This window comes from Gossypium hirsutum, chromosome D04 (assembly GCF_007990345.1).
Source record: "Gossypium hirsutum isolate 1008001.06 chromosome D04, Gossypium_hirsutum_v2.1, whole genome shotgun sequence".
Taxonomy (NCBI): Eukaryota; Viridiplantae; Streptophyta; class Magnoliopsida; order Malvales; family Malvaceae; genus Gossypium; species Gossypium hirsutum.
Window position 1 is genome coordinate 10,782,200 of NC_053440.1, and position 72,089 is coordinate 10,854,288.

At 32.8% G+C, this 72,089-nt stretch overlaps 2 protein-coding genes across 9 annotated transcripts; one reads left to right on the forward strand and one right to left on the reverse strand.

Moving 5' to 3' along the window:
- Positions 1-14,344: 14,344 nt before the first annotated feature.
- LOC107926019 (uncharacterized) lies at positions 14,345-20,569 on the reverse strand. Of its 4 annotated transcripts, none has more exons than XM_041091944.1 (5): positions 20,451-20,569; positions 19,756-19,993; positions 16,559-19,650; positions 16,354-16,451; positions 14,345-16,218 (listed from the first exon to the last, which is right to left on the reverse strand). In XM_041091944.1, the coding sequence occupies exons 2-5, from the start codon at positions 19,777-19,779 to the stop codon at positions 15,083-15,085; spliced, it is 4,350 nt and encodes a 1,449-aa protein (XP_040947878.1). In that variant the 5' UTR covers positions 19,780-19,993; positions 20,451-20,569; the 3' UTR covers positions 14,345-15,082. The 4 variants fall into 4 exon arrangements, with proteins under 4 accessions (XP_040947878.1, XP_040947879.1, XP_040947876.1 ...); XM_041091945.1 differs by having other exon boundaries at positions 19,756-19,899; positions 20,451-20,550; XM_041091942.1 differs by having other exon boundaries at positions 14,345-16,451.
- A 7,977-nt stretch (positions 20,570-28,546) lies between these two features.
- LOC107926068 (ribulose-1,5 bisphosphate carboxylase/oxygenase large subunit N-methyltransferase, chloroplastic) lies at positions 28,547-49,205 on the forward strand. Of its 5 annotated transcripts, XM_041091947.1 has the most exons (17): positions 28,715-28,851; positions 29,499-29,662; positions 29,769-29,878; positions 31,941-32,004; positions 32,102-32,212; positions 32,411-32,470; positions 32,788-32,895; positions 33,593-33,659; positions 33,989-34,029; positions 34,142-34,222; positions 34,416-34,451; positions 45,930-46,013; positions 46,753-46,883; positions 47,293-47,381; positions 47,506-47,654; positions 48,560-48,744; positions 48,832-49,079. In XM_041091947.1, exons 2-16 carry the CDS (start codon positions 29,660-29,662, stop codon positions 48,737-48,739), a joined length of 1,314 nt encoding a protein of 437 aa, XP_040947881.1. In that variant the 5' UTR covers positions 28,715-28,851; positions 29,499-29,659; the 3' UTR covers positions 48,740-48,744; positions 48,832-49,079. The 5 variants fall into 5 exon arrangements, with proteins under 5 accessions (XP_016712343.1, XP_040947880.1, XP_016712340.1 ...); XM_016856851.2 differs by lacking the exon at positions 29,499-29,662 and having other exon boundaries at positions 28,558-28,851; positions 48,832-49,180; XM_016856854.2 differs by lacking the exons at positions 29,499-29,662; positions 32,788-32,895 and having other exon boundaries at positions 28,547-28,851; positions 48,832-49,205.
- The last annotated feature ends 22,884 nt before the right edge of the window (positions 49,206-72,089 follow it).

Below are 72,089 nucleotides of genomic sequence, written 5' to 3' on the forward strand. Positions count from 1 at the left end.
TTGCTCAATTGATCCTTCGGTTATTTAAAAATCCAGAGCGATAAACTTTTACAATTCAATCATTGTACCTTAATTAACTATCTATTTGACAAAATTAAGGGATCAAACTTTAATTAACCTTTATACTAACCTCCTTAAACATTGGAAATGCGGTTATGAAATCACCATTTTCGACACCATTAAATAGTGGGCTGTTAAAAATATGGGGCCTCCAACTCGAATACCTTAGAACTTTTGTAGTTGCTCACATTGGTCGAATTGCAAGGAGAGTTGTGCAAATTGTTGATAATGATGTGTAACACCCCCTAACCCCAAACCATCGCCGAAACAGGGTTACGAGGCATTATCAAACATCTCAGACAATTTACAAATAATTCTTAAATAAATAGCAAACATATATATAATATAATCATAAATTCATATAAATTCTTACTAATTGACTTCATTTTTTTTAAATTCAATATAACCCCTTTATAAATATTGAACCTTCCCTGCAAATTTCAAATCACAACCAAACCAATTCCAGTAATTCAACCAATGCATTTATATACTCAAATATACTTAAATCATACTTGACATATTGACTTAACAGGTTAATTAATGAATACCCTATTATCATTTCCAATTAGTTCATAAATCTAATCAAGCCATTTCAATTCAATACCAATGCCATAAACAATTTCTACCATTTTACTAATTTAATCATCAAAACACCAAATACCTTTCTTTACAACAAAATTATATAACATACCAAAATAACCACTATAATCCCTATGCACATGCCACTTTCACTTAAAGGAAGAAAACATCACCAAAATCTTTATGCCGGAGTCGGGATTGTTCTGGATATGAACCGAGACTCTGAACTCCTTTCAACCTGTGCACAGAAACAACCATACACTAAGTATTTTATACTCAGTGGTATTACCATAATTCAAATTATAATAGCAATAAAGAATTATAATTACCAAGTATGTAACTATCCAATTTCTTAAATATCAATTAATTCATAAACTTTCATTAATTAACAATAACAATACAATTTTTAGCTATTCTTCAATTTCAATCACATATCACATGTAATAATTTCAATCACTACATGAACATTAAGTTCATGCCTTTCATTTTCAATTTCAATATCAATCCACAAATTTTAAATTTTCTCATATCCAATACTACAATCGATCAAATTCATTTGATTTTCTCATTTCAATTATTCACCCTATTAACAATCTAGACTTTGACGGATACATGGATTCCAACCCAAACACACCAGTACGGCACATTGTGCCTAAAACGGTATATAGTACCTGATCAGTATACGACACATAAGTGCCTGAAACGACACACGATGTGCCTGATACGGCACATAAAGTGTCTGAGATACGACACATAAAGTGCCTGATGTACGACACATAAAGTGCCTTATTGGCAAAGTCGATAAATCCCGTACTCTTCCAAATCCTATGGCATGCTAACTATATCCGCCTCGGTCCGACTAGTCAATAGGGTATTTCAATTTCACAATCCAATTTTCACCTTTATTTCAAGAATTCATTTTCAATATCAATTATACTTTTCCATTCACTAATCAAAGCACAATTCAATACCAACACATACTTTTCAAATCCACATTTCAATTCAATTTCACTTTTTCACTTTCAATCACAATTCAATTCAAATTTACTTTCCTATTTTCAAGTCAATATTCATTTCAATTCCACACATATATCCATTATTCAATTGAATTTCTTTCAACTTAATAATAATACTTACCTTATATTTCACTTGCCTTATTATTTGCTTACCATACACATAATTTAAATTTAACATTAAAATAATAAATAATTTGAATTATAGTAATACAATCCGTGATTTTCTCGAGTTTACTCCTCGATAATCTTCTCTTTTTCCTTCCGTGCCGATGCTTCTGGTTCTTTGCTAGCTATGAAAATAATAACAATAATTTACACTATTAATTAGAGCACTAATTATGATAAATAATTGAATTTCTAATCGATTCCTACCTTGTTCTTAACTTAATCCTAACTAAGTTTTCATACTTTTCTAATTCAATTCACACTCTATTTCTATTCAAATTTCATCCAAACTCAAATTTAGCTATTAAATTTCAGCATATTTTCCTAATTTCGAATTTCCCTCAATTTAGTCCCTAAAACATAAAACTTATAACTTACTTCACAATTTAATCCTTTTTATCAATTCTAACTTGAAATTCATTCAATTAAATCCCTAATTCAACAATTTGTCCAACATGAACCATGCTTAAAAACCTATAAACTTCCAAAACCTCAACTTATTTTCAACAAAACTTTGTTTTAAAGCTTCTAAATCATCAAAACTAAATAAAAATGGCTTAATTGATTTACCAATCAAAGCTTTAAACCTTAAACCCTTAGTTTTTCCTTTTTCTTTTCTTTCTTACCTTTTTCCTGCTCTGTTTCGAATGCCTCTATTTCTTTCTTCTTTGTTTTGCTTTTGCCTTTTATTTCTTTTTAGTTTATTTACTTTATGATATATTAATATAATATATAATAATTATTTAATTATTTTATTTATTTATTTTAATAACAAATATATTTTAGCTTAAATCATAAGTAATTATATATTTATTTTACATTTGTACTAATAATTTTATTACAATTGTCATTATTTAATTTGTTTATCAAACAAAAATCTTATAATTTAATTATTTAATTAATAAATATCTATTTTCCAGTTTAAATATAAATATTACAAATGTATATATTTTATTTATACACTCGTAATAGATCATCTCCATCCAGTTGTCTTCATTTTATTTCATCATATAATATATCATAATTATAACAAGTTAATATCTAAATAATTAATTTTATAATTAAAATATAACATAAAAATCTTAGATTTTTATTACATATATGCCGCCTCATTTCTTGTTAATGGCTTAGTTTCCATTTTAATCCTTTTTATTTTCTATTAATCTATAATTCAACTTTTACCCCTAATTCAATTTAGTCCTTTTTACTATTTTCTCTAAGTTGAGCTGCTTTCACTTAATTAAAGCCTAATTAAACATACTATTAGACTCACAAGTATTACTAATAATTATTTACGAACCCATTTTGCTAAGACGGAGGCCCTATAATGTACTTTTTTGATACCCATGAATTTTGGGTCATTACATGATGGTAATCCTCACAACATCTAATTCCTTAAAGTTCGCATAGACATCAATCCTTGGCATCCCCTAATATTTGGCTACACTATCCAAAGAGACAATGGTGTTAGACAATAGGTTGATTTTTTATATGATTTTGTTTGTAAAGTTTGCATAAGGTGTAGCACCATCAATCACATAAGTAACAACTGCCTTCATGATGACCAAGAAGTGGAAAAGATGATTGATGAACAGATGGAAGAAATCAAACATGGTTTCACATATGAGACTGAATTTGATGTAAACCAAATTCACTTTAGTGGAACTATCCCAGTATTTAGATCAAAAGGTTCCAATAGATCGACCTATATTAAACTTAACCGTTCTGATTTTCTTTATACCAGTTCCTTGTACGCCTTCTCTAAGGGTCGATTCCATTTTGGATCAAGTAATGTTGTTAGTATTGAAGATGAAGATAGTGGTAAACCAAACAGAAATGAAGAAAATCATGACCTTCCAAACAACAACATTCAAGAAAATGTTCTACATGATGACGACCCTGAGTCTGACCCCTCTTTGAATAAGGAAGAGAATGATAGTGATGATCAAAATCTCTCGAGAAAAGTTACTATAAAAGTTGAACCACCTGCGACAAATACTACCCAAAATCATCCAAATGACCTTCAAACTCTATCCATTATCCAATACACAATTACTCATGTTTCTACTCCACCCCAACCTTTTCTCTAACCTTATTCCAAACTTTAACCCATTTCCTTTAGACGATGGAGTTGATGAGGTCATCAGAATTCAATTCTCTGTTACAACAACTAAAATAAAATAAAGATTACAAAAATGTGGGCAGATCGATAGTTCTAACAAATTGAAAGGCTCATTTTTGAACTATCGATTTTTGAATGCCAATGGAGGTTTATTTGAGAACAATTATTTTTGTTGATGATTTCGTCCAACTACTAGTAAATGTCTCAAGATTCATTTTCTTGATATAGAAGTTACTTTCAATAATGCAAGGTTTCTACTTGAAGACTAGCAATCTAGCTGAAACTAGCAAGGCAAAGACTATGAGAGGAAGGAAAATACCACTTACAACCTTCAAAATTACCTCTAATGCCTCAACAAAAGTTGCCATCCTTGAAAATCCTATCCTTGGAAATGTAACCTCCCCAAATCGACCTAAACGTTAAACTTGAATTCAAAAGATTACATTAGCCACCGAAGTGACCCAGTAAGCTATCAAAGTTTTGAAAATAGTTCCATCACAAGAAAATCAGTGCAATTAATTAGCATATAAAATCACAGTTCATAGCCTAATTCACATTTACATCTATGTCATATCATATCGAAGATTTTAGAATTTTAAGCTCATTCTTTACAAATACAAATAGATTCAGTTTAATAGATAACATCCTACCCCACCGCTACATACCATGAGAGTTTCCCAAAACTTGTCCATCCCTACACACCGGGTTATGGTTAAACCACAAAATTTATAGGTTAACACGCTGTCAGATGGTTGTGAATACACAACATAATTGTAGATAAAAGCTATCAGATAATGGGTAGACGAACCGTTAGTGTTGCAAGTTAATATGCTTCCAAATGGCTATGAGTACACAGCATAATTACAAATGAAAGTTTCCAGATGCATGTGGATAAACCACCAGAGTTGCAGATTAAGAATCTGCTAGAACTTCTTCCTTTCAAAATGTCTCATACCATGCAATAAAATATAACATGTTTATAACAGATTAAAATGGAAACATATAACATAATAATAACAGATCAAATATGGAAGCAATAATTATGCTCTCACTTAATTGATACAGTAGCCAAAACATTTGCTTTTCAATGATCCAATTTATCGATGTCAAAAGGCGTGTTATACTATCAATCACAAATATAGATATAATAACCTTAATTATCCATAATTCATGTAAATATATATACAAATATAATATTAATCCAGTCAATTAGATCATGGATTCTAGCAGCATTATTCATACTACGAGGGACTTAATTGAAAAAATAACCATTAGAATAGTTCGGGTATCAATTACGGATTAATCTAAATAAATCATAAAATTCTAGGTCAAAATTATAAAATCTGACTTGCAGGGGACACACGATAGTGTGACCGGACCGTGTGGCTAGGTCGTGTGACAAATTGTGGCCATCTAGTATTCATAAAATCAACCTATATGGGAGACACGACTATGTGATAGGCATGTTGAGGGTCCTAAGTCGTGTGAGAAATGAATTTCGTAAGGTTTCAAGGGGAACATGGTTGTGTGAAGGGTCATGTGGTCCACACAGGTGACCCATATGCCAATGTGGTTGGTCGTGTAGCCTTATTCTGAGGCACATTTTGCCCCGATTCGCTTGTAAAAGAACACACACTTGTCATCGAGGCCTCGAACGTCATTCCTCGCACTTAAGCCTAATACAGGGTACCTAAATCGGGTCTTTCAACGAAAAAATACACTCGGATTAATAATTAAATCAAGATTTGTCAAGATTTGTAAAATATATGACAAGATTTCGATTGGATCCATTAATGGAACTTAAGGATTAAAGCTGGAGATTCATACAACTAAATTACAAAAATGAATCATAGAGTCGAGGTTTACTTATCGTTTCTTAGTAAGTTTAGACATGGAATCGACAACGTTTCACTAAACTAATAAAAAGAATGGGTTGAACGGATATTGATTTCGGATTCGGGATCAAAATTAAATTTCAGCTATAACACCCATAACCTATCTTCGTCACTAGATTAGGGTTACGAAGTATTACAAAACAATTCAAAGCATTCGGTATCACACAATATTAATTTTACAATTTAATTCTCGAATATTCATGTAGCATTTAAATTAAAGTGAAACATTCATTTATGGGCTTTAAATCGAGCCTACGAGGCCTTAAAAATAGTTTAGGAACAATCAGTGACCAATTCAAAACAAATCAGAAGATTTTGGGAAAAAATGAAAATTTTCCAAAACAGGGGTCACACGGCCATGTGATAGAGCCTAGATTGTGTGGCTCCAAACATGGTCATGTGGCTACTCCATACAGCTGTGTCGCAGGTCATGTGCCAGCTCATGTGAACCATGCACCTAACACGTTCGAGGCACATGCCCATGTGGGTTACCCGTGTGTGACACACGGCTGTGTGACAGCTCGTGTCCTAGGCCGTGTGTGCCCAAAAATGACCCAAAACATGTCTATTACTCATCCAAAAGCTTAGGTGCCTACACCTAACAAAATTACCTGTAAGCAAGCTCTAAGAATGCAATCAATGACACTAAAAACATGCTAAAATGATCAACCTAAAGTCTAACCAATGTGTCTTCCATGACACCACAACACAAACACTCACACATTTCTTTCCTTAACTAAATATACAAGCCACAAGCACATTCAAAATGACTTACATTCAATCCCAAAATGGCATGCTTAATTTAACCAAACTTACCATTTCATGCTTATCCCACTACTTCCATTTATGCTTCAACCTAGAACTAGTATGCTTATTTAAGTAAATACTCAACCACAACACCATATGCACATCCATTATACAACATAAGTACTTATAAACCATACAAAACATAATCAACCCTTCAATTACATGCCATATAAGTCAAGTTGTTTCAAAATCTATCAAAGGTTCTCGGATAGTGTGATTCTTCAAGTTGATTCGATTTCCTGATTTCCATAAAACGTAATCTACAAAGAAAGAAACAAGGACACGAGTAAGCTTTCATAAAGCTTAGTAAATTTGTCGATTAAACGATAAAGCTTATCGAATTAACCTAATAATTCAATTAACAAGATTAATAAACAGAACTCTTGTCAGTCACAGTTCACAACAGGTGAGTGATACTCGAACAATAGTGCAAATCAATTTTTCCTCATTTCAATAATATTCAATAATCAATCAAACATTGCCCAATGAACGATATATGGATATGAGTACACATTTATCCAGAACACATCAAATGCTCATACGAGCTAATCCAACCGATAACACACCTCGGTACTAAGTGCCTTGCCCGATGGCTAACATCTGCCTTCATAACACACCAGAAAACACTATAATATGACACGATAGTCCGCAACAAATGTAAGACCTCGGTATATTCAATGAACAAAAGATATATAGAAATCATTATCACATCTCATACCAATCCCGTACCACGCGCAACACAACCTATTGGCATGCCAATCGTACTATATTGTAGTTCATCGGCTCAGAAAATATCAACAATAACTAATGTTATATCAATCCATTACTTCAATTCTCAATTACATGGTGTCAATCCATCATCTAACAATAAACAATTTAGTTCATACAATAAACATTTAAGAAAATGTATTAATATTAAACCTAACAAACTTAAATGACCAAAATGAAGTCGAAGTCGAGACAACGATCAATCCGTTACTTTAGTTTTTTCGCGATTTAAGTCTGATCAATTTATTTCTTGATCTAAAATAATAATTCTATTCAATTATAAATTTCCAGCAACATAATTAACTAATTTTAAGCAAATAAGTTATTTTATACATTTTACAAAATTATCCCAACATTTCACCTTTTATGCAATTTAGTCATTAAGTCCAAAACTTGCAATTTTACCATTTTCAACTAAAACAAAGTTCAGCCAAATTATTAACTACTTCATTACAACCCATACTTGCTGATATTTTACACAAGTCCTTGTAATTTTATCACTTTAACATTTTAGTCCTTTAACATTAAAATTACTAAAAATTACTTTACAAAATAGTCCTATTTAACAACCCAGCTTAATAATCTACCATAAAACTTCAAGATTATACTAAACTCATCAATGGAATAATCCATGACATTTGGCAGTTTTATAAATTAATCCCTAGGTTAGCTAGATCAAGCTAATACAAGCTCAAAAACATAAAAATCACTAAAAATGGACAAGATTTACCTCCCAAATCAATGACCCCTAGCTTGGCCTAATAAGCTCTCTCCCTTTCTATGGTGTTTCAGCTTTCAACCAAAAATAAAGAAAGGAATATGATGATATTATATTATCATTCTTTATTTTAACTTAATATTTTACCTTTTTTTATTTACAAAATTAACATTTAATTTATAACATGTAAAATCACTTAAACATGTCCATATTTGTCCAACATATAAAAATGTGGTATAATTACCATATAGATCCATTAATTTACCCTTTTAACAAACAGAAATCATCTATGATGGGTAACTTTTACCTTTTTACAATTTAATCCTTTTTACCATAATTAAGTAACCAATAGTCAAAATTACCGAACCAAACTTCAATTCACCTATAATACAATTCTATAAATATTTAATAAACATATTTACAACATCAAATTATGGAAACGAGGTCCCAATACCTCATTTTCAAAAACCACTTAACTTTTAGACTGAACCACTTATACTTATCTATTCGTTCAATTTATAAAAATTATTAAGCTAGAATTAAATATAATATTATAATTGGCTCATAAATATTAAATAATAATATGGACTTACTCGTCAAATTTGTGGTCCTGAAATCACTGTTTCCGACACCATTGAAAAGGGGATGTTACATCAGCAATGGAGAGCAAAAATTGTGTAAAGAGATGATGAAAACAAAATTGAAGTGAAATAGGGAGAAAGGAGAAAAAAATTCAGTTTAATTAGAAAAAGAAATCATAGTTTTGTGTTTAGGAAAAAAAGGATTAAATAGTTAGGGTTTTCAAATTTTAAAGGGCTTGAATGGTAAATTCCCATTCAACCGAAAAAAAAATGGAAATAAGAGGGATTGGCGTGACTTGATCCTAGGAACCAAAAGGAGAAATGAAAAGGCTTAACTATTTGGGGTGTTACCCACTCTTGGTAAGTTTTCCCTCCATTTAATATTTGTTTTAAGGCTTAACTGTTTGGGAAAGGTATGGATAGAACCTAGGACCTCTAAGGAGTATACTAAGCCATGTTATTTCTTAGTTACTTATTTCATCTAACCCTATTTATTTTGGGGTGTTACAGTTTTCCCCTCCTTAAAGGAATTTTGTCCTCGAAATTTACCTAGTTTGAATAGATGAGGATATTGTTGATGAATTGCATCTTCTGGTTCTCATGTGCCCTCATCGGTGCCATGGTTCTGCCACAAAACCTTAACAAGTGGGATTCGGTTCCTTCTAAGAACCTTTACTTCTCGATCTAAGATTTGAACAGGTTTCTCATCGAAAGACAAATCTAGTTGTACCTAAATTTCTTTGATTAGAATAATATGGGAAGGGTCAAAGCAGTAACATCTCAACATGGAGACATGAAAAATATTATAGATTCGATCCAATTCGGGAGGTAGTTTAAATTGGTACACAATTGGACCAATTCTTTTAAGGATTCGATAAGGTCCTATGAATCTCGGACTTAACTTACCCTTTTGACCGAACCTTAACACCTTTCGCCATGGGACACTTTCAAAAAGACCTTATCGTCGACATTGTATTCAATATCTTTTCTTTTTAAATCTACATACAACTTCTATCTATCAGAATCCACTTTTAGTCTATCCTGTATTAGCCTTAGTTTCCGCTCAAATTCTTACACTAATTTGGGAACCAACACTCTTCTTTCAGCCAGTTCGGTCCAACATAAAGTTGTTTGACATTTACGACATCAATCCTGTCTTTTAGGATTCCCATCTGAATAACCTGACATATCCTTAATGGTTTTCACCCAACACTATGATGACTAAAAAATATGTATAGTATTGAACTGTTATCCTTGGAACACACAAAAATTCCTTTGTTTCCAAATCTTCAAGCAAATAATACCAAACAAGGTTTGCCAATCAACCTCATTAAAAACTATGCCAAATGTATTCATTAAGTTACCAGACAACCAAGGCAGCAAAGAACAGGAGTAAAAACTATTCCTTACCCTCAAAGGAACAAGTTGCTCCCACACTTCTCTTGCTTTACAACAATCCCGAAGCACGTGTAAAGTAGATTCTTCGGCACCGCAACATAATCTACAAGAAGGATTATAAACCATACATTTTCTACAATGTTTAGCATTGGTGAGTAAACATTCTTTAAAAACCAACCAAAGAAACTGTCGAACACGCTAAAGACCAGAAATAGACAATGCAAGCTTCTATTTATTTTTTGTTGGTTGTAGGCAGCCTTTCATAAGAGTATTGTGAGTTGATTTAACAGTAAAAATACCATTAGTAGACCACTTTAAAACCAAAGTATCATACCCTACTAAAGGATTCGGTGCTGGAATGCTTGCAATATAAGAGATGATATCAGTATTCAAATACTAACACAGATAGTTCCAATTCCAACTACCATTAGCAATCATCACCTCCTTGAGAGTAATAGACTCATCAATCAACTCGGTGTTAGAATAGAATTTAAGTAATGGACCAAGATTCGTGATCCAAGAATCCGTCGAAAATTTAACTAACCTTCCATCCCCCACTGACCAAGAAAGGCTTTGATGAACAAGTGGCCAAACCGTAGCTAGAGATCTCCTGACAAATGAACACTGGCCTTTTGAAATGTCTACTAGGAAATCATCCGTAATCTTACATTTAGCTCAAAGGACTCTAACCTATAAAGTGTTCTTATTAGTAATAAGACGACCCAATTTAAGCAAGAATACCTCATTTTGTTCCTGGAGATGTCGAAGACCTAATCCTCCATTGGAAAAAGGTTGGAAACAATCACTCCACTTAACTAAGGCTGGTTTATGACTAGCAGCTGATTTTTCCCAAATAAAACCTCGGGCAATCTTCTCAATTTCAATACAAACACTAACAGGAATTCTAATTGTTTGCATAAAATAGTTAGGAATAGATAAAAGAACCGATCGAGCAAGAGTCACACACCCTGCCATAGAAAGAAAATTAGCATCCCAACTATCCAACTTTTTCTGAACCTTCTCTAAATTTTAGCTTTTTGATTTGGCGTGAAAAGTCAATTTAAAGTATTCGTTTGACTTAAAAAGCTATTTGTTTACCATTACATTTTACTTGAAAAATTGGTTTGGCTTAAAAAACACTTAAAACTCAATAGTAAATAAAGCCTTACTAATTTCATTATCCACATGAAGGCTTGAAAACTTATATATTTAAAAAATGTCATTTTATATTTTTACTTTTTTTACTTTTCGTGATTGTTATTTACAATATTTCATTAACAATTAAGCTTAATATACTTTGTTATCTTGATAAATTTTAGGTAAATTTCTCTTTCCAATTTATCTTCCAATAGCTCAAAACCAAATATATTTACTCCAATTCTACACTTGGTCACCTACCTTCTAGATCATTTGAAAACCTAGAAATAAGCTCATATTCAAAAACATTTATCTTAACCTTGTTGGAGTCGTCTTTAGAAGAAGAGATTACTCCCACAATGTTCTTCAATTCTTTACTCTTGAGTCCCTTCACATTACACGAACACAAATTTCCAAATCTTTTCTTGATCTCTTTACCTCTTTAAGATAAAAAAATAACAATACAAATTTGTTAACAAGTTTCAAGCGAGAATTCTCTTTTTGCACTCTATCCTCCTTGTGCTTATAATGTCTCTTCTTACAAGTTTCTTAATAAAAAGAAAAGGTTTGCACTCTATCCTCGTCCTGCTTATCACGTCTCTTTTTGGAAGTTTCTTAATAAAGAGAAAAGGTGAGTTAATCTTCTGTTGTAACCCACATATGCAAGATGGAAATTTCAACTAACATTTGAAGACATTACTTGACTTCCTACCTTAATTATATTTTTACGAATGTACCAAAATAAAGGTAAAATATTTTAATTTTTTTTCTTAATTCATGTTATTTTTCATCATGTCATAATTATGATAAGGGTAAATTACACCAACAGTCACTCAACTTTGATGCAGCTGACAAAACAGTCACTATGGTTTCAATCCAATCACTCAACTTTTAAAAAATAACAAATCAGTCACTAATGTTCTCGAAAAGTGATCTGTCACCCATTAACATTTTATGTTACAGACTTAACGAGAAAAGTGGCGTGGCCAGTTACCTTGCCACGTTGGAATTGAGCAGCCAATGGGACATAATTTGGAGGGGGAAGGGATGGGCAAAAAAAAAAAGAAAAGGGAAGATTGATATTTTGAATGGGCTGAGCAGTAAAAGAAAAAGGAGGAGGAGTAGGAGTAGGCAAAGGATCTTAAAATGAATTTAATTCAATAAAAATCAACTAAATCATCTAAAAGTATCAATCCTTCTTTACTTGCACTCCCACCACCTGCTGAAGCTCCATTCAACTTTGGTTTCTCAAAGGCAAACAATGCAGTTCCTACTCTCATTCCTATCCCTGCCTTCAATAATCTTGGTACTACTTCTATTTGTGCCCGTCTGCCCTTAAAAGTTCCTTCACATGAGTTCACATTTGGTGTCGGTCATACTCAGAGAAGTATGTTTGAGAGCCTAAGGAACCCTAATGCTAGTGGAATACCCTAATGCTAGTGATATTCCAATAGATAGTACTTAAAATCCCAAAGTTTGTTTTGCAAAATCAATTGTTTCACTGAAAAATCGAACATAGATTAACTTCTATAATGTTCTATATGATATGTGGGTGTAAATTAGGAGTAAATCTTAAAAATACTTCTAGATAAAAACAAAACCAAACCCATTTTAGGCACACTTTCGCAAATTCGGACGTTGAGAAGATGACCACCGACGAGAGGATTAATATAGTACGAAACTAAGTCCATTTGACAGTACACTACAACAAATCAAGGTTGCTAGTTTCAAAATTGTGTTTGAATTTTCAAAAATTTTGGTCGTTCCTTAGAGAAATCTAAACCATTAGGTGTCCAAAGGGTGAGGGGAGCTTCGTTTTGGTGATGGTATTAATTCGAGGCAATGTTGGAAACCGGATGCAAAAATGGGTAGAAGTGAAATGTGTAGAGAGTTTTGGAGAATTTTTTTTCTCCAATTTTTGGAACAAGAAAGGAAAAAAGACATCGATAAAAAAAATTAGATTGTATCTTCTTTTTTTTTCTCTTCTTTTTCTTCTTCTTCCTCTTCTCCTCCTCTTATTATTTGTTTTCTCTTTTCCTTCTTCTACTACCCAAGACCCTTTAAACGACAACTAAAATGCCAACATAGCCAGAAAAATAATAAATCAACTTTCCGTTACGTCTATAACGAAAATTAGTACGCGAGACTAATTAGTTATTTTTTAAAATTGTAATTAAAATCAAACTAATTATATTATCAATTGCACCAAAATTGAGCAACTGCTTATGTAACTTATCCTCGTGATAATTATTTGAACTGAACAAAACCGTTCGGTCAAATTGCAAATTGAAAATTGAAGCACCAACCCAAAAAGAAACATTAAATCGATTAATTCACAAACCGCATATTAAACTGAATTAAATAATCAATTAGACTAATAATTCAACCAGTTATTTTTTATATTTTTATGTATTTAAATTTTTTAATAATTTATTTAATCATACCGATTGGAATACAATCAATCCAATGTAAAAACCTTTGTCTTAATATATTTTAATCAAAACTTGATAAATGAAAATTCCAAACCTATAGAAAACCAATTAGTGAAATGGAGGTCAACACAAGACATTTCCATGTAAACAGCAGAATCAAACAGGAATTGTGAACACGTCAATCAAACATCCGTCCATTTCATCTCACAATCCAAATCCCCCAATCACTTTCAATCACTCATTTTGTCTTCTTAAATTATGTAATAATCGTATTTCATCAAATAGGCGTAATCAACAATTTACTCATTTAACATACCAAAAGTGACCAGGATGATATGATAGCAACCATGACCCATTTTAAGCAAAATCAAACAAATGCAGCAGCCACTGCAATGTGAATGTGAAAGTAAAATCCTTTGTAGCTGACCCATATCTCATGATAAGTGGCGAAGTTCAAAACAAAAAGTTCAGACTTTACTCCTACCGGAACAACAGATTCAAGTTAATGTTCACGGAATCCGTCACAAATATGGACATAGATGTGTTCACGTTCATTTCTTTCCAAGTTTCCCATGATTTATCAGGCCTTTGAAGATGCTATATCCTCATATCCATATCCTAATATAATTCGAATGCGAATGCCAGACATAGATACTTGAAGAAAAATGAAAAATCGAAGCACATATCACATAATAATAACCTGTTGCTTTGAGCCAAAACAAAACCCAGGCCAGAGCCAAACAATCTTCACCTCACAACTACCTGTAAAGACCAGCTATTTGGCATAAAATTCAGCATTTGCAGCTATGCTTCTCTTTCATTTCTTTTAAATTATATTTTTCAAATTTCATGGCAATATCCGACTGTCCCTTGAAAAAAACTCACCTACCTGTGATGTTACTGAACAGGGATGACATTTTACAAACACAAAGTCGAACAATCCGGAGTTCCGGACCACACGAACTAATGCCATTTTTGCAATTGAACGGATGATTAGGCTTGGTAGCAAATGCACAAAAGAGAATTTATTCATCATGTAATAATAGATAAACTGTGATCATACCCTCATTTTGTTTCAATCTTAAAAACGCAAGCACTCGCGTTTTCTCAGCAGGGAAAAGGTCTGCCCAAAGGAATAACCAGCAAAAGATTATAACAGAGAAGACTGGAGTCATTCAAAACCTGTCAGACAGAAGAGTGCCTTGATATGTTCTTTGGGCAAAAGTACCGTATACTTACATAGCACTTAAATTACCTTCTACCATTTGCTGCTTCCAGATTTATTCTACACCCTAAACAAGGGGTTACTGCGTATGCAGAAAATAGAGAATGGTAACAGATTCTGCCCTGCTGCTCTGATAACTTACACCATTGACAGTAGACTAATGGCATAAATAAACCTACTCAAAATCGTTTTCGCTTTGCTTGTGACATATCATCAAACCCATCATCATGCCAAACCTGACCACCGTGCCTGAAATTTCCTTCCTGCTCCTCCATGTTTCTTGTCCTCCTAGGGGCATTCCCTGGTCGATTTTTGATCCGTCTATCAAATTCTCTTTCCCTCATATTCCCTCTTTCATGCAACTCTGGATCATCTTCAGGACAGAACCTGAAGGATCTAGGACCACCCTCAGCATTAAGATGAAAATTTTCACTATCAGCAACACTGTAAGGAGACCTAAAAGGACGTACAGGTCCACGTCTATCACCATACCTCCTCCTCTCATCAGGATTCCCATCGGTTCCAAGATCATGAAACCTGCCAGAGGGCATAGGCCCACCAAAGTAATCGTCACCTTCATTCCTTTCTTGAGGATCTACAAGATCCAACCTTCTACTGTTTCTAAGTAAAATTCGACCAGATGGGCTCCTATTAGAGATGCCAGATCTTGGATGACCATGATCTCGACTGGGATCCAGGTCTCTCAAATCATTAGAGGGTCGAGACAAATATGGTGGAGATCCATGCCTTCTAACACCCATTTCGCCAGCAAAACAAGGACGATCAGGTGACCTTATTCTCTCCATCCTGTAAAGTGGTGGTGATCTTCGATGAGGTAATTCCAAAGGGCCTCCAAATCCATCAGGTGATCTTCTCCTAAGAGAAGACCATGGACCAGGAGAACGAGTTCGTTGTCTGGTAGGAGATTTTGAACGTGTTCGCGGGATACCCCTTCTCTGAACAGATGTAAATTCCCTGTTCCCCCTCACAAAAGGACCATCTAATCCCTCAAATGAAGGTTGGCAGCGTGCGAACATTGGGTCTGTATGGTCATCAGCAAAACCTCTCATATGCCTCAACCCAACTAATTCAGATCCATCTTCAGCAATGCATCGACTTGGACTAAGATTTCTTGGAACTCTGCGAACCATTGGAAGCCCACGTCCAGCAGGTCCATCTCTTCCACCAGGAGACCGCCTCCTTGGGGGTAACTGGGAGAAAATTGGTGGATCATCATTCAAGATCTTCCTCCCACCTCTTCCAGTACCAAAATATGCACCATCTTGCCCATTATTATAGCTACTAAAGTTAGGATCTGCATCAGAAACAGCAGATGCATTTTTATGTCTCACAACACGATATTCTGTAGGACCATTATAAAACTCTGAAGCAAAGTTACATTCTGAATCCTGATCACCACGTAGGGTGTCTATCCGACTGGAAATCCTACCTCTTCCACGCATAAAACTTATTCTATTATTCCTGGATGGCTGAACATGATGCCTCTCTCTGGGGAATCTATGTAAACTGTCGGCATAAGCTTCATCTCTGTGGGTAAACATTGTCAGGAAAAAAAGTTATTACAGACATATATTACTCATCAAATGTAATAAACAAACTGAAAAAAGGCAGCAATGATAAATAACAAGAATCACCTCCCTCGATGATGGAACTTATCTCCTTCCAGGGCAACATCAGGCAGTCTCTCTCTTCCTATTTGTGACTGCAATGTCCTGCCTGAAATAGATCTTGTTCTACCAGGGGATGATAGATTAGAAGCCCGAGATAAGTTTATAATTCGACTCCTATTACCTCCATTGTCAACATCCTTACCCGCATCATCACCACTTGAAAATGCTTCTCCCTTTGGTAAAACAGAATTGCCTTTTCCTTCTGAATCAGTTTTTTTAGCATCATCTGTACCTTGAGAAATGGTCACTGAAGTTCCCTGGCTTGTATCCGAGAATTGGATAGATGCCTGCTCTCCCTCTTGCCCTTTAACAGTATCCTTTTCTGATGCATCGAGCGATTTTCTTGGTATGGCTTTAATGTGTCTCTTTCCATCCATTTGACTTGAAGGCATCTCAACAGCTGAAGATTCTTGCAAACAGGCCTCTTTATTAGCTTCAGTAGCAGAATCCTTATTGACAGATGTGTCGGTGCATTCATTAGTATTAGTGTCATTACTCGTTATTCCGGGGTCTTTGATTAGAGTTTCTTTTTCTCTGAAAGAGGATGACGATGGATTGTTATCACCATCATTCCCATTTCCTGCTTCTTGCATCTCACATATCAGAACCTCTATCTCAGTGTTCACCACAGGTTCCCTGACCTCACCATCTTCAAAGTCCTCCTCTCCTCTACGATCATGTTCTATATCCATAGCTGTAGCTAACTCTCTCTTGTCATCTGACTCATAATCGGAACCATATGAATCTTCCTCTAAAACATCACCTGATAAATTTATTTTTTCCTCATCACTTGCAGAACCCTCAACTGATCCCCCAGAATCAGGAAGTTGTACATCCATGAATTTCAGCTTGCAATGATCAGAATCTTCAACCATTTTACTTTGGGAAGTAGAGTTATCTAGTTTACCAGCAATGTTTGATTCATTATCATCATGGTCCACAGAAGAAATCATTTCAGAAGCAACCAGGCCCTCACCACTGGGCTCAGTTTCTTTAGCTTGCATAAAATGTTCGGCATGAGTTGTAACATCTGCAGAAGAAATCATTTGAGAAGCAACCTGGCCCTCACCACTGGGCTCAGTTTCTTTAGCTTGAATAAAATGTTCAGCATGAGTTGTAACACCTGCAGAAGAAATCATTTTAGAAGCAACCTGGGCCTCAACACTGGCCTCAGTTTCTTTAGCTTGCATAAAATGTTCCCCGTGAGTTGTAACACCATGTAATGACGAATCAGTAGAAGTAGGTACTGCTAGCATTTGTTCATCTGATTGATTCATTGGTCCCTCCATTCTCTCCGGCGTTTCCTTGTTACTCTCACACACTGGTTCAGGTTTTATGGATCTAGCATCAACTGATTTTAAGGTACTAATAGTTGAAGATTTTAATCTTTCCAAACTGCACTTTTCAATTATTTCAGACTTCGCCTGTGTGATATTTAACAAGCCTGTAGGTTTTGCTTTAGTTACACCAGAATCACTTCTGACACTCTCATCAAGTGGTTCTGATTTTACAGGCTTGTAGTTGACCATTGTCGGCTTGCTGGCAGGTACTGGTTCCCCAGGTGAACTGACATTTGCAACAACATTGCCTGAAACAATTTTACCTGAAGAACCTGCCGGTTTTTCATTGGGGTTCAAATGTAGATAAGGTGTAGTGAGGCCCAAACGAAGTGAATCCTCAGCGCTATACTGCTGGCTAGAAACTATAGATGACATTTTAATTTTGGCTCTGTTCTCAATTTCTTCAGGTATTTGCAGCTGTGTAGGCATACTTGCAACAGTCATCCCAGCTGAGCAAATTACCGGCTTTATATCATACATTTGAGTAGCCATTTTACTTGCACCATCATCACTGGCAGGACCTTCCCAATAATCCATTGTCGTATTCAAATCCCAGTTCGTTCTGTCAGCTAGCATATTAGAAACCTTAGTATTAGGCTGGACTGCAGTACTTCTCGGTTGAGTAGTGCCTTCTCCTTTGCTTAAAGATAGATTCATGGAAACAGGTTCCGTCTTTTCCTGATTCCGAAAACCTTGCTCATTATTCCCGCTAGCCATAGCTGAAGGATATTCCCTTAAACCTAGGGATAATCCAGGGCTCCCAGAAACTAAAGGTAACTGTGATCCAAACTTTCCATCTACACTTTTCTGGCTATATACATCTTTCCCTACACTAAAGGTGAGAGAATCATTGCCTACCAAGTCCAATTCAGATTTTGCCAACTTCCTCATGATATTGTCTGATGTCCCAGTTGCCACAAGCTTCCCCTTGCAGCTGATATCAGCCAAAGACCTAGACTGAATTGCAAAGCTTTGTTCTTCAAGTTTTACCCTAAGGAGATTAGTATTACCCTGCACCATGCTAACATTTGTATCATCTGAACTTCTCTTCTCTTTCTCATGTGCTGATTTCTCACTTGCATCAGGAAAGCTCAAGCCACTTCCTCCAACACTACTAGCATTAGGATTTTCCACAGCCCCACTAGCAATCGAACCAGCTGCAACACTAATAGCACTGGAACTCATCACAACACCAGAAGGATAAGAACTTTCGGCAACACTACCAGCATTCAAACTACCCGCAAGCCTAACAGAAGTAGAACTCACTGCAGCACTGGAAGCTTTAGAACTTGAGGCAACGCTACCAGCATTAAAACAAGCTGCAGCACTACCAGCAGTAGAACTCATTGCAACACCCAAAGCATTAGAACTTGTAGCAAAACTACCAGCATTTAAACTAGCTGTAACACCATCAGCATTGATAACACTGGTTTTCGAACTCCCTAAAATTCCACTGTTGTTCAAACTCGCTACGACACCACTGGTGTTCGAACTGGCTAAAGCATCACTGGTACTTGAACTCACTAAAACACCACTGGGTGTTGAACGCACTGCAACAATACCATCATTCGAAACAGTTGAACCTTGAACTGGACTAGAAAATCCTTTCTGCTCCAATTCATTTTCAGTTGACAAAATAAAAGGAAACCTCCTTTTCTTTATAGGAATACCTGCAGTGTATTCACTAAACTGCCCAACACTGGGTTTAACCCCCATCTAACAACAAAACATAAATTAATCAATATTCAACACACAAAAAATGCGACACTTTAACTAAGCTTAGGTTCTAGTAATTGAAAAAAAATGAAATTTAAAAATCACCTCTTCTTTCCCCGATACCGGCATGATCCCAAATATTTGGCTTGGTGAACTGACCCTTCTTTCCTCTTTAATAGCTTTTAGATGAAAATTAACTTCCAAATTCCAATAAAACAATTCTTTTTAATCAGACCCTGAAATCACTCCCTATTCAAAATGTAAAATCCCCAAATCAAAATCGGTAGATTTTGATCAACTCCCTAAAAAGCCTACAAGAAAATCAGTAAAAAATTGCCTGCAACTGCATCCAAAAATTGGTTTCAGATTGATTAAATAATTTATGAGCTCTAAAACTAAATAAACTAACAACAAGAAATTAAACGCAATTAATTTTAAAAAATAAAGAAAAAACAAAGTTATACGGGACGTAATGCATAAAAATAAATAAGTGAACGTTTAAAGAAACTGTAACACGACTAAAATTTTCTAAATCCAAACAAAAATTTGAAACAAACAGATAATTTCATGCAAAGAGAAAGAAAGATGAAAAATTAAATCAAGAAAAGACGAATCTGATTAGGGTATTAAAATAACATAAATACGATCTAAAAATTGAAAAAGAAAATTAAAAAATTGTCAATTTCCAGGAAGAAGCTCATGAAATCAAAATCTAACAAGAAACATTGACCAATAATAAAAAAATTCAGGGAAAAAAGAAAAAAAATCTACAAGATTAGAAGAAGAAGAAAAAAAACTACCTGATCAGAAGAGGCGAGGAGGAGAAATCTGAAACTTGAACAAAATGAAATGGAATCCAACTATCCTAGGGTTTGAGCAAATGCTTTATTGCCTTGCACTCTGCATTATTATATAGAGAAAAAATTAATTATTATTTAATAATATTTAATAATATTTAATAATATTTAATATTTAATTGATTCGATAAGTCTTCGTCAAGATTCGAAACACGAGGCTCAATCAATTATTGACGCGTTGTAACCTTTTATAAAAGAAAAATAACACGATGTGACTCTACCATAATTCCTCCACTTGTGTTTTCCGGCCAATCTTTACTTTTTTATCGTTATCGTTATTTATATAGTGGGATCGGGCCCGGTCGTGATGGAATTTTTTGCTAATGTTCCAAACCCATTGAAAATGACCAATTTACCACCTTAATCATTTATGTCCCTCCCAAGATCGAGACGGCAACTGGGTGGCTCTGCTTCATTTTTTTAATCCCATTACATATGTCACGAGTTTTCTTTTTACATTTTTTCAAGCGTAAATTATTAAAATAGTTAATTTTGTTTATTTTAAGTTTTATTTTAGTCATTTATGTTTAAAATGTTATGTTTTAATCATTTACATTATCGTGTTGTAATATTTTAGTCATTGAACCATTAATTATAGTCAATAGTGTAGCGATTCAACGATCAGTATGGTGGATTAGTACCCATTGATGAGTAAAAAATTATATATTAAATCCAAATCGATCTAGCGATCAATGTCAAAGGTTGGAAATCAAAGAAAAAAATTGTTTAGATTTTGGTTCATAGATTCATGATGTTCAAAATTGTATTATGATAATAAAAAAAACTAAATTGTAAAAGAGAAAGTGAATGTGAGCTTTTGATTGGTGTAGCTGGCGCGAATAAATAAGGTTATACAATAGTAATTTTAAAAGCTCGGTGACTTAAATAAAAACTTTCGAATAGCTCAGAGTCCAATTTATAACTTTTTGAAGTTGAATGATCAAACTTAAACTTACTAATAGTTTAGTGTCATTGAGTTAGCTTACCCTTTATATTTTCATCATTCATGATAAATCAAAATAAAGCAATGTTGGAAAATAATTTAGAAAACATGAAAAAGTAGCACAACAAATGTTTAATTTTTTTCTAAAAATCGAACTTGTCGTGATATCTAATGTAATAAATTAGATCAAATAAAGTACTTACATGTCAAAGTCGTAAGAAGATGCTCAAAATACAAAGTCTTCTAGAAAGATCCTCGTGCTTTTCAATCAACTCAAACGAAAGTCTAATCTCTTTAAACTTTCTACCAATTAATTTACTTTGCTATCCTCAAACTCATTATGCTTAGAGAGTGGATTCTAATTTGAAAAAACCAAACACAAGACAAATTCGAGATTCTCCCAGGGAGGTAGGCACAACCTTTATATAAAATCGGGCCAACTCCAAAACTCATTAGATCTCAAATTACAACTATTGAATTTCTACAATTATAATTCCTCTCTAATCTGGAACTGAAACTCAAGAAAAATAGAATTATAAAAGTTATGGTGTTGAATTGAACTCGCAAAACCATATCCCGCTTTCATGTCCCCCCTAACTAGCCACACTAAATTTTAACTTATTTTCTTAAACCCCTAATCGTATGGGAAGATAATATGACTTACGATTAGGTGTCTAAGAAAATGATTAGTATTTAGCAAGGATAGGGGTGAGTATTTGATCAGGTCAAATCAAATCGAGTAAAAAAAATTCAAGTTAGTTGAGTTGACAAATCCTATTTTAGCAACCAAACTCAATTTGATTTTTTCTAATCAAGTCAAAAAATTTCGAGTCTAGTCAAGTTAACGAATCCTATTATTTATACTCAATGTTGCGTTTACATGGACCGATTATTTAACTAGCAGACGAAGAACAATATTATTTAACTACATAAATAATATAATGGTTTTGCCTTTTAACTTAATAGGTGAACATTTATCAAAACAACATAGTTTTACCTTTTAACTTAATGTTTTTGACTTTTAACTTTAGAAAATGTAAACATTTATCAATACAACGTAGTTTTGTCTTTTCTTATTTAGATTTTTGGATAACTCGAATTGTGTAATTCATATTCAAGTTAAATTGAAAACTTGATTTTTTATTCAAGTTGATCCTAATAACTCAATCAACTCAAATAACTCAAACTATTTAATTCAAACTTTGAAACTTTTTATCGATTTTTTAATCGAATCGGATTTTACTCATCCCTTAAGCAATGATGAAAGATGACAAGACAAAGTATGGGTTACGCATTCAAAAACTGAGCCATATGTATAGTTTAAATGCTTGGAGAAATCAACAACCATGGGATGTGACATTATTTAATATTACATAATAAACTCAACATACTTGGATGCCAAGTTCATTGTATTAGAGTTTCAACGTTCAATACTTAAGGTTCAAGAATCTTTGTTAGACCTACAAAAGTAGCTGCACTCGGTATCTCATCCATAAATGTCAAAGTTAGTGTATGTGACTAAAGTTTGGGATCAGGAAGCTCGATTAAATAAAAAAAGTGACTGAACTCAAGAATAGTCAGTTTTGAGGTCATTAGCACTTATTAGGGTTACAGTTTCAAGAATCTTTGGCACATTTAAAGAGTAATTTAAAGTCAACACCCATCAATGTCAACTTCGATGTTTGCTACACTATTAAAATGACAACTCACTTATTTGACATCCATGGATGTTGAGTTTAATGTTCTTTTTTGTGGGTGACATCCAATGTTGCCAACATTTTTGCTGCAAACGACTATAAATACAACCAACCTAGCATAGGTCACATTCAGTATTACCAAAAAACTCTATACCCTTTCAAAAAAAAATTGGTGTTCAGTAAATATTGGTTTTGTTTATAATCCATGAATTACTCTTTGTTGGATCACGTTTATTGTTGGGTTTTTTCGCATGTACCATTTGTAGGGAATGGGAAAAGGTTATTTCTTTATTTACAAGTTCCCTTATGTGTTATTATTCTAACATTTGTCAACTTGGTAGATTCCTTCACTACCGACATCGATACAACATATGTTGAATCAATGATATGCAAAATATATATATCCATCTGGTTCTAATTTATCTTGTGCTAGGTGTCGAGGTACTCCTGCCAAAAAACCTACACCACGTTTGGTTAGGGGGAATGAAATAGGGCCATAATGAAATAGAGATGTAATGAAATGGAGTTGTACTAAAATAGAGTTATAATCAGTAATTCAATTATTTGGTTGAATGTAATGAAATAGAACTGTAATAGTATTCTTGTGTTTGGTTGAATGGAATAGATATTGTAATAGCATAAAGAAAAAAGCTTAAATGACTAGAGTATCTTTAGCAGAATTTGTTTTAGGTAGATGATTATTATTATTAAATTTTAATAGGATTATTGTTAAAGATAATTAAAAAATAAAAATAAATATTTTAATCATATTTTAATATAATTATTATTAAATATAATTTAATAAAATAATAATATATAATTTAATAACATTCTTAAAATTATTATTAAAATATAAATTAATAAAAATAGAAATATATAATATTAGAAAAATAATATATAGCCTACTTTATTATTTTTTAAACTGCTATGCATATTTAATGTGCTAGAATATCATTAGTGAAATAAAATAATTTAATTATCCTCTAAACTAAAAGGCAAAAGATTAGAAGTAATAAATAGCTTGAGAATTATATTTTACATCCAAGCATAATGTTCATACATTAACAAAAAGTTACATGATCTCGTTAGCTTATATGCCATAATCTATATGTTAAATTTTATAGCATCAAAAAATAAAAAGTTACATGATCTCATTAGCTTATATGCCATAATCTATATGTTAAATTTTACAGCATAAAAAAGTTATAACAGTTTGTGATATTCTATCATGTCATTATACCATCCAAATATTACATATACAAAAGAACTTTGAGAAATAACACATTGGTAATAAATTCTAAAGCAAAAGAACTTTGAGAAAGCTCTCAGTATAACAATGGCAAAAAATCCATGTCTTTTATGACAAAAAAGTGATTCTAACTTCTAACATAAATTAAAATCAGAATCCCTTACAAAACAAACAAACAAAAAAAATCAACCACTAGTTTAAAAAAAATACCCAAGTTTTTTTAATTCATTCTCCTAATTATCTCGTTGATGTAATTCTCGCGGTTGTGGGCATCTCCACCTTTGACATAATGGTTCCTCTTCTTTTTCAGATTGACATCTCCACCTTCGACGTAATGGTTCCTTTTCTTCTTGAAATGAGGTTAAATGGCCAAAGGGAGTTGTTGGCTTCCTTGAAATGAGGTCCCACTGTTATTATCACATGATGAGATCTTCGACACAAATGATGGCGAACTTTCCTAGTGCCTAAAAATAACAATTTGCGATAAAATCATGCTTAGTGTCTTCATTTTTGTTAAAATACTCCGCTGAAACATCCGCTCTCCCCTTAAGAGTCCTCTTGTATCCAACTCGGTCCTGAACTTCAGGTAAGAATGAAGTTTAAAGATACTGCCCTCAGTGGGGATGGAGAAAAAATTACGTTGATTACACTGGAAAGCCCCTTTGTTTTTCCCTATGATTATGACATCAATATTATGAATGGTGTTTATAAGCCACCACATCTGGGAATCCAAAAACCTTAAACTCAGTACCACATAACGACTATCAATTGACCCATTAATTATACTCCAACCTGTGATCGCATAACGACTGTCGACTTGGACCTTTACATATATTTCAACCAATGACTGTATAAAGCACTATCACCTCCAAACCCGACTTTCATAGGATGAGTTTCTAAGGTAATGGTCCCATCCTTACACGACATGTAACACCCCAAAATAGGGCCGAGGAGTTTCGATGGTATTTTAGCCTATATGTGCTTGGAATTTCTTAAGGTTGATATTCAAAAATGTTTTCGACAATGGCTATTAGGAAGTTAAGTCAGTTTCTAAAAATGAGTTTTAAATACCTTAAATTGTGAAAATAGGACTGATTTGTAAAGAAGTCAAAACTGTGAACTTTTAAGAGGCAAATAGACCAAATTTTAAAATTGAACCTAAAACCCCTCATTCCCAACTCATTTTCACAATAACTTTTCTCCTTTCGCATAGTGTTGCCATCCATCACTCTCACAAAGCCCTAACTCTTAAATGTTGATTCTTAAACCATATTTTTTTGATTTCCATCATCCCCAAGTCAATTACCTTCATAAATCCTCAATAAAACATCCCAAAACTTCATAGAATTCATCATCATCTTTGCGTGTGAGTTTTTTATTTTTTTGACAAATCTTCGCTTTTCTTGCATTCAAGGTAACCTATCATCTTCCTATTTGTTTTAAATGTCATCTAGACTTTTAAATCAAATTCCTAGCCATTAAAACGCATGTTTTAGATAAAACTTTGAAATTTTGGTCATTAATGGTGGATTTCGGGTTTGTGGATTAAAACTTGGTTCTAAAGTGTTTTCAACACGTTTTAACTTGGTTAGAAGGTTTTTAAAATTATTTTGAAGTTTTGTTAAGGATTTCTCAAGTTTTAATGAATTTTCATTAGAATGGCCAAAACTTGTTGAAACATTTTGATACCTTAAAATGTGTAGTTTTGTGTAGTTTAAAGGTTGAAAATTAGTTGTAGATGAATGAAACTCGTTATGTACGGAAAGATTAAATGTAGACCGAGTTATTCGAATTTTAAGTCTGTCATGCTAAAGGTTTTAGTTAGAAGAGAATGTAGTTTAGGCTTATGTTTTTTATTGTATAAGGTGAGTTATTAACTAATTATTGATTGAATATTGGTGTGGTTTGTCTTGTTGAAGTGAACGAGTAGAGACAAAGGCAAAGAAAAGCTTGTCTGAGCTTTCGGCTTTCTGGCGAAAGCGTATTTTTCGTGAGTGTTTTAGAATAGCTACTCATAGATGATTCATTATGTAATTGGGAATTTAGAGGTAGCTTAAACCCCTACTCTAAATTTTGAGTGTAAGTGTTCTCACACCTATGTTATAATGTGATAAATGTGTGTTGTGCAATTGTGAAAATATGAACATGTATGAGATACTATGATTTGTGTTATAAGTTGGTGATGACTAATATGAAAGTGAATATATGAGTATGTAATTCATGCTATGAGACAGTAAATAAGTGGGTACATTTCATAATATGTGACAGTGGTTATAATGTGTTGATGACATGTATATGCAGTGAACATGTATGGAAATTGGTATGTAAATATGTGTTGATAGTGTGGATATTTTGGCCTTGTGAACCTCGAGACCATTAGATATAGTTGGCATGCCATAGGATTGTGAGTACTCACTTTTGTGTTGTGATATTTGGGGCGTTGAGGCTTGGGATAGTTTTAAGAAAGATAAGGGAATGTGAGTCAAGCTCTATTCAATAGGATATGTGTGTTTGGAGTGTTGGAGAGTGTTAGCTATATGCTTCACTTATGGAATATGTTTGACTCTACGAGTCTATGTGGTGTGTTAGAGATCCGTGTATTTAATAAGTGGTGATAGAGTGCACTTCATGTTTCATGATCCCAAGAGCCAAACTATCATTAAATGTATCTAATATGTGTTATAATATATATATGCTTGAATAATCCTATGAATAGTAAGTAGAGATATGCATGAAAAACGGTTAAACATATGAAATATGATATAGAACTAGAGATGTTATGAATATGTTATATGACTGTTTGTTGTTGCATAATGACTTGTTTGCATAGAAGTTGTCCTAAGCATTTATTGAGTTTGTTAAGCTCACCCACTCCATTTTAACCTTTGCAAAGTAGTTGCGTCTCTGGTGTGAGCGATGTGGCTTTCTAGGAATTGATCTAAGTCATTCTTTTAGTTGCTATAGTAGGTGCAATTGGTTTATTTGTTATATGGTACTTTAAGGCAATGTGGTAGACTTTATATCGGTTTTGTTAAGTCATTTTTAGGCTATTTGCTTATTGTTTATGTTTGGAAGCATGTGGACTTGAACATGGTATTCGGGCTACTATTTTAGACATTTTGATGCTTATTTGACTAGGTAAATAAAACATGATGTGAAGGGATTAAGTTGAATGGTTTAAATGCTTGCATATGCTGAATTTTTGTAACCTAGAGTAGAGGTATCGATATTAGGGCTTTAAAAACGATACCTCTATATTTTTTGAAAGTGCAAGAAGACAAAATAGAGAATTGATATCGATACCTCGGCCCGAGTATTGATACTCAGTGTAAGTTTATCGGTACCTTACGAAAGGTACTGATATTTTCCGATGTTTTGAAATTTGGCGAGAAACAAAATGCAAGTTTGGTATCGATTTTTCATGTGGTATCAATACCACTTAAGAAAAATATCTATACCCCTGAAACAGTATCGATACCTACATAATAGTTTTGGAAATTTTGCAATTTGGCCCATTTGCATGTTTGATTGTTAGTTTTAATACCCTTAGTGTACGTATGGCATGTTTTAACAATAAGAAGTGGTTGTACGACTTTAATTCATATGTATGATTAAATAAAGATGACGATTGGTTACTAGTGAAACTGTTTGCCAAGTAAATGATGCATGGCATTGGTGTAATGTCCTAGTATTCGGGCTCAGTGACTGGGCTGGGTATAGGGTGTTGCATGACATATGAAATGTGTGTGCCTCTGAGCGTTATCGCATCCCCGGCAACTTAAATCTATCTTTAAACTTTCACAATATCTACCTCAAATCCCAAAATAGTAAAAAATCCTAAAACCAAAACTTAAAGCCTTAAAATTAACCAAACCCTAAAAATACTAAACCTAAAAAGCTCTAAAAAACCCTAAAAAAAATCGATTAAGGAGAGAGAAAGTAAAGCGTATCCGGCTAGGCGCGCTTTCCTGTCAACTGTGCAAAAAACGTGTCCAACTGGATGCATTTTCACACACTCTCTCCAAAATTGACCTATTTCTTTAATTAAAAAAAAACCTATTTTACCAAATATTTCTTTTATGACATATTCCCCTCGTTTAGTGATGTGAAAAGCCCCGTGGTGCCTTTCAAAAAACAGAAAATACATATTTGAGTGAAAAAACCGTATTTCTCCATAAAAATATCCCTCGATAGAATACTCAGGATTCAAACAGAACACCAAACGATGGCGTATCACATGCACCTATGAGTAATTCCCAATCCTCAGCTTGCCTTATTCATGCCTCCAGGCTTCCTTGCACCCCGCGGACCTTAAAACACGACGTGTTGACCACGACGATGCTCCACTGCGGTTCTCGGATCTCAAAGCTTTGCCGGTCTCCGGTAGCTCCACCGTTCAACTTTCCTCGTCGTTTGCTCATCAAATTTGAATTCTCTTCCTTATTTCAAGCTAAGGTTCTTCATCTTTCTCTCTCTGTTTATATTTTTCTGTTCGGTTGACGAGAAAATATAGCAAAATTTTTAGATTTTTGCTCCTTAGATAGGAAAATTAATAGAAAATTATTAAGTTAGTAATATTCATTGAAGCTCATAGTTTGCAAGATACTCGGATTCGGCTTGAGAAAAACTCTAATTTGGCATGGTCATTATCGAGTTGAGCTTGGGCAGCTCGAGATGTTGAGCGGGTTAATTTCGGCTATCCTAATGCTTGACTTGAGTAGCTCTCGGGCTTATCGAGATTATTGAAAATTTTTTATCCAAACTTGAAGATGAATTTTAGAACAAATAATTGAGCTTGAAGTCTAGCGTAGAAATTGTGCTCATTCTTTACTTAGTAAATCAGTCTAATCGAGCAAGCTGGAGTAGTTTGATTTTTATATGGAGCTCAAATATTAAAAGTCAAACTCAATCGCGCTTGAACCAAGATTTGGGTCTCTAATTTCTAGTTGAGCTTGAGCTTCTTAGAGTATGAGCTAGGCTCGACGCAATTACTCGTGTAGCCGTAGTATCGTTGTTGTATATATTAGTTTAGGATTTAGAGAAAAAAATCTATAACTAGAAGCTTATATTATAGTCATGTGTCCTATGTTATTTTGACTCAGGTGTGAATATTGGAAATGGGTATGTATCCAACGTGGGTACGGTTAGATTTTTCTAGGATTTCAATGTATTTGGAGGATCTTTGGTGGTTATATCTTCATATCCATGTGTTGGACACGAGTGCCAGAGATGGGATCTTCTAGAAAAAAAGAGTTTGAGCAACATGGCATGTATCCATTTGTTGTATATTGTCAAGAATTAAAACAGATACTTTGCCTTTTATTTTTTCCTCTAATTTTTATTAAATAATTGTGTTGGTATCAAAATCATAGGGCTTAAATACTTCTGATGAAGAAAGTGATGAATTTTTGCCTTGGTTGGAGCGAAAGGCTCGGACTAAGATTTCTTCAATGCTCTCGATTGGGAAATCTGCATATGGCAGGTATTTTCAGTTTGTTTATTTAGCTTCTAACTTGGAGTTATCTTATTTTAATTTCAAGAGAAACTCTTATTTTAGTTTTTGATTTTATGTTGCTGTTCAATATGGTTAAAATTGTGTTCTGGTTGATATTCAAGAAACTTTAGGATCATGCTTTATCATATATCATGTAGGTGGATTGTTTGCAAGGACAAAGAAACTGAATTTCTATGTATGGCGTTCATATCAGTATATTGAAGTAGATAAAAACTGGGAAATAGTATGGGACCACTTGCTATTCTTGTTTAATGCAGGGATGGTGTGCAGATAGTTGTGATCCATGTTATTTTGAAGCAATAAAGTATCAAGTTGGGCAATTGTTGAAATTCTTGAAATGCTTTATTATTTATCATGTAGGTGGACTTTTTCCAAGAAATAAGGAATTGAATTATGTAAAATTTATCAGCGTATGGCAATGGATCAAAACTGGAAAATCCTATGGGCACACTAGTTATTCTTGTTTAATGCAGGATGGTGGTGCTGTCTGTTATGATACATGTTTTTTTTGGGGTGATAAAGTATCAACTAGCGTTATTAAATATTACTTTGACACCTGTATTGAAAGGAAGTGAAGCTCTCTTTGTTTTAAGTTTCATCCTTGTTGATTGGTAGACAATATTTTGTTCTCTTTAATAGCATGGACAAAAGCATGGACCTTAATTGTATTAGATAACTGCAAATGTGGAATTATCATCTGGTTGCATTTATTGGCATACGGTGGTGGGATTCCCTTGACTATTTTAGCGAGTATTTTTTGCGTTGATTGTCCTAAAATTTCTTGCTTTTGCAACGGTAGAACTTTGTTTCAAAGAAGTAAACAGGCAGTCGGATGGCTAGAATCCTTTGAGAATAAGGAATGGGTAAGTTTAAATGCCCTCCAAAATGGCAATTGGACATAAGCAATTTGAGTTAAAATGTATGTGCATAATCTTCAGAGCATTGATCAGTTCCGGACCTGCAATGTTAGGGCATTAGATTAACTTACTTTTGCCTTTCTTTCAACAAATAAGAAAATTTTCTTAGGTCTTTTGGCTCTGCTAATTGGAATATTCCACTTGGTAATATAGAAGATGGTATTGCAAATTTTTGAAAAAGAATTGCATTATTTATCAGTCGATTTTCCAGGCAATGTGCGTATTTCAGTCACAGTATTCATGCTGGAGATTCATTTAAATTTTTAGATTATATTTGGGAACAAATGGAAGTGTAAGATTGGGCTACATTGGCTATAGTAGGAATAAACCAGTCAAACTGAACAGGTGATTGTGTGTGCAGTGGTTTATTGAGTGGGTAAAGAATGCATAATGTCTCTTTCCATGCCTAAATTGCTGTACATGGGTGATGATTAGGAGCTGAGAAAAAAAAATGCAATTCCTGGATGCATTTCTCAGCTAATTTATCATTTTGGGAGGAGTCAACTCTTTGCTTTTTCAACTCAAAGTTCATAGGTTGATTGATTTTGATGAGATTTTTCTGTATCTGAGCTTCTAAGAGATGCAATGACGATATCAAGACGTGTTTCAAATCTTATATCATGCTCTGTTCTCAGCATAGTGTTTGATCATATATCTCCTGGACAAAAGGGTCTGGACTCTGGAGGACACCTCTCTCTGGTTTTACCCAAACATGGGTTGTCACTTTATTTGCTTTACAAGATTTTAGCATTGGAAGATTCCTTCCATGTCAATGAGCTTCAGCGTCCTGCCTATTTAGTGTCCTTCGTAAAGGCATCTCTACCATGTTGGTTGTGGCTTCCTTTTCCTATATTCATTTCTTGCCACCTTCTTTTCTAGAACATTTAAGGGAATCATTGATCTCATTAGTTCCATGGTAAAGATACCTAGAGAACGTTCACACACTTTTTTCCATTGCTAGCAGGGAGTAAACAAGGTTGTATAAATGGGAAGGTCTTTATTTATTTAATACTATTGATACATCTCCAAATAGAAAACATTGATTGCCTTGCTTTCTAGTTATCTATCTTATTAAGCTTTCAAGTATTCTTTTTTTTAATCCCTCATTGCAGGTCACTTTTTGCTTCTGAAAACATTCGAACTGGGGATTGCATACTGAAAGTTCCATATAGTGTGGTATATGATTTACAATGCTTGATGTTCAACTGTTGTATGGTGCCTTAAACAATAATGAGGATCTCAAGTTGTAAATAATTTTCTTTGAATCTTTCAGGAAATAACACCAGACAATCTTCTTCCAAAGATTAGAGCTATACTAAGTGATAAAATTGGGACTGTTTCAAAGCTTGCTATTATCCTTTTATTTGAACGGAAAATGGGCCAGGTAACAAGAATTTCCTCCTCTTAATATCTTTTTGAAAGATCAAATTCCTACAGGTTATTGTTTGTGAATTACTTCTGCATTGTTTTGCATTTAATAGGAATTTGAGGTTTGTTTTTAGAATCTCTATCTTTAGTTTCGATGTTTCATTTCAAAGAAACTTCCAGAACTAAATGATTTAATTTTTATCTTTTGCTACAGAGTTCTGGATGGGCCCCTTACATCTGTTGCCTTCCTCAGCATGGGGAAATTCATAGCACGGTAAATGTTTCTTTATCTGTTAGTTTTGGAAGTTTTTTGATCCCTTGTAGATATTAGAAATTTGGCACAGCAAATTATTGTGGTTACTGGTAACCTTGTCAAGCAAAACTTTTTGAAAGTTAAACCTGTGGGTGCAACCTTAAAATTTTCACTAGATGTCATTATGCTTAGAATCATTTAACTTCTCTATGTTGTTACTTGTTATATGGGATACGTTATTTCAATACCTTTGTATAGTCTGTTGTATAGATAGCATTAAGCATTTGCTGCTGTTGTTTGAAAAATATGCTAATTGGGATTTCTTTGTGTTACTATAGATTTTCTGGAGTGAATACGAGTTGAATATGATTTGTCAAAGTTCAGTGTATCAGGAAACAGTTAATCAAAAGGCTAAAATAGAAAAAGATTTTGCTGCAGTTGTGCCTGTAAGTAGTAGTTGCTTTCACTGGTTTATATGATATACAAACAGAATAAAAGAGGCATCCTTGTCTCTGGTTCACAATGAAGTATAATGCATGTGTCACGCAGTAATTTTCTTGATTCAGGTCCTATTTAATTCTGGGGATAAAACAACAGAAATCTTTGAATTTTTATCGAAATTGCATATTTTTGTTCTTTTAATTTTGTCCAATTGAGTTTAAACTGCTAAATCTAAGATTAGTCAATGATAATAGTTTTACATCATGCTTAATTTGTTTCTAATCAAGGATAATAGCTTTATATCATGTGTTATTTGTCTTCCTATAGCGTTAGCATTGTTGGATTGGTTTTAATCTTGAATATAATCAGGAAAAAAGGAGAACTGTTGGGCATAAAAAGTGGGGTAAGGGAAAGAAGAATGGTTTGGCTCTTTAGCTGTAGAAAAAGGAATAGGGTTGTGTTGTCATATGTTCCGTACGTCAAACTAGATAGATATAATTTTCATTATTCACTTTCAGTATGCCTCGGTGGTGAAACCAGTTGACATGCTAGACTCAAAATCTCGTTCTAAAGAGCCTGGAGGGGATCCTATAGGGCCCTATCCTAATTTTCTTTTGCTTCATATTTTTCTTATTGGGTCCAGATAATGGCTTTGGTTTCCTTGTTAGATGTGATTATGACAAGGTTTTTCATATAATTCAGGCCCTTCAGCAATTCCCTGATCTTGAAAGCATCACACTTCAGGATTTCATGTGTGCATATTTCTCAGGTCGGCCCTTGTTTGCTAATGTGTGTCTATTATTGATGGTCCATTCTTTCTCTATTGTGTTAAAATCATTTCCATTTTTTTTAAAGAGAGCTATGCCAGTAAGAAGGTTTCTTTAGTTTTTTTCAAAGTTCTTTTCAGTGATTTTTATTCTCTTTCCATTGAGCCATGACGTATTTGATGCTGATTAGATCATGAAAGTTAATTAAATTTGGTAAACCATAACAGATTTTTATTAAGAGATACGCGGTAACTAGCATTTCCTTCATGATGTAGGAGTATGTCGTCCTTGTATTAGTTTTTTTCTTACTAGTTTGTTGTCAATGTGGCAGTAACATCTCGAGCCTGGGAAAGCACAAAGGGCCTATCTCTGGTAGTGCTTCTTAATAACATTATTTTGTTTTGGAGAGTTTTGAGCGGTTACTTCTAGTGTTGTCTTATTTTAGTACAACAGCTCTTTGAATTATTATTAAATCATTATGTAGATTCCATTTACAGATTTTATGAATCATGACGGGGTTTCAAAATCAATTGTATTATTCGATGATGATAAAATGTTTTCAGAGGTATGTTAACCTTGCATTAGTGAGAGAAATGTATAGATATTGACAGAGGTTATGATGCTCTAAAGATGAACCTTATTGGTTTTACTGCTATACATAAAATGTTATCCGCATATACAAATTTGTTTAAAATTTTTAATTGTGATTTGAGAATTGTGTCTTTAGATTTATTTCGTTTTTTAAATGACTTGAGCAGGTTATTGCTGATCGTAACTATGCTCCTGGTGAAGAGGTTAGGACCACTTTAGTGGAATGGCTTCCCTTATCTTTTCTTTGAGATAATTTTGTATTTGTTCCTTTGTTAGTTTTTTGGCTATCTTGTTCAAACTCTTCTATTTGCTTAAAGTACCCATGTTTGATACTTATTTAGACATGGGTACAGAGATATGACCTTCTAAGCAAGGGTGTAGCTAGAGGGGGGCAGACAGTGGCCTTGCCCCCCACCCCCCTAGCTAAGACGTATAATATCTATTTTAGTCCCCTTTACTTATGAGGTATTTAATTTAAGCCCTTTTTAAACAAATCATTTTTAGCTTTGGCCTCCCAAAAATTCTAAAATTTTATTTTGGCCCCCTCAATAGTGAATTGCTAGCTTCACCCTTGCTTCTAAGGATCCTCCAAATACATGGAATAACTTGAAAAACTTAAACACACCCATGTGGACATTTACTTGTATCCTACACTTAGGACTTGAGTACAAGTAGTGTAGGTTAATTTTGAATTCTCTCTTTTCCTTGTCTATTTGTTCCTAGAAACATTGGCTTTAAGACTTTATTACAAACATATAACACCAGCTTATTTATTCCTTGACTACACTTTTGTTTGACTGCCTCGATTATTGTGTCTCTTCTTTTCTCTCTTTCTCCTTGAAGTTGTTAAGTGATAATCTGACCATGAATTCAACTTTGACATTTCAACTAATTTGATATTCAAATACAAAAATTATGATCTTAAGTAGTGATAGCATCTGGATGCTAATAATTACTCTATAGTTTTAGATAATTGTAGAAATAAGAGTATTTCAAAGAGAATTCTGAAATTAGAAAGAAATTTAGAGATAAAACTAATTCTCTCTTGTGTTGTGTGAGGAACAATTATACAAAATTTATATCCATGGTAAGAGCCTAAGTAAGGAAAACTGGTAATGAATAAATCCCTAAAATCAATCTACACTATCAAATTTGTACTAACTGTCAATAATCAAGGATTGGTTGTCAAATGTTTAAATTGGTCAACACTCTCCCTCAAGTTGGTGCATAGCTATCACACATTCCCAACTTGCAGACCAAATTATAATAGATTATGTTGCCAAGTCTTTTGGTGAACACATCAGCTAATGTTTGTTAGAAGCTACATGAGTTAAGCTCAAGACATCAGTAGTCAACTTTTCTTTGATGAAGTGTAGATCAATCTCTGTATATTTTGTTTGATCATGTTGTACCGAGTTTTGGGCTATACTGATGGCAGTTCTGTTGTCATAATTTTCCTTTTCCTAACTTTAATTCTTCCATTACCTTTTGTAACCTTAGGAGCTCACATAAACCTAGAGCCATTGCGTTGTACTTTGGTTCAACACTTGATAGGGTAACAACACTATTTTTTGCTTCTCTAACTAACCATATTTTCTCCCACAAGTGTGCAATATCTAGAGGTAGATCTTTGATCACTTGGAGATCCAGTCCAATCCGCATTTGCAAACTTTTATCATTTGCTTCTATCCAAAGGTAATCCTGTTTGGAGAAGAGAAGGTCTTTTCTAGGAGCAAACTTTAGATATCTTAAAATATGATAAACAACATCATGCATGAACTAGCTTGCCAAACTAACTATATATGCTATGTTTAGTCTAATATATGAGACAGTTCTGTCAATTACTCTATGATATCTTTCTTTATCCTCTGATTCTCCAATCCTTGCTTATATAGCTTATGATTGCTCTCAATTAGTGACTTTGTTGGTTTGCATGCCATCATGCTTGTTTTAGCTAAGGGATCTGATACATATTTCCTTTGAGAAGCGAAGATTCCTTTTCTTGATCTGACAACTCCAATTTCTAAGAAATATTGCAGCTTCTCGCGATCCTTGATTTCAAATTATTGGGCCAAGAACTTCTTTAGTCGAGCAATTTCTTCTTTATCATCTTCAATCATAATTAGTCTTCTCTATATATTATAAAAAGTGGGATGTTACCTTTGTGATGTATGAATGTCTTATAAAGAGGGAATGATTAGCATTATTTTGTTGATGGCCAAAAGAGAACATGCCTCTCCTAAATCTGTCAAACCATGCTATGGGTGATTTGCTTCAATTTTTACAAGGCCTTCTTTAATTTGCACACTTTCCCTTGTGTTTTATCATCATCGAGTCTAGGGGGATTTCTTATATACACCTCTTCTAGGTCTTCATGTAGAAAAGCATTTTTCATATCAAACTGCAATAGATCACAATCAATGTTGGTCACACATGATAACAAGATTTTAATGGTGTTCATCTTAGCAGCAGGGACATATGTCTCCTAGTAGTTCACTCCATAAGTCTCAATGAACCCTTTAGTGACCAATTTGGCTTTAAACCTCTCAATCGAGTCATTGGCCTTGTGTTTCATAATGAAATCCCATTTGCAGCTAACCAATTTCTTTTCTAACCGAGGAATGACTCACTATAAGAGGATTCTTTGCGGGAGTAGATTGCATGATGGCTTTTTTTGTCCTATTTCTCCTCGAGGTTCTCCTTAAATCCAATCTATCCAAATGTCCAACAAATTTCATTGTCTCCCCCTAAAAAGTAGTCTCCTTCTAAGCCTAGTCAATATTTTCTTTTAGGATAAGATTTTTAAAGGACACCTTTTTATTTCATTATTCTCCCATTGAAGAGGTGATTGAGTTGCACAAGTTGGTTCATTTTCTTCTAAATGGTGGATGATAACATTTGTAACCTTTCTGTGTTGGAGAGTACCTAATAAACACACATTTAAAGGCTCTAGGATCTAGCTTCCTACCTTGTCAGTTATGAACAAAGTAGACACACCCAAGCACCTTTGGAGGAACCATTTTAGGACTTTTAGAAGAGTCTTGAAGTTGAAAGTTTTGAGAGCCATTCTATTGTTGAGATAGGCAGCCATGAGGATTGCATCCCTTTAGTAAAGTTTTGGAAGATTCATAGTGAACATTTGTGATTTAGCAACTTTTAGTAAATATCTATTATTCCTTTTGGTTATTCCATTTTGTACACTTGTACTAGGACAACAAGTTTGATGAATTATCCAATAATTCTCCAAATAATCATCAAAGAAGTGTTGTGTGCCATTATCAGTTTTCAAGATTTTTTTCTTAGCAACAAACTGTGTAAGAACCATTTTTATGAAAAGATTGAAAGCACGGAAATACATCACTTTTTGATTTCATCAAATATGCCTATATCATTCTAGTGCAATAATCAATAAAAATAACAAATCATCGATTACCAGATAATAAGGTAGTTTGAGTAGGACCTGGAACATCAGAATGAATGGTCAAAAAAGGAGCAATACTTTTATTATTACGTAAAGGATAGGAATTGTTTAACATACTCATAAGCCTCACAAAACAATGAATCAAACTGAGTCTTTGAGAATAAATTAGGATACAATTTTTCTAGTATAGAAAATGATGGATGCCCTAACTATTGACACTATTGTATTATTTTGTGGTTGACATACTTATTTTATCCAAAACACGCTCGATATGGAATAGAAACATTACACCCTCCAACATACGTAAGCCATGCAATTTATCACTGTCAATTTTCTTGTTTCAAGGTTTTGAAAGACACAATGATTGAGAAAAAAAAATCAATTCTACAATTTAGGGCCATTTGTTATGGCACTTACAAATAAAAGATTAACTAGAAACTAAGGAATATGAAGTACAAATGATAGTTTAATACTGGGTTCACAGTTTATAGAACCTATTCTAGATACAGGGGTAACAAAACCATTGGCTATTTTGACACCATCCTTTGTTTGATATGGGAGTAATTAAAGAGACCTTCAGAGGAGCCTATCATATGTCTATTTGCTTCAGAATTAATGATCCACGAGTTAGTGTCAGCACTTGCATTGAAGGCATTACTTCACTTTACAAAGTTGCATGTTGTATTGGAGGAGATGCTTGAGGTATTGGATTTCATCATAAGAAAAAGTCTTAGTAGTGGCTATCTCTTGTGATGATTTTATGTTCTCAAACAAATTTGCTTGAGCCCATGGGGACTTGACTTGTTTTCCCCCTCAGCCCCTAGTGGCTTGGCCATGTAACTTTCAACAAATTTTCTTGGTATGCTGTAAGTTCCCACAAAAGTCACAATGCAAATGATCTTTATCCAGGTTACTGGCTATTGAATACTTTTTAGATTCGTTAACACTCAACCCTACCTTTTCAATCATTGTTGTTTAGAGCATAGCATTTCTTTTTCTTTCTTCCTCTCAAACATAAGACTATGCCTCCTTGAGGGAAGGAACAAGAGTTCTTCCAAGAACCTGACCCTACCTTTTCAATTTTTGTTGTTCAACATGGCCAGAAAGTCATAGATCCATTCTTTATCAACCAATTTTTGGAATTTAACTACATCTCCAGTATGGTCTACCTTGAAGTTTAGATAATAATCTAGTTCCTAGGACAAGTCACTTGGTTTAGTGAAATATTGAGAAGCTATCATATCACCTTATTTGGTGCTATGAACAAGGTTCCTGATTTCATAGATTTAAGCATCATTCCAACTCATGAGTGTGTAAGAGTGTCCGCTTGTCATTTTTGTCGCAGTATTAAGCAATAAATATGGTCTAGAAATTTGTGATTCCATAGAATTGATGAGCGTTTCCTAGGGTGAGTAAAACTTACTTGATTTGAAAAAATTGAATTTTTTTTTCAAATTTTGAGTTAATTTAATTGAGTTATTCGAGTCAACTCAAGTAAGTAATTCGAATTTCGGGTTTGAGTTAAATTTTACAATTCGAATAACTCGAATAATAGATTTGTGTAAGTACTCCTTTAGTCCCTGTCAATTTTGAAAGTGAGCAAATTAATTTCTCTATCAACAAAAATTACAAAAAAATACTTATAAAAATTCTAAAATTTATATATTTTTTAGAAAAATATAAAATTTGAAAAAAATTCTAAAGAATACATAAATAAAGTTAAAAATTTAAATTTTTTTAAATAATGATTTTAGGACCTATATAAGTTAATTAATGATTCAAGTTTATCATACTAAAGTATCTTATTTTTGTTGAGAAATTTTTTATTTATTTGACAATATTGAATAGCTAATCTTTAGGGATTATAGCTGCTTTTTAGAGATTCTAATTAGAGATATTCTTTTCTTATATGATTCAATGCTTCATATATATATTTGTACATATTTATAAGAAATACATAGTTTTGAGTGAGTTTTCCTCAATATATTAGAGTATTCATCTCTAATTTTATCATGATATCAGATTTTTGATCCGATTTTTTGGGATAATATAATCTTTAATGTAACTTCCAGCATGAATCTTTAATCTGTTGTCATATGTCTGTTCCTTTCTCTCCATGATGCATACTCTTATGTAGGAGGAGAGTCTTTATGCTCTATAATCCACCTATTGAGAAAGTTGATCTCATTGCTAACCAAGATGGCTCATTGGGTGGTAAGTCTGACAAAGATTACTTGACGTGTGACTACTGTGGTAAGCCTCAGCACATTAAAGATTCGTGCTAGAAGTTACATGGTTGCCCTGCTCGAGGTTGTGGTAGAAAGCGAGGTGGTAAATTTGTCAAACTTTGTGACAACAAAGGACAAGTCCATTTTTGCAGGGAGTTTTACCTTAGATGAGATTCAACATCTTCGATGGCTCGTCTCAATTGGACTTAACCTTGGGTTTTAAGTATCATGCGAAATTAGGTACTATTTTAAATGCTCCACCTACTTCTGAATATTAGATTATTGATTCTGGTGCGAATAGACATATGACAGGGTCAAACAAAATCTTATTTAACTATATTACTTGTCCATCTAAAGATAGTGTGCAAATAGTTGATGGCTCCCTTATCTCCAATCTCTGGATTAGGTTCTGTTTGTACTCCCAATATTACTTTATCCTTTGTCCTTCATGTCTCTAAATTCCCGATTAATCTTTTATCTGTTAGTACTATCACTAAAGCCTTAAATTGTAAACTTGAATTCTTTCCCGATCATTGTGTCTTTCAGGACCTCCAGACAGGGAAGATGATTGACAGTGATAGATTGTGTGATGACTTATATCTTCTGGATCAATTGTTCAGTATGTCTTAAGCCTTATTTGGAAAAGAATAAAGATGTCAACTAGGAGATAATTCAGTGGCATAGGCGGTTGGGACATCTATAATTTATTTTTCTTGCCAATATGTTTTCTACTTTGTTTTCAAGAACTAAGTTAGATTTTTTAGTTTGTAATGCATGTGAGTTTGCTAAGCGTACAAGAAACAATTATCCTTTACGTAATAATAGAAGTACTGTTCTTTTTGAGATTATTCATTTTGATGTTTGGGGCCCTACTTGCCTTCTTTATTTGGTAATCGTTGGTTTGTTACATTTATTGATTGTTGCACTTGGATGACATGGATTTTTTATTGAAATCCAAAAGTAATGTTTTCTCGTGTTTTCGTTCTTTTCATAAATTGATTACTACTCAGTTTGATGCTAAGGTTAAGATTTTGCAAACTGATAATGGAATCAAGTATAACTTTAATGATTATTTAGAATCATATGAGATTTTGTATCAGACCAGTTGTCTCGGTACAAGTGCTTAGAATGGTGTTGTCGAAAGAAAAATCGGAATCTTTTAGAGGTTGCTAAATCACTTATGTTCACTATGAACCTTTCAGAGCTTTACTAGGGGGATGCGATTTTGGTTGCTGCTTATCTCATTAATCAGATATCTTTTCGAGTCATTGATTTTAAAAGTCCCAAAGAAATCTTACAGGGTAAGACGGATTATTCGGTTTCACCGAAGGTCTTTGGTTGTGTTTGTTTCGTCCATCTTCGACATAGGAGCAAACTAGATCCTCGAGTGGTTAAATGTGTTTTCATTGGATACTCTCCCACACAGAAGAGTTACAAATGTTTCCATCCGCCATCCAGAAAGTATTATGTAAGTATAGATGTAACATTTCGTAAGGATGAACCTTTTTTTCATCACAACCATCTCTTCAGGGGAAAGTTATTGAAAATGAAGAGATGACACCTTACTCTGTTACTCTTTTGAGGAAAAATTTAGTTCCATTAGAGACCTCGGTGCAAGAGAAGACTAGTGGACGGTTGTTGGATAAGCCTGATTTAAAGACATACACTAGAAAAGGCAAGAAGGAAAATGCCATCATACAATCTATTTTGTGTTTTGACTCTTCACTGTTAGGTGAGTCTTCTTTACCTGAATTTGCTATTGATTTAGAATTACTAATAGCCCAATGAAAAATGTTAGAACTTGCACTTTACATCCTATCTCTGACTTTGTCTTTTAAGATGATTTCTCCCCATCATTTTTCTTTGTCCTTTTTCTCTAGTTCTGTTCCATAAGATTGGGGAGAAACTATCACTGATCCAAGATGGAAGAAGGCTATAATTGAAGAAATGTAGGCTTTAGCAAAAAATGAGACGTGTGAATTGATTAATCCTTCTAAGAGGCAGAAAATGGTTGGCTGCAAATGAGTGTTTACTATAAAGTATAAGGTTGATGGTTTAATTGAAAGACCTAAAGCTAGATTAGTAGCGCTATGATTCACTCAAACATATAGTGGATTATCAAGAAACATTTGCTCCGGTTGATAAATTGAACACGATTAGGATTCTTTTATCATGTGCAACAAATCTCAATTGGGACTTACAGCAATTTGATGTAAAAAATTCTTTCTTACAGGAAGACTTGAAAGAAGTGTATATGAAAGTTCCTTCAAAATTTGAGGATAAATATATTCAAGGGAAGGTGTGTAGATTGAAAAAAGATCTAAATGGAATAAAGCAATCTCCCAAAGCATGATTTGACAAATTTAGTAAAACCATGGTGTTGTTTTGCTATCGACAAAGTGATGCTGATCATACCCTTTATATAAAACATCACAAGGGTAAGGTTACTCTTCTTATAGTTTATGTTGATGACATAATTATGACAGGAGATGAGAGGGAAGAAATGGCCTGACTTAATAAATAATTGGCTCAGGAATTCGAAATCAAAGACTTGGGAAAGTTACAATATTTCCTCGAAATAGAAGTGGCCAGATCGAAAGAGGGAATCTTTATTTCCCAAAGAAAGTATGTCCTAGATCTTCTGACAAAGACTGACATATTGGGTTGTAAACCAACAGAATCACCTATTGAGAGTAATCACAAGTTACAATCAAGGATAGATGAAATGGTGGATAAAAGGAGATATCATAGACTCGTTGGTCAATTGATTTATCTTGCTCATACTCGAGTTGGTATAGCTTATGCAATTAGTTTGGTAAGTCAGTTTATGCAGGATCCTCGCAAAGTCCATATACAGACAGTATTGCGAATTTTGTGCTATTTGAAGTCTGTACCGAGCAAAGGCATTCTCTTCTCCAAAAATAGTCATCTTAAGATAGGAGTATTTACAAATGCAGATTGGGCTGACTCTCTTGATTAGGGGGAAGCGTTCGATCGAATCGAATGAAAAAATTTCGAGTTAATTGAATTGACGAATTCTATTTTATCATCCTAACTCGATTTGAAATTTTCTCGAATCGAGTCGAGTGAAATGGATTTCGAATTCAATATATTTGTTTGAGTTAAATTAAAAAATGATTTTGGTGTTTTTTATTTTTGTGTGATCTTTTTTTTAAATATTTTTTTGAAGTTTTTAAACATGATCATAGAAAGAAAAATTAAAGTGAACAAATAAAAGCAATTGATAAATGAGAATGAGAGGATTTTGATTTTTGGGAGTTAAAGGGAGGAAAAGTAAAAATTTTTGGAGGTAAGGGGGATAAAAGAATTGTGGGGGGATTAGATTTTTGGGGTATAAAGGGAGGGAAAGTAAAAAAAAAGAAATTGAAGAGTTGGTGGGGTAGAAGGGGGGTTGAGGGTAGTTTGATATTCGATTTATTCGAATTTGAAAATTCAATTCGAACTCAAAATTTCAAAAGAAAATTCGAGTTAACTCGATTAATTCGATTAACTTGATTTGAATAGTTTGAAATTCAATTTTTATTTTTATTTTTTCGAGTTGAATCGAATTTTGCTTATCCCTGCTCTTGATTACAGAAAGCCTACAATAGGTTATTATACTCACGTGGGAGGAAACTTAGTCACTTGAAGGAGTAAGAAACAAAGTGTTGTGACTCGATCAAGTGCAGAGGTTAAATTTAAGGCCATGACTTAAGGTGTTTGTGAGCTTTTATGGATGCAAAAAATATTGGAAGAGCTAAAGTTGTTGAACGAAAATGATTCAACCTTGTACTGTGACAACAAAGTGGCCATTAACATAGCTCAAAATCTTGTGCAGCACGATAGGACCAAGTACATCGAACTAGATCGCCATTTTATCAAGAAAAAAGTAGCTAGTGGTGTTTTAATTCTATCTTATCTAGCATTTGAAAAATAGTTAGCTGATGTTTTTACTAAAGGACTCAGCTATAATACTTACCATAATCTTCTTTGCAAGTTGGACATGAGAGACATCTATGCACCAACTTGAGGGGTAGTGTTGAGAATCTTTGATATATTTGACAACATTGAATAACTTGTCTTTAGGGATTATAGTTGATTTTTGGAGGTTGTAATTAGAGATATTTTTCCTTTATATGATTCAATGTTTCATGTATATATATCTGTACATATTTCTAAGAAATACATAATTTTGAGTGGGTTTTTCCTCAATATATTAGAATATTTATCTCTAATTTCATCAATTTATTATTATTATTTTGCTTTGAAGAAGTTTTCAAATGTATATGGTTTCAAATTTTTGTGCTTTAACACGAAATTAGTTATATTGTAATAAAATTTTAATTTAACATGTTTGATTTTTTTATTTAACTTGAACAATTTCACTCGATTTGAAATAACTCAAATTTCATTTCACTCGACTCCATTCGAAAAAAATTGAAATCGAGTTAAGATGATAAAATAGGACTTGTCAACTCGATTAACTTACAATTCTTTCACTTGATTTTATTCAATTCTGTTGTACGCTCACCACTAGCCATGGCATCACTAGAGAATTTTTTGAATTCCACTAATTATAGGTGGGTTATTCACTGTGGGCTTTCTTAAATCACCACTAATATACCCCTACCTTCCTCTAGCTTTGGTGAACAACAGACAATCATGGCCATGCGAGATAGTTGTTCACATTGATCTTTACGAGAGTAATTTGCGAAGAGGGGTTGTCAAAGCTAGCAAATATCATTTCCTTATTTCTCCTCTAAATAATAATTGGGAGAAAAGAGAAAAAAAAACTCAACCCCTCAAAAAAATTGTTTTCAAACAAAAACTCACAGAACTCAAATATGGCTCCAATAAAAAACTCAAACCAGCATCAATGGACCCAATAACAGCAAGGGAAGCTGGAAATAACCCAAGGAAGTCGATGATGATGATCGGAGAAACAACTTCTAGGGAGGTATACTTCATGTGCCGGCACATTAACAAAAGGGAAGGCTTCTAGCGGCACATGAGGCTGTTGCGCAGAGACAGAGGCTGTGTGATTTTTGCGTTTGATTGGAAATGAGGCTGTGGCTCTCCTATGGATGGCAATGAGAATAACAAATGGGGCTAAGGGGATAAGTACCTAATTTTTATTTCTAAGGCTAAGAGAACATGGAATATTCACTATTAGACCTCTAAATCTGGAATTATAGCTTTGGTACCATGTAGAAATTAGAGTATTTGGAAGAGAATTTCAAAATTAGGAAAAAATTTAGAGATAAAACTGATTCTCTCTTATGTTTTGTGAGGAATGATTACAATGAATTTATATGCGCTGTAAGAGCCTAAGGGAAACTAATAATTAATAAATCCCTAAAATAGAGCCTAAAATCCAAATCTGTACAATCTGTCAATAATCAAGGATTGGCAGTCAAATATTTAATTTGGTAAACAATAACTTTACTTGTGAGTGTGGTTTTGGTGTTATATTCATACAGCTAGATAGTGGATACAATCATTGTGATTTAGCCAGTATACAAGCAAGCATCTGGGCTATGTTGCTCCAACTCTTCATTTTTCTTGAATCATCCGTGACCAGCTCTCGTGTCCAACTCATTTGCACATGGACATGTAAATATGGTCCTCCAAGAACAAAAAACTTTTCAAAAAATTAAGCATGACACACATATGTATGCGGCACTCACACCCGAGTCTAAGAACATAGCATCTAGAGACTATGGCATTATATGAATGCAGTTTGTAGACTAAAAATGCCATTTGAATTCTTACACTTTCTTAAAGAAAATGTAGTAGTTTTAACATCAGATTCAGACTTCAAAGACCCCCATTAAGTTTGAACACTGGACATTTCATTTACTTTTGATAATTAAACCTTAAAACTTAGTCTTTTGATGTATGGTTTGAACGTTAACACAATCAATGGTTTCCCTCTGCACTTACTGGAAATTTGTTAGCATTATTCTATTGTTTTACTTTAAGCTTGTGGTATGGTGCTGCAGAATCTGAAGTTCACTTAATTGCTTGTTTAGGTACTGATAAATTACGGAAAATTTCCAAATGCCATGCTACTGCTAGACTTTGGTTTCACGGTTCCATATAATATTCATGACCAGGTTAGTTTTGAAAGTTTATGAAGTACTTATCTTCTTTGGTATAACTGTACAAGCTTGACTTATACGCCTTTGTTACTCTCACTCTTCATTTCTTGAAGTACCTATGTCCGGCTCTTATGTTTGACCCATATCTAGGTATGGGTATGGGGATATAGCTCTCCAACTACTTGTAAAAAACATGAAAAAGATTCAATATATTTGTTCCAGACGCATACTCATTTCGACATTTACATCCGAGTCCAAGTAATATAATTATACGTTGTTGATTGTTCTGCAATTATATGTTTCCTTTATATGTGATTAGCACAACTACATTGTGGTTGAAATGACAATGTAAATTTAAGAAAAAATGTGAGAAGAAATAGATGAAAAGAATATATGCAAGTACAGAAATGTTGTGAAGTACAATTGGCTGTGATTGTAGAAAATTAAAAGTTAATTAATGTACAATATTTAAATTGTCATATTACATTTTTATATTTTATTTTATATTTTTACTATGATATAATTTGGTTTGTGTCATTTCCTCAAGTGAGTTGGCATCTCTTGATTCAGTGACACTATACTTGGTAAGCCCTTTTATCCATATTCATATTATAGATTTTAGTATCTTTCTTGGCATTTGTAATTCATCATCTTAGTCCGAAGTAAAAAACATGTGCATATACAATTTACATAAATGTGACTAAATGTTATTTTAATGTTTAATCTTCTTAAAAAGAATGATGCTGACTCTCAGGTACAAATCCAGTTGAGCATCCCACATGATGATAATCTTCGTGAAATGAAATTGGAACTTCTGCAACATCTTACACCAAAAATTAAAGATGCAGTTGGTTTTAATTGTCCAGAAGATACTTTCATAATCAAGTTGGTATTGATACTTAATTCTTTAATCTTATATCTCTAATGACAAACTAACAATGTTGACAGATATTAGAGGTTATGCTGACTGCTATTTATTTCGAATGTTGCTCTGACACTTCATTTTTCTCTAAATATGTCTGACACATATTTGAACATAGGTACGAGGATACGATCCTCTTAGAACCCTCCAAATGTATGGAAAAACTTAAAACAATCAAGCATACCCATATTCGACACTCATAGCCAAGTCCAAGTAACTTAGCCATTTTCTAAATGTCATTCTCTGCTAACTTTATATTTAGCTCTTGAATTGGATGCTCTACTGTTGCTATCTTAAAATTTCTGTGGAAGTTCATATGACTCCTGAATCATGGTGCTGATTTCTGTTTGTAATGATCGGTTTATTACACAGGGAAGTTAGATCTCCTCGAGGAAAGGGGAAGGGTCTTCCACAGGCACTACGTGCATTTGCTCGTCTTTTATGTTGCAACTCTTCCCAAGGTTTTATTTAGATAATTCTTTCCTTCCATGTGTGTGATTTGACTATTCTTCAAGTGATTTAGTTTTATAGTTTTAGTCCTTTAGACCTTGCAGTCCTAATATTCACTTTGAACTTAATCATCAGAACTTAGTGACTTGGCCATGGAATCTGCACAAATTGATGGCCGGTTAGCTCGGCGTCCACTAAAGGATAGCCGGAGAGAGTTCAAGGCACATAAGATGTTATCATCTCACATCACTCAGTTAATGCAGAAATATGATACAGCCATTAAGGTAATCTACTTGCCACTTTTTATGCCTCAAATATATGAGGGGTGGGGGGAACTTAGAGAAGATTGAATACACCGTATTTGACACTCAGCTCAAATCCAAGTAGCATAGGTTATGACCTAAAGGGGAATACAAAAAGATGATAGAAGATTATGTCATGTATAACTTGTATGGATGAAAAGGAAGAAAGAAACTCGTCTAAAACTGACATAAAATGCAATATTATATCTTTTTGAAAATAGCATATTCTTATGAACTATGTTACATTGACTCTTTATCTTGCTTAAGATATCTGTACCCCACACATATTAGGATATCATTATGGGGGTATGATCTTCCAAATATATGGAAAACTTAAAAGAATTAAATATTCTTGTGTTTGACTCGTGCTCATCATATGTAGCACTCACCCTTAGTATAGGTTATGAACAAAAGGCTAATATATCAAGATGATAAAATATTATTGCATGTTTTACTTGTAAAGATGGAAAGGAAGAAAGAAGACATAAAATGCAATCTTCATATAATTTTGAAAACAGTATGTTGTTAGAACTGTTACATGGGCTCTTCATTTTTCTTAAAAGTATCAATATTCAATATTTATGTTAGACACATAGTTGGACATGGACATGGATGTAGGGGAATAATCCTCTGAATATATGTAAAAACCTAGAAAATAATTGAGCAGACCTGTGTCTGACTTAAGATAGTAAAATATTACTAAATATCTAACTTGTACAGATGAAAGGAAACGAACAAATTCTTTTTGGAAAACTGACATAAAATGTGGTACTCGTATCTTTCTAAGGACATTCTTGTTCAGAGTGTTAAAACAATTGCATGAAGCAATGTATGCTTATCTATTTACAAAAGCTTTTCACTTAAAGCTTCTGGACATGTATTTGCAGTCTCTTCCTGTCAATTCCCCCTCAATGAGTAACACTTTCACTCTTCGGAGGCAAATGGCTCATGATCTCCTAACCGGTGAACTTCGTGTCCTGAAATCTGCATCCATATGGTTGAATAATTACTGTGCGGTTCTGAAATCAACAAGCAACTGTCGGAGTCAATGGAAAAACCGTATCTGAAAAAGGCAAGAATTCTTCTATTTTTTTTTTCTGTGAACTACTTCATTGGTAATCACTATGCTTAAAGTTTATCCAGCTTTTTTGGGGTATAGTGAACTGTAAACACTGGCAATATATAAGCAAGCTTTTGGAGTCATTCTTTTGCCCACGATCCACCGTTCAAGTCAATGATGGAAAGCAGAATCCGGAAGTCAAGAAATTTTCTTTTTCTTTTAATGATCAGAAAACCGAAACTGAGGGTGCGTTTGGTTCGCTGTATTGGATTAGAGGTGTAATAGCAAATCAACTGTTTGGTTGAATGTAATGGAATAGAGGCGTAATAGTAATATTGTGTTTGGTTGAATGGAATAGAGGTGTAATAGCATAATGGAAAAAACTAAAATGACTAGAATACCCTTAGCATAAATTTGTTTTGGTAAATGATTATTGTTATTGTTATTTAAATTTTAATAAGATTATTATTATCAATAATAAATATTTTAATCATATTTAAATATAATTATTCTTAAATATATTTTAATTAAAATATATAGTTTAATAAAATTCTTAATAATTAGCAGAAATTTGTTTTGATAAATTATTATTGTTATTATTATTTAAATTTTAATAAGATTATTAATATCAATAATAAATAATTTAATCATATTTAAACATAATTATTATTAAATATATTATAATTAAAATATATAATTTAATAAAATTCTTAATAATTAATATTCTTATATGAATTTACTCAAATTATAATATATGATACTGTAAAATATAAATTAACATAATTATTATTAAATATATTATAATTAAAATATATAATTTAATAAAATTCTTAATAATTAATATTCTTATATGAATTTACTCAAATCATAATATATGATACTATAAATGAAAATTTGAAATAATTAATATTAAATATATTTTAATTAAAATATATGATTTAATAAAATTTAAAATAATTATAACTAATAAATTATATTTTATGAATTTGTATAATTTAAAATAATAATTATTACATATAATTTAATAATTAATATTAAATTTCATAAAATTCTTGATAATAAATTTCTTATATGAATTTATACAATTTAAAATAATTAATATTAAATATAATTTAATAGTGATATATAATTTCATAAAATTCTTAATAATAAAATGTTTTTATATGAATTTACTAAAATCAATATATAACTTAAGAATTATATTCTACATAAACATAATTAACTTATATTAAGAAAAGGTTAGATGAAAATGAAATTGTACATTATAATCCATATGTTATATAGTTTTACAACATCAAAAAGTTTAAACATTGATATTTAATGGTGAGAAAGAGATCTTCTGACCCATTCCAATCGGGCAACAGAAGGTAAACTAAAGAAAATGATCATTTGAGTTGGATGATCGAGAATTTTACTCAAAGCATCATACCGCTGATCGTCGGTTAAACCTTCAATTGACCATAAGGCTGAATATAAATTTGAAGCTTTCTCTTCCATCTTTTGATGTTCTTCTGACTTCTGTTGAACTACCACCTCGGAGGCAATACTCCTATTGATTTGATCGCCAACGGCCTGGATTTTTTCCTCCAACAAAGTGGTAGCCTCATCAAATGAAGAATACACATTATCACGAGCATCAGATTTCTTCTTTCTCTTGTTTGAAGATGAGGAACCCCCTTGGTCTCTATCTCCTCGCGGATTTGTACCAGAAACATCCATGTCTAAAGAGACGTCAGCTTCGCAGTCATAGAATGTGTTTCTCTCTTCATTCATATCTGTAGTACGTTCATCCTCAGCATGTATTTCTTCAAGAACATCAACAGCTATTTGAGCGTCTTTCCCAGTCGCCCGATCTCTTGCGTATATGGCAGTAAGCTGGTTGTAGTAAGGGAAAGAACGATGTCTGAACTGAGAGGCTTCTTTGTGACTCTAAAAAAAATGAGGAAGTCATATTAGTTATAAGTTTTGTAAAAAAACAAATAAATACTTCAAATACATTTTACCTTTACATAGGATTCCCAAACTGCATCTTCAGCAACAACGAGCTGCCTATGCTCGTCCCAACCAAAACCGCTGTTGTTTTGGCCATTAAGCATGTCGTAGATGACTGACCATTCCCTTTTTAGGCACCTAATCCAAGATTCAATATTTGGCTTCGCCTTCAACATTGCTCTTGGTAAAGCCTTTTCTAGCATTTTTTTTAGCTCGTTCAAATAACCGGCCTTGAACCCGGTATCAGCATTAAATGTTCCTACATTGTGCAAATCCACCATGCAAGAAACCAATGCTGCATCTTCTTCTGGAATCCATTTTCTTTTGCTTCCTCAAGAAGCTTGAGAAGAAGCATGTGATTATGGAACACCTGACATAATTATCTTCAAAAAAAATAAATTAACATTATTTATTGTTTTTAATATCATGAATCAAAAGGTGAACAATTTATAATATTATATCGTTAGTTCAATATCATGAATCAAAAGCTCAATACTAAATTTAATGAAATAACACATGCTGAATAAAAAGATAATTAAATTATAATTCAACAAAGTTTAGTACAATACAGAATTTTAACCAAACACCACCAAAGTTTCATAAACTAGATACATAAAATAACATCAACAAATTAATTGTAACTCAATTTGTCCCTAAACCTAACTAATTTCTAGATGCTTGCCATTCATCGAACATTTGGTTGGCTAGTTCCATCCTCCAAGTAGCCCAAGCATCTGATGGATGAATATTTGTGATATTCGGTTCATCGTCATCGACCACATTAGTAGGTAATCCTTCTCCCACCTCCGCTTCAATAGGATCAATACTCATATGGGTTCGAATAAAATTATGGAGCAAACAACATGCAATAATAATTCTATTGTGCACCCTTACAGGATAAAACGATGGACTCCTAAGTATTCCCCATCTAAGTTTTAATAAGCCAAAGCATCTTTCAATGACATTACGTGCTGAGGCATGTTTCATATTAAAAAACTCTTGCGGAGAACTTGGCTGATAGCCCTAACGCCACTCGTTCAGATGATATTGCTGTCCTCTAAATGGTGCAAGAAATCCCTCACAATTTGTGTATCCAGCATCAACTAGACAATAACCTATAAAATAAAATTTTTAATAAATGATTAATTCAGCACACAAAGTTTGATCTTAATGAATAATTCAAATTCCTCTAACTACACACTTTACCATGAGGAACTTTTAGTCCATGTCTTCTACTAATGGCATCTCAAAGCACCCGTCCATCGGCAACTGAACCTTCCCAACCAGGAAGAACATAAACAAATTGCATCTCAGGTGTACAAACACCTAGCATATTTGTTGCTATGTCACCTTTTCGGGTTCGATATCTAGGTTTATCAACTGTTGGCACCCTAATCTTGATGTGGGTTCCATCAAGATCACCTAAGCAATTCTATATCACATGATATAAAACCTTGAGTTAGAATACTAATTTAAATCTAAGTCAACTAAATGTTGTACAAGCTATATATAAAACTCAGTCTAATACCTTAAACCATTTCCACTTTGTGTCAGAAGAATCGGCTGTAATTGGCTCCGACTTTTTAAATAAGACATTTTCTAAGCGTATGACAACATTTAAAATACTATGAAATGCTCTGCTAACAGTTTCCCCGAACCTTCTAAAGTGATGCTTGATAACTCAATTTTTCAGGTGATGGGAGATGATATGTAAAAACATTGCTACTTGCTCATCAACAAGCATGAACCTTGACGACTTCAATCCCCCTATCGATTCTAACATCTCACATAGTTTAAAAAATGCAGTTCTATTCATCCTAACTTGTTCAATACAGGTCTCGTCACTAGCATATACAAGCCTTTTCACATAATCCCTTTTTGCATTAAAATCTAAGGTATAGGACCTAATCCTTGGTCTATGTAGGCTAAGGTTGGCACCCATTCTAAATAAGAACCAAATTGCAATTCTACAGATTTCCAACCATATTGTCACAGCAATACCAATTCTTTTACGCCTCACACTTTGTGCAATTAAAGGCAGACGAGCCATAATTGCAACATATTAAAATTGGAATACACTATCAATGAATTGAAGTTGCAATTACACGAAGCAAAAAAGTATCTACTAAATAATATCGTTGCAACTTTAATTTCATTTCTTTATCAATCACCCAAACAATAAAGAAATTATAAAGCATGTATAATTGACCTAAAATTAATTGTTGGTGTATGTATAATTGACCTAAAATTAATTGTTGGTATATGTATAATTCAAGTTTTAAAACTTTTATAACATTTAATTTCGTATAAATATATTGATTAGTTCATTAAAGCATGTTCAAAGTTTTAACATTGATTAGTTTAATAAAGCATGTTCAAAGTTTGAACATTGATTAGTTTATTTATTTATGATTAGTTTAATTAAGGTTTTTCTAATTTTAAAACAAATAAAATAAAGAATGAGGATTTGATTTAATAATAAAATATTAAAGTCCTTATTTTAATTATTGATTAAAATAATTAAGGTTTATAATTATTGAAGGAATTGCTATTTACTGATTTCACATTATTGACCACTTTGAAAACAAATTTATATATAATTTTCCTTAGAAATAGTAAAAAAGGGTTCAATAAATATAAATTTGGAGACCCAAGTTTAATTAGATTTTCTTCACATGGTAAGTTCAAATGTGAAAAGATTTTCTAAGCAACATTATTTTTTTTTGACTTTCATTCATTTAGGTCTTATTTTAATTTAGTTTTATTATGTATGATTTATTTTCATCTAGATTTAGATATATATATCAGTCAATAATCATGCCAATTTGAATGCTTTTTTTGAATGCTCATTGATGAAATTAATTACTTGTTTGATCTTAATGGCTGACTTTTTCCTTTGTATTATCATGACCTATGTTCAAAACACATGCTCTTGAAATCATACTCTTATCCCAATCTATATGCCTGTCGATGCATCACTCATTGCCAAATTCAGCACATCAAGATAAAGTTCACATAATAAACAGGGGATCACCAACCAGCATTCTTCCTCTAACAAAAAATAGTTATATTTCCATATAGACACAGATTTGCCAACTTCACTGATACTGAAATTTAATAAGAGAAACGACCATTCTTTAAACCAATCATCCATCATTTTGATTATATTATAACAAAAGACCACTTATCACACACACAAAAATTCCAAACACATGCTTTCAGTTGTTTCACGCTCTTAGGAGAATACCCTATTTAGTCTTGTTCGAATCTTGTCATCCGTAGAAAAATCAAAATCAACAATTAACACAAATAATTAGAAGATTGCAAGGCAGCAAAGAATTTTGAGCATTAGTGCCATTTATAAGCAATCCAGGCAGCAATTAACATAATCAATCACGGGACCGGAAAGCAAGAAAAAACAGAATAAGACGAACTCAACAACCATTCAGAAAATTTGCTCAGAGCTAAGATCTTTTAAGCTCAAATGCTTAGTTACCAATAACAAATTAAATCATTCCTATAGCCCCTGCCATAAAACTAAATTCTTAAATTCCCTTGCACTTAAAATAGGAGAATAAAGATTTAACAATCAGATAGAACCATCATGATCTAGCACCTTAAAGATAAAATAGAAATTCGAGAACAATCTAAAAAAATGACATTCGCATCAAGCAATTAGATCAAAACAAGAATTAAGCAAAAAAAATAAACAAAACCCATTAAAACTAACAAAATCAAGCATACCCAGATCAATAGTGGTATAAAAAACGAATGCATCAATGTGCATGATAGAATTAGGAAAAGTTAAGAGATGGAAGAATAAACTCCTATTGGTTTGAAAAAGGAGTGGAGAAATAGTGGGGATTTTACATATAAAATATAAATAAAACTTTAAACTGAAGGCAACAAATTTTGACATTTAAGCTAAGGGATCAAAGATTAGATCCATTTTGTCCACTGCTTCACAGAAACATCCATGCAATGCATGTATATCTACCTCTCCCTACACCAAAAACCATATATGCTAAAATGCCAGTAAAGTCTAATCGCCTCTTTCTTTATCGTTATTTATCATATTTAAAAGATTTAATCAGGAATAAGTAAAAATCGATGAAATTAATTAATAATCCTAGCACTGTATCTTCCTGTGCTAAATGATCAAGAAAATAATAAAAAGGGATTCAATGAAAACAGAGACAGAGATAACAAATCTAAATTTCAATAATATACATGCACAACAGTTGAAGATAAACATGCAATCGGGGAAATTAACCTGTAATGAGCAACTCGGGGCAGAGTGCAATGAAGAAGAACCTGTATATTGATAAGAGAGCACAAAAACATGGTTAGGCTTATTTGATAAGAGAGCATCAGTCACTTAACAGCATGTATATTGAAGAAATACACCAGAAAAAAGCATGAAGAAAATACCAATAAACAGGAAGGATTCAAACTTAAACGTATTTTCCAACTGACAAATAAACCTCATTCATTTAAAGGATCATAACCTTTGTGGAACCCAAAATTTTAGAAAAGTAGCTCTTAAAGAGGGTGATAATCCAAGCAAAAAAGAAAGTATTTATCATACACCAGTATATATGTACTCAGAAATAACATTCACAAGCTACATAACCATGTATGTTTAAATAGAGAAAAGTATTTGCCCATTGATTTCATGGATTCGGAAGAGACCAACCAATTCGGCTAATGAAATTCATATTATGTACATTCAAGCAAGAAATGTATATCAGATAAAAGAAGCTCTCAGGGGCCCCTTTAATATTCTTTTTTGATCCATTTGTAGTATAAAGTTCAATTCCTAATTTTCTTTTGTTCGTACATATGAAAGCTCATTCAGCTTGGCTATACACATGCAGCTATCTAATTTTTAATTACTTGGACCTCAATAATCTCATAAATTATATTTTCAATAAACTGTGTGCCTGCACAGAATCAACTTACCAAAAATTTGGGCAATTACTCTTCAAAACGTCTCAACCAATGTCTCTTCAAGGAGATCAGTTTCATCAATTGTGTCAAAGTTGAACTTCACCTAAAAACAGATGTAGGTTCCCAAGAATAAACAAAATAGCAACCTACAACATCTAATTAACCAAATAGAATGCACAAAATGCATACCAGTACTGTATGTTGGACATTGTATTTGTTCTTACAATATTCATGGTTCTCAGAAGGTGTTGGCATGAACTCTGATATCCCTTGTGTGACCTAAAGGAAACAAGATTACAAAGTGAAAGTAAAAAATTAATGTCCACCTGTCCAGGGGAATCTCAGTAGCATCAAAGAAGCATCAGAGGAAAATTGGTCTAATCAAACAAGCAAATCACCTTCACTTTTGTGTTACATTTGCTCAATAAGATTCGAGTTACAAACTCCAAATTGGAGTCTCATCCACTAGAACAGTCTAAACACAAAAGTTGAAGAAGTGAATGCACTAACAAGGCAGTAACCTGAAAACCCACTACTTGAGAGCAATCGAAAGAGTGACAGAGAGAAAAATAAAAGAAAAACGTCGACTGGTTGAGAAGGCCAATCGAAAGAGTGACAGAGAAGTTGTAAAGAAAAAGAAAAGAAGGTAGAAGGTAGAAGGTAGAAGGTAGAAGGTAGAAGGAAATCGGTCGAAACTTGAGCAAATGGGCAGAAGGTAGAAGGAAGAAAGACAATGGGGAAGCCAATCGGGAGGGTAAAACAGGGAGGGTAAAGGATGCAGCACCTGATCTGAGCAAATGTGATGTATTACAAATCGGTGGATTTCACCGATTAGGTTAGTATTGTATTACAGGCGTAATAGCATAACCATGAACCAAACAACGGCATAGAGGCGTCTTAAGTGGGGCCCACCGATTAGGGGTGTATTGGCTATGCCAATACACCCAACCAAACATGGCGTAATATTGAAGAGCTTAGGAACTAATTTATTGAGTGAACCTGTTGGCCAATTCTTTTCATTAATTTTAACGTTGGTATTTGCTTTAATAATGTCTTTGCTTATCTTTCAAAATAAAAATAATAATGGCAACTAGTAAGCATTTTATTGAAGCTAGTGAAAAGATGAACACTTTATTATTAAAAAACAAACAAACATTCAATAAATAAATAAAAGTTCCTAACCAAAAATTTGTTCAACGAATATGATAGACGTTGTAAGTGAAAAAAAATTTCAAGCCAATTAAAAAACTTCATGTGTTTAGTCGAAATTATTGTGGGTAAAACCAAAATTATAATGGTGAAAATGATAGCACTATATCTGTGTCATAATTATTATTTTTAATTAGTTTAATTTCATTAAGAGATAAATATTAAAAACTTATATTTTCACTAATTAAAAATCAAATAATTAAATGATTATTTTATCTCTAAATTAATTAAATTAATAAGACATAAATAATAAATAAAAGAGTTTAATTTTTTGTATAACAATAAAATGGAGAAGTTAAATTCTACAAAAATTCTCTTTTATTCAAGTAATTGTCACTATAAAAAGGGGTCACTCGAAGCCATTCTACACATACACAAGTTCAAAAAGCCCAGAAGATCTCTATAGAAATCTCTAAAGAACTTGAAGAAAATTTGAAGAACACTGAATCAGTTTTGAAGAAAAGTTGCCTTTTGATCCTGTTCAACGGTGGAGAAGAAGTCAAAAGCCATTTACGAAGAAAGCCACCTTTTGATCCAAATCAACTAAAAAAAGGATGTCCAAACCTGTTTCAAGAGCAAATCAACATGACAGTTGAAGCAATCCCCATCCAACCAACATCAATTCAGACGACCCTTGGATCGAAGCCAAAATAGAGAGAAGAATCAAAGAATTTTCCTTTGTATTCACAAAATTTCTAGGGATTGTAACTTTTCTTTCAAAGTTACCAATAAATTTGACTTTAAATTTCAAGTCAACTTCCGAATTAAAATTTGTGTGTACAAATTTCTAGAACACTCGGTGGGGCAATCTCTACCTTTCATCTCTTCTCTTGAGAAGTCGAAGTTAAAAGTTATGACGACCTTAAAGAATATCATCATCAGTAATCTTGCTCAAGCTAATCTTGTAGCCTATTTAGCTTATCATCAAGCACTAATATTCTTGCCCATCCTTATGGAACTAGGCAGAAGACGAAAGCTCTTCTTGAGTTATTCAAGAAAACTTTTCAATGCTTAGTGACATTCCACTTTTTGATGCTTGTTCACCAACTCATGGTCTAGAAAAAGTTTCTCCTCGAGGACTAAGTGTAGCTCATCTGTAACACCCCAGGTTTGGCGGTTTAAGATTCAGACATATAGTAGTAAAATAGTCTGTTTGACGAATTGTGATCCGCCCAATTACTTATTTTGGCATATACATGTGGGCCTATGGTAATTGTCATATAAGTACGTGAGGATTCTATTTCAGGATATTTCGCTGTTTAAGAGAAAAGATTGTGTTAAGCAAAAGAAAAAGGGGTACTTATGATACGAGTTAACACCAAAAGTATAGCGCACCTTCATCAAAAGTACTGTGCTAGTTAGATTGTAAGGTAACTTGATTAGGAACCAACTGGATAAACTAGTCTGATATTTGAAAATGTGGGGTACTCATTTATGATTCTATTAGAATTTGTAGGCCATTAAGAAGGACAAGTTCTGAAAATGTGTGACACTTGTTAAGTTCCACTAAGTATGATGAGTCATATTTATATGTGTGAAAAGGGTTCTGATAAAGGTTCTTCTTCTTCTTCTTCTTCCTTAAGTGGTACTCTCTGATTCTTTTTCTTAAGTCTAATTTCATCACTTGCTCGTTAAGTTGGAAGCTATGGTTCTTTGATAATGAGTGGTTATTTTGTCTCCGGGTAAGTATTACAGTTTTACATGTTAAGTTTTGATTGAGTAAGTCTATATGTAGTTGTAAGAGAAAGGTTTTGCTTGAGGTTGTCAGCGATTAAAATGATAAGTAAAACTATATATATAAGAATTGTAATAGTGAATTTATGTTCTCTAAGCAGTTGTTGCTACTGGTTCGGGAATGACGTTTGAATCTGGAGTTTAGAACTGCTATAGGTGAGTAACATGTGAGTATTTGTTCTGACTTGTTTATATGAATTGTTCAAGTAAGAAGCATTTATGTACAAATAAATGTGATGATGATGATGTCTATAGAAATAGGTAAGAGTATAAGTAGTGTAAAGATGTGTAAGTAGTGTAAAGATGTGAGATGTGCAATGATTATATGTATGAAGTTCTGTTAAATAGAATGATGTTTGGTAAGCATGCAAGTAAGGTATGATATATAAGATGTATGAACCATAAAAAGGTGATCATCTGTGTAAGGGAATGTCGAGCAAAAGTTTCTCTATGATGCCTTTGGTAGGTCAGTTATAATGCTAACCAGACTGGCAGATCACGATATGAAAACAAGTGTAAGACCATGAGGTAGAGACACATGGCATCTTAATATGATTTAAAAACACTCATGGTGTAGCCTTTAGGAAGATGAAGACTGGATTGACATATCACGATACATGAATATGTGTGTAAGTGCATGTAACACCCCAACCTGGCCTAGACGCTATGACCAAATCTCGGAAGTTACATTGACAACATTTGAAAATCATTTACTTGTTAAAGACAATTAGGTTCCGGTTGTTATTATGAAAACCCTAGAATTTAATTTATGAGTGATTTGTTTTAGAAAAATGCTTAATAAAATATGATTATTTAAAAAAATGATATTTAATCGTAATATCATTTTAAGTTATTTAAAAACAAGAAATTTTCAATTTAATTATTTCTTAAAATGGCTTTGGGTAAAAATCTTTCGCAGTGGGCTTTCAAAAATACTTAGAAAATCACGAGTTATAATTTTGTTTAAAACCAAATAAAAATCATAGATGATTTAAATAAACTCAATAATTTAAAATATTTGAAATCCTATCAGCTTGCATGCATGGCAGTTTTAAAGTTGTAAAATAAAGAAATACCTAAATAAAAGTGTTCAATGTCTAAAGTCCAAAAATAACATCGCAATAGTTTATTAACTCGTTATTAAAAACCATCCGAGAAGCTCCACCAAATACTGAATCCAAGCCTTAAGTTCGAGTATTACCTGAAAGGTTATGAAACTAAAGGAATGAGCTTTTAAAGCCTAGTGTGAGTCTTTTAACAAATACGTAACAATAAGCATACAATCATCATACAAGAAAATCAATTCACTTTATGCACATGATCATGGCAATGCAATTTTTATAAACAGTTATGTAGATTTATTTTAAAACATCCTAGCCATAATCGCTACACTCCAAAATCAAGTTCCCAGAACTAGTCCATCCAAACACTCCAAATTATGGACAAGCCACCAGTAATGTGGTCGAGCCACCAGTAATGCAAATAAACTGCCAGTAGTGTAGAAAAGTTGCCAGTATTGTAGATAAACTGCCAGTAATGTGGTCAAGTCACCAGTGATGCAAATAAACTGCCAGTAATGCAGACAATGCTACCAATGCATCATCGTTACACATGTCCCACCCCATGCATGTAATATGACCACATTAAACATATTTTTCGCTTGTTACAGATTAACAATTTAGGCATGTAATTCATGCTCATCGAATCATTTAACACTTTAGTATCACATAAGCATGTTTTGACATGCAAATCACATTTTATCACAATGTATCAAAACATCATATTTTAACAATCACAAATAATCATATATGCCATAATACCACATATCATGAGGATGAAAACAACATGCTTTTCAAATTAGCAATAGACATAACCATACAACATTATAACGCCCCTAACCCGTGTATTTATCACCGGATTAGGGTTATAGAGTATTACCGATCAACTAGAAACCTTTAAGCATCATATCATTCAATAAATTTAAATATATCATAATCCATTCATACACAAGCATATTGTCCTTAAATCGAGCCCTCGATGCCCTAAAAATAGCTTAAGAGCAGTTTGGGACTAATTTGAAACAAAATAGGAAGTTCAGGAAAAACATACAAAAACTAAAAACATGGGTCACACAACTGTGTAGCCAGGCCGTGTGGAACCTCCCGGACCATATAACTTTCAAATAAGGGACACGATTGTGTCCCAGCACGTGTCCTCACCCGTGTAACTCTCTGAGTAGGGTACACAGCCGTGTGACATGGCTGTGTGCCAGGCTTGTAACTCTCTAAGTTGCCTCACACGTCCATGTGTTAGGCCGTGTAATTCACAGACTTGCATACTAAAAAACTTTTAGATGACACACGGCCGTGTCACCAGGCTATGTGCCTCACACAGCTGAGTCACATGCCCGTGTCTCAGGCTGTGTGAACCCAAAATTTACTTCGAATTAAACCATCTCAAATCATTCCATGCATAAATTTTCAATCCATTCACGCACACCTTAAATGGACCTATATATCACCTAAACACACATCAAAATGTCATTTCAATACCCTATTTCAACTAACCAATATGCCATTCAAAGGCATCGTAGTATACCAAAATATATCATACCAAAACAAGTAAATTTTACCATATTTCAAACATCATAACCTAGTTCAACTTCTTACCAAAACATGCCACATATTGACCATTACCAAGCTATTCAAACATACCATAAAAGCCTTATTTACAAGCCTTAACAAGTGACCAAAAATGAAAACATTTGGTAAACATTAAAGTGCACCAACTAAACATAATTCTCAAGGCCTAAACATAACAAAGAACCATTACAAAACATCCTATACATGCCATTATAAACCTTGGCCAAAATGTTCAAAAACTACCGAATTGTTTGCTAGATAGTGTGATAGGTCTCTGATGAGCTTCCAACCAAATCGAGCTTCGATAATCTATAAAAAAGGAAAACAACCACATAAGCAATGAATGCTTAGTAAGCTTGTATAAACCAAAACACAACTTACCATTTCATTTGCATAATATAAACATAAGTATAAATTCAACCAACATAACCATAAGCTTGGCACAAGCCTATATAACATCACTAAATTCACAAGTTAGTAAACTTGTTCACATTTACATGGGATCAACCATAAGTAATGTAGTTTATAATGTATAAATATTGTAACAGCCCGATTTTAGTTAAATCTGAGGTTAAAAAATTATTTTAATATTATTTTGGTATTTAAAACATGTGATTATATATGTGTGAAAGTTTCGTAAAGAAATTTTACTATTTGAATGCTTAATTCGGTAAAAAGGACTAAATTGCGTAAAGCGTAAAAGTTGTGTTCTATAAGCTAAAATTGTCTAATAGCTATAGAACATTAAAGTAAAGGTCCTTAAGTGGTAAATAGGCCATTTATGATTTAGTGGAATGTCATTTCTTGGTAAACTTGTAAATTGAAATGATTTTAAAGGTTAAATAAGTAATTAAGTAAATAAAGACAAAATTTAGTAAAATAAAGCCAAGTATCATCTTTTATGTTCTTTCTTCAATTGAATAGCCAAGAAAAAGAATCTATTTTTGATCTTTAGGGTTCGGCACACACATGGCTTGATTAAGGTACGGTTTGAGCTCGATTTTTGATAATTTTTATGTTTTTGAGATCGTTGCTTCGTGTTTTTGCTAGCCCATGCCTTAATTTTTGAATTGGTTGATTAATTTGTGAGTTTCCATTGATGATAGCTTGATGTTTTTGAATGTTGATGATGGAAAATAAATAATTGTTGATATATTAATATGTTTGGTAAAGTGATTTTTGACAAAAATGTCAAATAAGGATTAAATTGTGAAATATGCAAATTGAGTGGTTGAAATGTGAAATAAATGGAAGTTTTGGGTTGATAGGGTCACTATAGTAATTTGGCTAAGCTTGGTTTATATTGAATTGTATAAATTGTGTATTTGTGAAATAGGGACTAAATTGACTAAATGTGAAACTTTAGGGGCTAAAGTGTAAAAATGTCCAAATTGGTATTTTTTGATGAAATTGAATGAATAGGTAATTAAATGAGTTAAATTTGAATTCATATAGATCGAGAAAGAAAGAAATTGGATTTAGATAGGGGAAATCGAAAGTTGACGAGTAGTTGATCCAATCTATTCATTTCCGTACGAGGTAAGTTCATAAGTAAAAAAATGTTTCTGAATTTAAATGTATATGTTTTATACATTTCCAAATTTGATTTTTTTATAGATATATACATTTTCGAAATTGATTTGTTTATAGATATACATTGCCGAATTTGAATTGTTTATAGATATACATTGTCGAATTTGATTTGTATATGGTTATACATTGCCGAATTTGATTTGTATATGGTTATACATTGTCGAATTTGATTTGTATAGGGTTATACATTGCCGAATTTTTATATAGATATACATTGTCGAATTGATTTGTATATAGATATAAATTGCTGAATTTGATTTGTATATGGTTATACATTGTCGAATTTGATTTGTATATGGATATACGTTGCCGAATTGATTTGTATATATATATACATTTCTGAATTTGATTTGTATATGGTTATACATTGCCGAATTTGATTTGTATATGGATATTCATTGCCGAATTGATTTGTATGTAGATATACATTGCCGAATTTGATTCGTATATGGATATATATTGCTGAATTGATTTGAGCATTGGATGACTTGTTTCGTGCATAAATTGATTTAATTACGAAGTCGAAAGCTCCGAATTAACCTTAGAAAATGTATTAGATATTGATGTCATGATATTAGGACTTCCGAGGTGTGATTTCGTGTAAGACCATGCCTGGGACATTGGCATCGAAGTGAGAAAATGTGTAAGACCATGTATGGGACATTGGCATCATATATGATTCGTATAAGACCCTATCTTGGACAGTGGCATCGATATGTGTTAACATGTAATACCAAATCCGGGATATGGCATTGTACGAGTTTTATATGATTTCCGTATGATCTTAACAATTCTGAATGTGAATTTGAGTTGAATGGTTCAGGTATGTGTGAAGTTATATGTTCATGAAATTTTAAGGTAAGTTTAGTACTTAATGTGATAATATGCAATTATATGAGTTAGTTAAATGTTTATGTGTTTGAAATTTATTTGAATTCGACCTAGTTGAATTGAATTATAAATGTCATTGAGATGATTTATTTGCTTATGGCTTACTAAGCTTCCAAAGCTTACTTTGTGCATTCTTCTATTGTTTTATAGATATATAAAGCTAGCTCAGGGATCGTCAAGGATTATCGTCACATTATCAATCGACAATTTGGTATTTTTGAAAGCTTGATATTATGGCATATGGCATGTATAGACTATGGTTAATTTTGAGTTGTATATAAGTGGCCATGCGAAATGGCTTGTTAGAGATACTAATTATTATGTATATTCGGTCATGTTATAAGCTCTTTTGGGAAGTATGTTTCGAAGTATATATGTATGATAATGTTTGGTTATATGATTCGACTTGAGTAATGATTTAGTTGGTTCGGAAAAAAAATGGTTTGTATATGAAATATGATTAGTAGACATGAATTGTGATAAATGACTGTGTTAGACTGTGTTAGACTGTGTTGAGTTAGGTAGTGCCTCGTAACCCTAATTCGGCGACATATATGGGTTAAGAGTGTTACAAATATAGCATTTTGCACCATTAATGTTACCATAATGTCGTAATTCATCGCATTTACATACTTACCATTCCTTTTTTGTTTTCTTACCCGTTGAACTATTTTGAATTACATCGGATACTCGGGAAGCTCACACGAAGTGTGCCTTTACATAATACCGTAACCTTTCCTTTACATCATTGCTTACACGAGCTGTAAAATAGGCCTACTCACTTGAGCTGTGGGTCGAAATGTAGCTACACGATGCTGCTCACACGAGCTGTGGAGTATCCACAACAAATCCATGACCTCAGCCATCAGCAAGATATTCAAGACCAACACCTGAAACATGAAATCCCTAATCACATGTCATTTGTATCCTAAGAATTCCTGAGGTTCAACAATGACTTAATATCCATCAATTCATCATCGTATTGTCACATTTAAATATCAATCCTTTTACATTAAACATAGCAGAGTAAACATTCAATTTAAATAACATTAACACAATTACCGTTCATTCGAACTTACCTCAATAATTAAGGCGTAATAAATTAAATGAATTAGTCCAAAGCTTTAGCTTTTCCTCGATCTAAGTTCGAACGTGGTTTATCTTGATCTAGATAGATAATTTCAATCAATTAAATGCTTCTAGTATTCAATTTCATCCACATTTCATATTTATACAAATTACTAATTTGCTCTTAACATTTTAACTTTTTACAATTTAGTCCTTAATCTTTTAACTAAAAATCTAACCATTATAATCTAAATCCATGTTAACCATAGATGCAAGGGACTTGATACAACCCATATTTATCATCATTTCACAATAAAACCCTAGAATTTACATATTTAACAATTTAATCCTTAGTTCCAAAATTCATCAAAAATCACTAAACAAAACTTGTTTATTTTTCAACAAAGATTCATAATCTATCATTTAGAAAAAAAAAATCATTCAAAAAGTTCATGGAAAGTCCCACAACCTTTAACATTTTTACAAATTAACCCCCGAGCTAGTTAGATTAAGCTAAAACAATCTAAAAACCATAAAAATCATTAAAAACGGGGCTTGAAAGCTCACCATGCAATTAAACTAAGCTTGATCAAACCAAGCACTCATCCATGGAGTTTCTTTCCCTTCAAAATTGGTTTTAGGTGAAAAATAAAAGATGATACATTGTTTAATTTCTTTTAGTTTTTAAGTTTATTTACCTATTTACCATATTAACCTTTAAAAACTAACAAAATTTTAATAAAACCATGCCAACACATCCACTAACCCATTAAATGGTTTATTTACCATTCAAGTCCTTTAGCTTAAGGTTTCATATCCATTTAACCCTTTTAACTAATAGAACTCAGCTTTTCACCTTTTATGATTTAATCATTTTCACTTAATTAGTTTTGAAAACATCAAAATTTTTTAATAAAATTATAATATGACCTTAACATATTCCTGTAGGCATCAAATAAATAATAAAATAATAATTCACTCATCAGAATTGTGGTCCCGAAACCACTGTTTCTGATATCACTGAAAACAGGCTGTTACAGCGTAGATGTTCATTAATCATAATCAATATCTGTCAAGGCATATTTTGGATTAAAGCTTATTATGTTCTCCTAAAATTACAAAATGTTTAATTATGTTTTAGGTAAGGTGGGATTTTTTCCACCAGGAGGGATGATGTTAAGAGTACGCCAAGGATGCAAGTTAGCATTGGTATTGGTTGTGGACTATTACTGACATTAAAGGTATAAGCCCATTTCTTTTTCAACATAAGATCATTCAAAAACGTTCATTGATAAATGTACTGAACACATATAAAAAGGCCATTGGGTGGACTATTACTAACATTATAGGTATAAGCCCATTTCTTTTTTAACACAAGATCTTCTTAGAAGAAGGACAAAAATTGATGGTTGGTGCTCAACGGTGATTTAATCCTGCCATGAAGGAGGTGGTGAAAATAGAGTTAACAAAGTGGTTAGATGTTGGTATTCTGTACACCATCTTGGATAGATAGTTGGTAAGTCTGACCCACTATGTCCCGAAGAAAGGAGGAATGACAGTGGTTTCAAATGAGAAGGATGAACTCATCCCCATTCAGATAGTGATAGGGTGGCCTGTTTATATTGATTATCGTAAGCTCAATGAAGCCACTTGGAAAGATCACTTTCCAGTTCCATTCTAATTCACCCTGATGATCAAGAGAAGACCACTTTCACATTCCCTTTTGGTACGTATGCCTTTCAGAGGATGCCGTTTGGACTATGTAATGCCCCTGCCACTTTCATGCGTTGTATGACTTTAATCTTTATTGATATGATTGAAGAGAAATTGGATGTTTTCATGGATTATTTCTCATTTATGGAGACTCTTTCACTGAATGTTTAGACAATCTTAAACGTGTATCAGAAAGGTGTATAGAAACTAACTTGGTCTTGAATTGAGAAAAATTCCACCTTATTGTAATAGGTAACATTATTCTTGGGCACCGAATTTCAAAGAAGGGATTAGAGGTTGATCGTGCAAAAATCAAAGTCATTGAAAAACTATTGCCTCCATCCTCCATTCGTGGGATTCATAACTTTTTAGGGCATGTCGGATTTTACCGACTACTATATTTTATTTTTGTTTCACAACATAAAAATTCTTAAGGAGTTATAAGGTAATTATGAGATCATATCATTTTGATTTTTGTTAATTATTTATATGAATTGTTTGTTGTTTTTTATTTTATAACAATCCATTACTCATATTATTTAATTATTAGTTTTTAAATGTTGAATTTTATATCATTATAATAACTAAGTATAATGGATGATAATGTAATTTTTAAAAATAAATTGCAAATAATAATTAATTAATGCTTTAAAAATTATGCAAATTAAATTATTTGCAAAAAGAAAAAGTAATCCTAAAATATTTAGGGAATATTGAAATCACCTTTGAGTATGAAATAATGATAAAATTTTAAATAATATTTACTCAATATTAGATAAACCAATAATTAATTTTATAATTTAGATTTCATATCAAATTGTAATTGAGAATCTAATTTTAATAAGTAAACTATACACATTTATGATTTCTTTTGTTTTTGGGAATATTGAGTGTTGGAGCAAGATAATATATACTACTTTTACAATATTAAAATATGGTATCTAAATAGTATATTTCTATAATATTTGTGAAAAAACTATCTTTTAAAAAAATTATAGCTAAATTTAATATACAGGATAAGAAACTAGTTAAATTTAATATTTGGTGAGATATATTTCACTATAATTTATGACTTGACAATAATTTTGTATCATTAATTGTCTATTTTGTTACTATTTTTATTCAGCACTTTCCAATGGTTACCCTCTTTATCCACCTTTTCTTGACTTAGAATCTAACTTTCGCTTTATTCTCTTCACTGGATCGGTTAGTCAGCCTGACCCAGCCTTGTGTGTGAATGGCACCTCATTTCTATCCAAATTCAACTGCTCAATAGAAATGGAAACAGGATTATTTTAAGTTGACAAAATGTCAGATTTAGAATTTTCGTGAATATTGCCTTGGTTTTCAATTGTGATAATATTTCCTTTTCTTTTTTATTCATCCTTCACGCTCTCTGCTACGTTCATCCGTTATTACCTTCGGAATCTGATTTCTTGACATGACCACAATGAATGCAAATATATGTTGAGCCGAATGAGTTTAATTACGTATCTTTGAACGACAACTATCCACCGGAGGATCAACATCTTTTCTCATGCTTACTTTTTTGGATATCCAGTTTCCATTGAAAGACCATTGATACTTGACTTGGAAAAAAATATCATCTTACTTTAGGCCCGTTAGAATTAAGTGACCCGAATCCTTATTTAAATAAAATACATTGGTAAAATAAAATAAAATAAAATAAAAGTAAAATCCTTATATAACTATACTTCTTTTATTTTATTTTAGAATAAGATTTTTTAAACTTTATTAAACTTCATCTATTTGATATTGATTAGAATAAGATGTTTCAATCTTACTACACTCCTATTAGAATATGGTTTTACAAGCCTATAAATAGACATAGTCTACTCCTCTTGTAATTATTCGAATTCAACATAGTGAATTATCTTATCCTCTGCCTGTGGTTTGTTCCCGAAAGGATTTCCACGTAAAACCTGTGTGTTCTTTATTTTTCTCTCTTTTTTTCTTTGCGATAAATTATCATTACCGACATTCTATTTTTACAAATTGGTATCTGAGCTTCCGAGTTTTTCATCTCAATCACGGTAATGACGTCTTTGAAGTATGAAATTCCGATGTTGGATCGTAACACCAGATTCGCGTTGTGGAAAATAAAGATGCAAGCAGTTATTGCACATATGGACTTAGAGGAAGCCCTACTAGGGGTAGATAAGATGTCTTCAACATTGACGGAGGAAGAGAAGAAGCATAATGATCAAAAGGCGTTGACACAGTTACATCTGCATTTGTCTAACGAAATTTTACAGGATGTGATAAAGGAGAAGACCGCCGCTGGATTATGGAAGAGGTTGGAACAAATATGTATGTCGAAAACTCTAATTAGCAAGCTGCATATGAAACAACGTCTTTATGCTCATCGTTTGGAGGAAGGTTCATCTGTGCACGAACACTTAACAGTGTTTAAAGAAATTCTCTCAAAGTTGGAGGCCATGGAGGTTCAGTATGATAAGGAAGATCTAGGGTTGATTCTACTTTATTCGTTGCTCCCGTCCTATTCAACCTTTAGAGATACGATTTTATATAACCGTGAGTCTCTCACAGTTGATGAGGTTTATGATTCTTTAACCTCATATGATAAGATGAAGCATATTGTGGTTAAAATTGAATCTCAGGGAGAGGGTCTCATTGTTCGTGGAAGACAAGATCAGAATGCTGATGATGATCGTGGAAGGATATAGGAATGGAATCCTCACGGTAAATCTAAGGGTAGATCGAAGTATTCAAATAGAGGTAAAACTTGTAACTTCTGCAAGAAGAAAAGACACATTAAATTTGTAATAGCCCGATTTTTGACCCTAATCGAAATAGTGGTTTTGGGACCACAAATTCAAGTCTGAAAAATATTTTAATATTATTTTCTGTGTTTATTATATGTGAATTTACATGTGTGAAAGTTTCGTGAATTAATTTTATTTTTTGTGTGCTTAATTTAATAAAAGGACTTAATCGCGTGAAATGAAAAAAGTGGCTAATTAATGTGTAAGTGCTAATTTGCTAATGTCTTTATAATGTAAAGTCCTTAATTGGTAATTAGCCCACTATTAAAATGAGTGGATGGCAATGGTCAAGAATGACCTTAAATTATATGTTTTATATATTTTGTAATAAAGGTTAAATTAGTAAATGAATAAATAATATATGTTATAATAAAACAAAACATTAAAAACCACTATTTTATATTCATCTTTCTTCACCGAATTTAGAAAAGAAAATCAAGGTTTGAAAGCTTGAAACATTCGACCATTTTGAAGCTTAATTCAAGGTTATTTTTTGTTCGGTTTTTGATAATTTTTACATTTTTGAGATCGTTGCTTCAAGTACTATAAGACCCATGCTTGAATTTTTGAAATTCATGATGATTTTGTTTTTTGCCATTGGTGATAGCTTGTGATTTTTGTTGTTTTATGATGAAATATTAAAGATATTTGAAAGATTAAAATGTTTTGTCTTTGGATTTTTGATGAATTTGAGCAATTGGGGCTAAATTGTGAAAATAATATTTTGATCGACTAAAAGTCGAAAAAAATGAAATATATGGACTTGTGTGGAGCTTATGAATATTTGGACTTAGCATGGTATATGAAAATTTTGTGTATTTTGTGTTTTATGCAATAGAGACTAAATTGTAAAGAGTGTAAAATGTCAGGGGCAAAATAGTTATTTGTCTATTTATGTGTTTTTGGATTTAATTGAATGAATGTGTGGTTAAATTAGTTAAATTTGAATTTATTTCGATCAAGAAAAGAGGAAAACAGAATTAGATTGGGGGAAATCGAAAGTAGTCAAATAGTCGATTTCATCTGTCGATATCTGAGGTAAGTCTATAAGCATTTAAATGTTGTTAAATTCAAGAATATATAAATGTTTTGTGATAAATTGAATTGTTTGAATAAATATAAGCCTTGGCCGAATGTGATTTTGAGATAGGGACTATGTTTCGAGTTCGATTAGATCGAGATTCAATGTTCGAAAGCCCTGTACGAACCCTAGGAATAGTTAGGATACATATGTCATGACATAGGATTTCCGATATGTGTTTTCGTGTAAGACCACATCTAGGACGTTGGCATCAATTTGTGTTTACGTGTAAGACCATGTCTGGGACATTGTCATCGTATTTGATTTGTGTAAGACCCTGTCTGGGACAGTGGCATCGATATGTGATTACATGTAAGACCACGTCTAGGACGTTGGCATCGTACGAGCCTTCTAACTATCTGCGTATGCTTTTTAATTTCGAACGGTTCAATGGGCAATATGAAGTAAAGACCAAATATGAAATCGAATTACAGGTTCAGGTATGTGTTAGTTATTTGTTTAAATGAAAACAAGGTAAGTTGATTATTTGAAATGATATAAAGTTTTGTGAATATGAATTATGGGTTAGCATATTTGATCATATAAGTGATTCGGCCTATTGATGTATTTGTGATGATAAAAGTGAAAATATATATATGTGTAAATGATTGATTATATTCGGCCATATGGTATATGTATGTGTGTTTAAAGTGTGACCTTTGTAGTAAATGATATACTTGTATTGGAAAAATATGTGTAATCAGTCTTATTAACCTAATGTTAATATGCAAATGTATGTATAAATGTTGTTGCTTATAACTTACTAAGCGTAAATAGCTTACTGTGTGTGTGTTCTTGTTTACCTCTATTTTATAGATTTTGGAGTCAAGTTATGAGCTCGAGAATCGTTAGCAAAGTCTATCACACTATCGACTGTTTTCAGTATTTTATAAGCTGAATTTATTTGAAACTATGGCATGTATAGGCTAGTTTAAGAGTTAGTTTAATTCGAAAGTGAATGTATAAAAGCCATGCGAAAAAGGCTTAATTTTCTTGCTTGTGTTCGGTTTTGATTTAATTATGGCTTAAGTTTATTTTGGTCATGGTTTAATCTTATATGGTTAGTAATCACACGGTAAGATATATATATGTGATATGTGTGGTATGTTTGGTTTTGGTATTAAGTGAGGTTGGTTATGGCTTATAAAATGTAATATGTATATGAAGGTTGGAAGCTATTTATAATTCGGCTTATTAAAGTAGTAAAAAGAATGATCATATGCTTGAATGTGTATTGGTTATCTTGATATGGTTAGTGAAGACAAAAAAATGAGTATGTTATATGACTGTTTTGGTTGATATGCTTGATTGAAGGTCGGTAATTAAAGATCAAAATGTTAGGTTTAATATTTGAGTTGAAAATATGCCACATTTATGATATTTGACATATGTGTACTAAGTTAGGTGATGATAATTGGATTAAGATTTGTGGTTTTATTATTGAGTTGGAATGACATGTTTTAAATGAACAACTTGGTTTAGAACTGAAAAATTAAGTGTAAAGGTATATTAAGCTAAGGAGATGTGCTAAGATGATAAGCATGATATTCGGTTTATAGCATTATATAAATATACTATGGATTGGATGATTTATATACAATGATCGAATATGTAATGATTAGCTTTGTAGTGATAATGAAACATGGATATTCGGAAATGACTCAATTGTGTACACAT

Excerpts from the sequence above, each read along its gene's own strand:
- LOC107926068 (XM_016856851.2), top strand. The coding sequence starts at position 28,642 with ATGAGTAATTCCCAATCCTCAGCTTGCCTTATTCATGCCTCCAGGCTT. Across the intron at positions 32,896-33,592 it reads ATTTTGCTGCAGTTGTGCCT|GCCCTTCAGCAATTCCCTGA; the intron begins GTAAGTAGTAGT and ends CATATAATTCAG. Across the intron at positions 46,884-47,292 it reads GAAGATACTTTCATAATCAA|GGAAGTTAGATCTCCTCGAG; the intron begins GTTGGTATTGAT and ends TTTATTACACAG.
- LOC107926019 (XM_041091942.1), bottom strand. The coding sequence starts at position 19,779 with ATGCCGGTATCGGGGAAAGAAGAG. Across the intron at positions 19,651-19,755 it reads CGGTATCGGGGAAAGAAGAG|ATGGGGGTTAAACCCAGTGT; the intron begins GTGATTTTTAAA and ends TTTTGTTGTTAG. Across the intron at positions 16,452-16,558 it reads AAGTTCCATCATCGAGGGAG|AGATGAAGCTTATGCCGACA; the intron begins GTGATTCTTGTT and ends GTTTACCCACAG.